Raw genomic sequence first — 62828 nt, forward strand, 5'->3', positions numbered from 1 at the left:
CAGTCCATTCCCATTATAGAAGCGGATCCCAATGTTGCCCCGACAAGGCTGCACAAACTGGAACTGACAGCCACTCTTCATGTCATTTTCTTTCTCGCCAACCTGCACTGACTCCCACACTTCATTTTGCTTTTAAGGACAAAATGGTGTTCAGGTGCCCCTTTATTGTCTCTGCATGAGCTCCAACTTCTCTTCCCAGCAAGCCCCACACCCACACCCCTTTTCCTTACTCTGTTGCTTACTCTCTTTCCTTCCTCTCCTCTTTTGCATAGACCCCAAGCATCTCCGTCCTGTTAGACCAAGATAGAATTGATCTCCTAACAACGACTTTTATTGCATAAATCTTTACACCCAACATTGAAACATGTACCATCACACCCAAGTAGTTGCATCCTGAGATAGTTCTTGGGTCTTGCCCCACATCCATCTCTCCCATGTTCTATCTCCCGCAGCATTTCTTCACTGACCCAGCTCTACAGAATCAACCTCTGGGGATGGAAGGCTGTAGCAGTCTACACTGTCAGCAAGCTCCCCTGAAGAAACTGGAATTAGAGGGACCTAAGGAGGCAGAATTATGGCCATGAATATTTACTTTATCGTTCTCCATGATGTTTATACATTTTTATTTTACCATGATCATGTACAACTTTTACAAGAGCAATGAGTGTGTGCGAGGCATGTATTTTTTTTAAGTTTCCACTTGATTTTGTTAGTATGGGAACTGTAAGTCCATATCAACCATTTGAGCAATGATTCAGACACATGCCTTCTTTCATTTCTTAGGTCTCCAACAAGGTTGAAAGGTACTTCAAGAGCAAGAACTAGCCCTGTACCTTTCCTATCTCTCCAGTGCTAAAAGTGCCAGGCTCAAAGCAAGTGCTTAGTAAACACTTGAATGGATTTAAATCGACTCAATAAAATAGAAGAAATTGAATAGGAACACATGTGACATGGTACATTTGAATAAAAAAGAAAACGTTTTAATTAGTGGGTTAAAGAAATATGTATTAGCAAAACAGAAAAAATATTCAGGTGACATAACAGACCATAGGATGGCTGCAGATAAGCATTAGTGTTTTGCTCTAGATCTGAAAGCAAAGGATCTTCGGAGGCATCAGTGAACTAGCAGCATGTAGATACCACGAGGTGGTTCTCTCTTTTTAATCAGACTCATTCTTGAAATGGTGTGTTCCATTATAAAGTGTATAGCTAAAGAAGAAATTTGAGTAGTTGGAGAGAGTTAAGAAAAGAATCAAAAGCCCCATACATTGCTGGCAGGAATGTAAAATGATGCAGCCACTTTGGGAAACAGTCTCAGATTCTTCAAAAAGTTAAACATAGAGTTTGAATAGAACCCAGCAAATCCACTTCTAGGAATATACTCAAGAGAATTGAAAGCATAGGCTTGAAGGAAAGACTTGTACACAAATGTTCATAGCAGCACTCCTCATACTAGCTACTGGATAACCATGACAACCAATGGACCAACAAAACATAGTACAGCCAAACAGTGGAATATTAGTTGGCCATGCAAAGGAGGGATACAACATGGATGAGCCAACTTTGAAAACATGCTAAGTGAAAAAAGCCATATACAGAAGTTCACGTATCCTATAATGCCATTTATATAAAATGTCCAGAGGGACACCTGGGGGGCTCAGTGGTTGAGTGTCTGCCTTTGGCTCAGGCCAAGATCCTGGGTGCTGGGATCAAGTCCCACATCAGGTTCCCTGTGGGGAGCCTGCTTCTCCCTCTGCCTGTGTTTCTGCCTCTCTCTGTGTCTCTCATGAATAAATAAATAAAATCTTTAAAAAAAGAAATGTCCAGAACTGGCAACCACAGAGAACCACAATCCACAGAAAGTGGATTTGAGATTGTCAGGGGCTATGAGGAAAGGAATGAGATTTCACTACTGGTATAGAATTCCAGAATTAGTGTCAGTGGTCACACAATTCTGGAAAGGTACTAAAAGCTGCTGAATTGTACACTTTCAAAGTGTAAAGTTTATGGTATGTGAATTATATTTCAATAAAGCTATTATTTTTTAAATAAAAAAAAAACATCAAGAGGCACCTGGCTTGCTCATTTGGAAGAGTGTGTGACTCTTGATCTTGGGATTGTGAGTTTGAGTCCCACATTGGATGTAGAGATCAATTTTAAAAATTTTAAAAAGAAAGTCATGGGGGAACATGAGGAGGGGAGAAATCTGGACAGCAGGCCCTACAAAGAATGTTAAAGAAAAATAGGGAACACAAGAAAGCAGTTTTACTAAGGGCTGCTTTTTCAGGCATAGTTGGCTTTTTTAACGTTTTTAATTAATAAAAAAAAAATAGGATGGCTAGCTGAGGAGAAAATTAGAAGACACAGATTATAAGTATAGCCTCAGGGGTTTAGTTGAGACACAAGGTTTTCCTACCAAGAGAAGTGGGAATAAGAGGTTTTCACATCTCTCTTTTTGGTGGTCTTAAACAGGCCTTTGAATAGGTCGTATGTGCACAGGACGATGTGTGGGAGTCCTTTCTGAAATGGGAGACGGATGAACTCAATGACCTTGCAGCCTTTCCTGTCTCTCAGAACAGTGCTCATCCTCTGAGCTTCTTGTCACATGCTGCCACCAGTGCATTCGTCTCAGTGACATAGAAGAGGAGACAGTATCATTTCTTGAGGAGGTTTATTTGGCTTCTCTCTTCAGCCCCAAACATACATTCCTCTTAAGACTGTGAAAGTCTTCTATTTGTTTTATTTTATTTTGTTTTATTTTTTTAATTTAAATTCAATTTGCCAGCATATAGTATAATCTTCTCTTCTAAACAATTAACTTTTTCTTTAAAAAAAAAACTCATAGCTACACTCACAACTCATTCTTTCAATCATTTATGTAAAGAAAGTAAATTCAAGTTATGTATAGCTATGTCTACACTGCTTATTAATATGAATACCTAGAATGTACTTGGCCTGGTGGAGAGTTTTCAAAGCTCCATAAGCCTGTGAATTCAGTTTTACTTGAGAAATAAAATGAGGTCATCCTAATTCATCTTTTCCAGAGAGGGGACCGTTTCTGCTAAGCACACCCTAATGCTTTGATTCCCAGTGCTCCTCTGGGTTCACTCAGCCTCTCAGAGTGAGTCTCTGCCCAGGACCTGGATTCCCATGCAAATAAAACCAACTGAGGGACATGCTGAGAACAAGGAAGCCTCTTCATGGCCCTGTGACCAGATTTGTTTCAGATCCTTTCCATTCTTCATTCTCTGGCTGGGTGGGAGAGCACTTCGTTTTATGGCAAAGTTTGTCTCATTGCTAGTGTTCTTTGCTTTCACCACCGTACACCTTTGGCAATATTCATTCAGGAGTAAACACAGAAATTCAAGACTTCCTATTTCAGGAGACTGTTAGAAACCTTCATCTCCAATATCCTTCAAATGTTTTTAACCTAATGGCATGTTTAATAAATGAGGGATTGTAGGCCTAGGACCGGGTGCTGTTAAAACTTGGTGCTAAGAACATTGACTAAAGAGGATTCCTCGCCAAGACATGATGCACTTCACCCCTTCAAGAGGGGGTCCTGCTCCCCCTCTGCTAGGCAAGGGCATGGTCAAACTGCCCCTTCTCCAGGCCTTCAAGTCCATCCGCCCAGGTTGAGGTCGGCATGCTCCGATACGGGTCCAGAAGGATCCGGAAGCACCTGACAATGAGGATGCCCAAGAAAATGAACAACAAAATCACAAAGACAAATGTGGTTTTCTGCTCCAGAGACATGCTAGAATCTGGTGATGCATTCTCAAGGGGCACTAGGGCTGAAGGGACGGGCTGTCCTCCATCCATCGTCCAGAGAAGCAGGAGCTCGGGATCTCGCAGTTTCCTTTTCTTCCATCATCAGTCTGCTGAGATCATGATGGCTGCACCGTGGAGCCACTGAGTGATCTGCAGGAAGAAAGAAAGGGAAGGAGACAGGATAACTACCAAGGAGCAGTTTATTTCTACGCTCACAGTCCTATTTCTCAGAGAAAACAAGGAATCTCCAAGCTTTTTCCCAGACGTGCTCAATTCTGTGTAATTATGGGGAAGAATCTTTTACTCTTGCATGAAATTACCAGATTGTCCTCAGAGCAGCCACCTGGGGCCAGGAGGGATGGGCAGGGAAGACAAACAGAGTACAGAAGATGAGAAATGTGCAAGGTAGTGTTGACCTCAGGGTGTGCTGCCAACTTGACATCCGAGCTCAGTGTCCCCTGCCAGGTCTCTTCTAGATTCCCTCCAATCACATGACTTTCACATCATCCTTATAATGATACCACTGATGGAACACCAGCCATGTGCCAACGCTGTAGCTAAACACAACATAGGTTAGCCACTCTACTACAAGCTCCGTGAGAGCAGAGACCTCTATAGCTCCAGTGGAAGGAAATTAAGGCTGGAAAAGGTGCTTAATAGGGAAGTCTCATGGAGTATCGGGCTCTGGGCCTCAGCCTCTGGCCTCCATTTTACTGCTAAATGAGTATGGGCCCTTGGAGAGGTCACTAAGCTATAAAAATGGAATCAGCAATGCCTGTGTATCTCATGGTGCCATTATGAGAATGAATGTCTGCAAAAACACTTTGAAAAATATATAAAGAAGGAAAACAAGGAAAATTAAGAGTTGCTTCACTTCAGACATGACTGTGGAAGCCAGAATGCTTCTCTTTCTCTTTCTCTTTCTCTTGCCTGAGCCAAGGGAGAAATGAGGCATCTCAGACTCCCAGACCACCAAGCTCCTGCTGCTTTTCTTTTTTCTTCAGCCAACAAAGACCAGGTTCAATACTTGACCCCAAGAACTCAGCTAGGGAGAAGGAATTGATTGGATGTATTTTTTTTTTAAAGTTTTACAGTGGCCTCCTACTGTTAAAGACCATTTGATAAAGAGGAAGAGAAGGAAGAAGATAAGTTATCACTATAGCCATTTTACTGGGAGAAAAATTAAGATATGTTGATATGACTGTCTTTAAAGGCGAGTTGGAGCATACACAAAGGCCATAAAAGACAGAGAACTAAATCTATGTATGAGTCTGTTTATACGAAAAATTGTGTAGCAAAGTAGCATGGGAATTAACAGTGATTCAAAGGAAAGGATACTCAATGAAAATAAGCAACCAAATAAAAATAGAAATTATGACTTAAAGCTAGAAAACAATATTTCTACATTTAACTTGTTGCCTTGAAGTACAGCATTAGTGATCATAATAACAGCTTATATGTATGTTGACACTTCAAAGTTTATAAAATCACAATTTAAGACACAGTTTATAAAAGGATTTACAACCAGTGTCTACAAGGAAGGAGTTACAAGTTTGGGGAGAAAGAATATTTTGCAGCTCTGTGACTAAATTTTGTTTAAGGCTGGAATAGCTGCAGTAGATTTGTTTATCATTCATTTTTATTTTGAAGCAAGATTGGGATAAAAGTTGATGGTATTTCTTAAAAAATCAGCCCCTGAGGGATATCCCTCTATATAGAGGATGTTGATGGATTGGGTCTGGTTTGATTTGCTTATTTTCAAGCACCCTCCCATCCTTGGGTGTTAACTCTCAGCAGAAAACTGGGCTGAGTAGAGGGGGCTGGAAAGGGTGGCCAGGGCTTCCAATGCAGCAATCCTTAGTGCTTGCTTCCAGAAAGGGCCCCAAGAAATATCCAAACTAGACTTTTTCATAGCAGGTATAAAATTCACTAAGGGCTGGGTCACAAGAAAGTCGAGTGCTGCTAGAGGTATAAATGCCTAAGCCATCCATCCATGTCCTCCCAAGGATTCCCATCACTGTGACCCTGCCCTCCCCACGGACTTACTAGAATCCCACTCTATGTCCATTTTTCCTCCAGGCCAAATGAGGCCAGAGCTCTTTTCTTTGTCTGTTCTTAACACAGCTGAGATAGTGATACATTTTCAGGAAGTTCTATACAAAAACATTATGTAACCCAGAAAGGAAATATAGGAAAATTGAAGACCATTAACTGTGTACGAGTACCACATAAAGATTTCTGGATCTGTGAAGTTCATTGAAAACAGGAGAATTGAGCCTGTTCTGACTCCCTGGCCATAGGCTGGGTGGCCAAAATAGCAATACCTTGTTCTGTCCTTCCCTTCGCACCCTCGTGTCCACTTGATGAGAGCCATCTTGATGCCCAAGAGCAGTCTACCTCAGGCTTGTCGTTCATACAAGGCAAAATGCCAACTCCTTTTCTCCTAGCTCATCATCTCATACTTCCTAGGCTTCTCCATAACTCAGGTTTTTAAGCTGATCCACCATCCATGTGGGGGCTGCAGGGATGGGCGACCATTCCAAGAAGCCCCAGCAAGTAACCCAGTCATCCTGATTCAGGTTATCAGCCACATTTCCCTCTTCTGTCTCCCTGTAAATGAGTCTGGAGCATGGCTTCTTCGCAGGGAATCCAACCCTTAGAATGATTTAAAAATCAGTTTTAATTTAGTTGTATAATTAACCCTATTCTGATTAAAAGGCAGATGCAAGAATATGGTTAAGCCTCTCTACAGCTTCCTCACATGTTTTTGAGAAGCCTGGTAAAATATAAACACATATCCTCCAACCCTCTGTCACCCACCCCTTCCTGATAAACCAAACTGACGAGAAAACGGAGATGAAAGCCTTTTGAAAACACCACAGCTCTTTATAAATTGTCAGCCTCCTCTCCTGTCCCAGCTATACTGTGATAACCAAGTTCCCGTTAAAATAATTTCATTTGGCCAAATCCTCAAAGCCCCTTAGTATATTGCAGTATTTCACCAATGAGAGTGACACATTAACACGCTAGCAGGGATTTGTCTAGGAAAACTGCTCTTAACTTCAAGGAGGGGAAATGTGGTAGATAGTAAGGAGACCGATGAGTCTTGCTGGAAATGAAGGGCCACTGAGGTTTGGGAGGAGCAGATGTGGGGTGCTGAGGACAGATGGCCCAAGAGGAAAGTCTTGGGGAGGTTGAGGGATGGTGGGTACAGATGAGAAAACCCAGAGATGGTTATAAAGGGACATGGGGATACGGAGACCCAGGAAGTAAAGCCAGTTCTTTCACAGCTTTGCCTGGGACTGATTGAAATCCCTGGAAAAGCCTGCTTGATTTTAAACCCGCAATCAGCTAATCAATAATTTACAAATTTGGAAAGCTCAACAGCACATTGAAGTTAAAGGCAACATCGCATAGAGTAAGATGCAGAACAAGAAATAAATGTTTGACTATCACAGTCCCAAAATACGCAAAGACATCAACATTTTTAAAAATATCTGCCTCAGAGTGAAGTGTCCCTTTTTGGCAAAAATGATCCTTGTAAAATGTTCAGACTGCTTTTACCTGAATAATGAAATCTGCCTTCAGACAAAGAGAGAAATCTGGGCAAGTAAATTATTTCAAAGAATCCCGACGCAACTACCTAAGTGTTAACAATAACAAAAGACGGTTATTTTCAGTACAAGAGGGCCACAGTTACTCATGACCATATTTTAATCCTAACTGGCTTCCCCTTCACACAGCACATTCATGTCTTCCCTTCGCAGGTCCATTTGTATGTGCTCTGGACACAATAAAGTCTAATTTCAATACTGGACGACCAAGGAAAACGTAATGAAAATATGCCATCTCAAAAACTGTGTCACACATCCCCTGTCTTAAGTCAAGTTCCCCGGACTAGGTGATAGTCACAAAGTATAAAACCCTCTGTGTTACCTACAAAGCCCCATGTGAGCAGTTCCTCTAAGCCATAGTCATTATCACTAGCAGCCACTCACCTTCCTTAGAATAATCTGCCAAAGGCCTCTCTTCCCCTCCCCATACTTCCTACAATACTGCGCCAAGATCCATCTTTCTCAGCTCAAATCTTACCCCTTCTTCCCTCAAGAAAACCTTTGCTTTCCAACGACCCAAGACCCCAACTGCCCATTGACTCCCCTACAGACCTGATACCCCTGTTCTCTGGATGACAAATCAGGTCATATTCCGACACTGGAATTCTTGTAAGTTCTTCATTTATTTTCATAGTAAGGTGAAACAGGAGCAAACATTAAATTGCATTTGGTTTGTGGTAAAATGGCCCAAGAAGAACAAACTTACATGTGATCAAGTCTGCAGACACCTGAGGAGACCGTCCTCACTGGGTCTGCTCTGCAGCTCCATCTAATGCCAGCTGTTCTTTGAACTCCTCCAGGCTTGTTTCCCACCTCTGAGCATTTAATCATGATGCTCCCTGCCTAATGCCCTCCTCCTCACTCTATTCCCGCCTGTGGATTTCGCTCCCTCCCTCGGAGTTCACACCAAATCCCACCTCCTTGGCGGGGCCTTCATCTGTCCCTGCGCCAGAGGCACAGGGTGCTTCTTGCTCTGCCCTCAGGAGCACCGCACCTGCATTCTGCAACACCACCTCGTACAGGATGAGTCCCCAGGGTGTTCAACTCTGTCCCCTTACTAAATGGCAAGCTCCTTGGGGGAATTCTCTGCTGCTCTGGGGTCACTGCCTTTTTAAATAGAGGTTGAATCAAATCTTTGGCCCCCTACAATCCAAGGAACTCAAATTTTGAGTGAATTCAAAATTTGAGGTGCCTGCTGATACAAAGCAGAAGTAAAAAGCACATGTCATCCAGCCAGCCAGGGATGTCAGGCCATTGTGTTTGAAATAGATCTTATTTCAAAGAATCAGAGATAGTCTGAGTCACAATGACACTTTAATAGTCTCCGATTTCATGATTCGCAAAGCTGTTATTGGGATTTTTCACATTTTCCTTGGCTTCAATGCTGATGGGTCGGGTCCCATCAAATACAAAAATTAGCTGCCACCCTTCTATTCCAGGGCTCAAGGCTTTCTTAGCTGATCTGCATGGCTGGTGGGGAAGATCAGCTCTTTAAAATATCCTTAAGCCTGACATCTTACCTGGACACTACAGATGCCAACATGTACCCTTTGCAAGCTGGGATCCTTCGGGCATTTCATTTTGTTAACATCGTATTATATAATTTAACAGGAAGGAAAATTACTTTATATGAAGCAAATATACCTGAAAGCAATGATACATTTCTTTTCTCATCTTTAAAGTGACAGCAACAGAATTAGTTGGGTGCATCTGGCACCTTGCTCTGTGCAGCTGCCCATAGGCATATAATCCCACCCTCTCATTTTTGTGTCCATCACTTCACCTACCCAACCCCCTTCTGCATTGGGTTGCAATGGTCATAGTGATAGCAGATGCAGCACAAGAGTAGTCCTGCCTAGCACACAGTGAGCATTCAATAAATATATGATGATGAATGAGTGTTTCCTCTTTATACCATTTTTTGCACAAAATGATGTTTCTAATTTCTTTCTAACAAGCACACCAGGGAATGGAGATTATAAGTAAATTGCCCCCAAATCAAAAAAATCAGGTACCAGAAGAGAAGTATTCCCCTAAGGATGCTGACTCGCATGTTTCTCTCAGGGCACGAAGGAATGAGTAGAAAAGTCAGTCATCCTGTGGCTGCTAATGGTGTGCAGGGTGCAGTGAAGCAATGCTGTCTGTATTTTAAGTACCTCCAAGCCACAGAAGTGCCACACCTCATTTTTAAAACTTCTAGGCCAGAAACCTAGTTATGTGACTTGACATGTTTTCAAAAGTAAATGCAAGAACAGTGAGTCTACTGAGCAAGAACACTCAGGGTTTGTACAATCACATGGGACGGACAGGACACTTTGTCCTACAAAGACATCCTGTGTATCTTATTTATATTTATCTGGCAGACCAGTGAGACCACTCTGTAGACTGTACCGGGAAGGGAACTGGCTAGGTAGGCAGGACTGAATTTGTAATGACTGGCAGAGACAAAGTTCCTCCAAGCGCTGCATTATTCTTCAACAGTTCCAAAACTGACTGTTGAAATGTTAACATGCCTTTCAATGATTAACGTAATACATAATCCTGAGAGTGATGCTAAATAGAATCATCTCTATTTTTGAGCTAAACAAAGCTTCAGCTGCATTGCTGTTTGCATAACTGGAGTCTCTGGAGATATACTCCACCCTCCATCCCAACCCTCACACCCCAGACGTGTAAACACCCCCAGCGACCCTATTATATATCTTCCCCTATAACCGTGAGCCTTCCTCAAAAGCCACCTCATCATCTAAGTAATCAGATCACTATATAAACAAAAGTTATTACCTATGAATCTTGCGGAAATGCTATGTATGAGCCCAGTGAACAGTAATTTGCATTCCAGGATATACACACCAAGATATAAAATCTTTCCTATAAATTCAAAGAATTCTTGGTCCTCTTGGTGACCAGCCCAGAAATTCAGAATTCAGTTAAAAATTTCCTGGCTCTTTCTAGGCACTTCAAGTATTTTAACCAACATATACCTCCTTTTTTTCTCTCACATAAACACACGGCAACTTCCATATTTTTCTTTTCTGAATACAGACCTCTTGATCCGATACAATAGCCCTGATGCTTCAGAATTCACAGGATGGCAGAAGATAGATATTACTTTATACACTCAACCAATAGACCCAGGGCTACTCAAAAGCCCTAAAACAATGGCTTAGAATCCATGTGAATGCGGTCAGCTACGAATGTCAACAGGCAGTTCTGGAATGACTGCCAGCCCCCAGTGCTGTCCTGGGAGGTCTGCTCCCTCTGTCACTGCAAAGTCAGCCTGCAGATGTCTGCTTGGGTCTGGGAGTGGATCCTGTTGTTCCTGGCCTGCCAGCTCTGGGTCAGCAGGAGACCCTCCTCTTCAGCCTGAGCCCTAACCTCAGCTTCACTTCTTCCCTGCCTTCATCTTCCTCCTGACCTCTGCTAGAAGAGTTTTAAAGGGACTGCAGAGCAAGGCTGCATGCAGCCTAGCTGAGAACATCAGAAAAATCCCGTGTGAGTGCCCTGTCGGTAACTGGGGTACCAAAAGGCACTATAGGCAAACCGGAAGTTTCGCTGCAAATGATAAACCTTACTGTCATACCCGAGTTTGCTTTCTCTTTCCTTGTGTGTGTTTCCTAGTGAAAGAGAGTGCTTGCTGATATCTCAAAAGGCTAGGGCTGCGCCGCGCTTACCCACAGGGACACCAGGGATGGTCAGCGTTATCATTATGAGTTGTTAAGTTGTGATCCTTTGTGAAAAAATTATAACATCCCTTTCAGAAGGCCGGATGTTGTAGGCGAATGGAAAAATTACTATAATGGGCAAATAGCTTTCCAAACTAATTTACTGCAGCTTAGCAAAAAAAAAAAAAAAAAAGCCTGTTTTACTACTCCCTATCCAGCATCGGTAGCACTGTGAACTTAAGCATGCTTTAAAAATAAAGGCATCGTTCCATTTCACCCCTTCATATTAGCTTGACCTAGCAACTATTTAATTAGACTTCATCTGACATCTAGATCTAAATTCAGAACTTGGATGGAAAAGGCATCTATGCGATTATTGCTCATGCATAAATCGTAAAGTTAGAGAAAAGCATTAATTAGCTCATCAAAGACACAGTGTTGGTCAAGTACCTGGATCTGGCTGAGCAAACACTTGGTCCATTTCCTGGTGGAACTGTTACAGGTAGTTACAAGCCTCTTTAGTTTCCATTCTTCCCGACCAAGCTGTGTTGAAGCAGTAGACAGTGGTAGCTGCAAGCAGCTGATGGCACACCCCAGCTCGAAAGCTGTTGTTTCAGGCTTAGAAACTTCCCATTAAAACCCCCGAGTTAAAGGAGCATCGTCTTTCTGTGTGAGGGCATCGTGAGCGGCCAATACGGCTGCTTCTTTGTGGCGAGCCATGATTTCAGTTCTGCCTCAGCAACTCTTCAGAGGATTCTGCTTCAGTGAGTAGAGGCAGTATCCTAGCAGTGTGTCTGAAATCATCTTCAAGAAAGCATTAACATTCAAAAGGAGTACGGGGGGAAAACATCGCAGGGCATTCCCATACCTTTTCAAAATCAAAGCCATAAATCTACCAATGCTCTGTTCTTCCCTATTGATTGTTGACACTATTGCTCTTTGGGGATGTCAATTAGCACCTTGCAGCAACCAGCCCCCATATTGATTATGGCTTCTGACCTTCGGGCCAACTTAATTAAGGGGAAGCCTTCTAAGGAAGGGTATCAACATAGTATTTGGAAAACCAAGGAAAGGCTCCTTTTCCTAAAGAAAACAGAATTGACCTTTCAGAAAAGCAGTAATTATGGGAGGCGAAAAGGAAAGAACAATTTAAAAAAATCATATTTTTACCACCTGTTTGTAAATTTGCTAGGCCGTAGGTAGGTTGCCAGGTCCAGTGTATCCTTTGGCCAGCCTGCGCGATCATGACCTTGGCAGGGACCCCACCCCACGCAGGCTGCCAGAGACCACTGATTGAATAATGACAGACCTTTGGTGAGAGAAAGTTGTTATAATTCTACGGATTCTAGTTACATGGCACAATCCTTAAATTATTTTCCTTGGATAGAATGCCTAAATAAATTTGGAAAATGTTTAAGGATAAAATTCATCTTTTTTTTTTTTTTAAGTACTTCTCTGGAAAGAATTCAACACAATCCTTAAGATGGAACATCCTTGTTTTTTGGCAACTCACCACTTTCTTTGTTGAAGTGGAAGCACAGTTAGCAACAACACCCACCCACCAAATGATGGGGTGCATGATATTTAAAGCTCACTCTGACGGTGCCTGTCAGCTTTGCTGTCTCTTCGGCTCTTGCGAGAAGCCGGCCATTACCCAGTAGCTGTAGGGGACTGGAACAGAACTCATTGTCTAGGAGGCAAATCTCCATCTGCTGGCAGCAGACAACAACCCTGGGTAGACCTCAGACCCAAGAAAATGTAAATGCCGAATGCCATGATCTAATGGCACAATCAAATGCTTGACATTAGGAGCTAAACTCACTGCAGGTCCTTTCCCTCTGGCATTCCAGATTTTTAACTGAATTTCCTTTCTGATGAGTTTACCTGACTGTATTTACACACACACACACACACACACACACACAACAATGAGACATATGAAATCCAACAGAACACTGTCAATACTAACTGGTCTCCTTTGTGCTCTTCCGCCGACAGCGCTGGTGGATGAGTGACCTGTCTCAGTAATGCCAACAGAGTGTGGTTCAGGGAACATTCTGACCCCACCCATACATATATACTTATCATTCCATGGGGTGAGAAAGCACTCTAGTTAGAAATAAGCCTGAGTTACTACGAGCTCACCCTGCCCGGGAGGCCTCCTCAGATATTGTTTTACCCTATTGACTCGTAGAGGTGGAAGGGAACATGAGAGGCCATGGCTGCCCTGCAGCTCCTCTGCAGCCTGAAACCACCCCAGAGAGACAAGTGCCTGGCCTATTTTTAAAACTCTCCAGAGAATTAGATTCCATACCCCACTCTGACAACCTCTGTTCCAACTAACTCCTCCATGGCTTACTTGGCCTCAATGGGATGGCATATTTCTTCTCATTCTATCCTGGTTGCAAAAAAAGTCAGTCATTAACCACTGCACAATTTTGTGAGTGTGCTCTTCCCCTTGACGAAGCTGAACTAGGTAAACCAAAGGACATTCGGTGAAGATCCTGCAGCCAAGTTTGGATATTCTTTTGTAAGATCATTGCCGTTGAAATGATGGGAGTGAGCCCTTCCCCATGAAGCCATATTATGTGACTCATCCTGAATTCTGAAACAATGAATAAGGATTGATGAAAAGTCGAGTTCCTTGAACATTTCATAGTAGGTCCTGTTTCTTTAGACTTCAATGCTCTCTTTATCTTCCCTCTAAGTTCTTCCCCAAATGTCCACTTTCTGGTCCAGTTTTAAATCAGGAATCTAGAATGCTACACAAACCTGTACAAAACTAAGACTAACATGGATTTGTGGTGAATAGGATGATTTCATGCTATGCTTCTCTAACACATTCTTATCCCAAGGTTACTCTTGGGTGTTAATTCAGCACCTTCTTTTTAACCACACAACATCGGAGTCAATATTATCAGAAATCTATTTTAAGAACTTTTTCTACATTCTAACTGTGGGTCTCACTTTGAATATTATTTAGATTATGATTCTTCCCTTAATGTCCCATGCTGCACTTTTTCATAAAGTAATGGACAATGAATAAAAAAATAAAAACAAAAAAACTGCTTCACGAGCAGTTTCAAGCTTAATGCCAACACAAAGCTGTTATAATTAGCATTACCATGGTTGTGTTTCTAATTCTCAAAATTGAATTGATTCTTGATATAATCTTCAAAATTGAAACATGATTTTCTTTTCCCGTTCATTAGTAGAATCCTTGTAAAAATCTATTTTCTTCCTTTATGTACATTTTTCTTTCATGTAGTCAAGAAACATTCACTAAATTTATTTACTCAGCATCAGATATGTTCTGTGTTGGGTGGGGAAAGAATGAAAACTATGGAGAAGTCAGTGCCTGAGTTTGTTCAGGTTGTCACTGTACAATTCTGGGAGGTTCTCTGGTACGGACCCGGAGATGCTCCACATGGAGCAACAGTAGCCAAGCTTCTGGGCAGATTAGCCCACCTCCACTGCTTCCCACTTCCTCGCCTCCCCTTCACTGCATAGCCAGCAAACATCAAAATTATGTTCTCATATCTCTATAGGGCTTGATTTCACAAGGCCATCTGTGGCTTCTCACCATCACAAGCAAAAAAACAAAACAAAACAAAAAACAAAAACTTGCGGCATTGATCTTCCTTGCTGTTTGTGGCAACACTGGACATAGCTGACCACTCTCTTCAGGAAAGTGCTGAATAAAAGGACACACAGAGGAAAGGGAAATGGCAAAACCCATCTCTCAGCCCTCTTCCCTCTGATCCCCTCCTCTCCCTTGGTGCCCCCCTTGGTTCCACTCTCTCAGCTATCTCTCATTTGCCCTTAGAGGCTAATGTCAAGTTTAACTCATGTAACCACAGTGAATATGAAATTAAGGGTGGAAAAACAAGGCAGGCTAGGATTCATGTTAATGGGTTCACCACTTTTCATTCATAAAAAAGAATTGAAATTCAGTTTATGTGTTATTTTTCTCTCTTCTTAGTTTTTTTAAAAAATCAATACATCATGTAATAATAAAGTTGCTTTTTTTTTTTAAATCAAGATGAGCTCTATTTATAATATCCCTCTGATGTGCCCAGTCTAAATGTAAGTTTATTTATCCACTCAGCTATCTTCACAGGTCAGTGAACATTCAAAGCACAAGGGAGCAGTAGGGAAGGTTTAATAATATTCACACCCAGCCTATAAATTAGGACCTATATTCAAGCATTATTAAAAGCAAGCAGGTTAAAGTCCAACTGCAAATTGGCAGCCTCCTGGTTTGATTTTTTTTTTTTCTTGAACACGTTTCTGAACACATCACATCTGTGGTATGTTGAATGCTCAATTAGTAGCTGATGAATCTGGAACAGAGTAGTATTCGAAATGAAATGAGAAACAAACTACTGCAACTCCCTGGAAATGTATTTGGAAAGAAGACAACACTGATAGAATGTAATATTACAGCTTGCCCTGTAAAATGAACAAGTTTGTTCATTTTTTCCTTTATAAGTCAAAATTAATAAAGCATCAAGGAAAGAAATGCATCATGAAAAACCCTGTTCTATTTAGAGATAGTATTCACAAATTTTAAGATATTAATTCTAATTACAGCATGAAAGTATTAGAACATTACTATGGATTATTCACTGTTCAAAAGAACTTCATACTGAGGAGTTAACAGCCTGGTGGGTAAATTTATTCTTTTTATATGCCTTTTACAATAATAACAATTTTCTTAATGACTTTGAAATACTTAATGCCTTTAAAGTGTCATATAAAGTGCCAATTAGAGTTTTATACAAACCATCCTTCTCAATTTTTATGCTCTCATTTTGGCACTATTCTTTCTGTTCAACAGCTGCACTGCAGAAGGGACCTCTACTACCTGGACACTTTGAGGGCTGAGCAGATTAAAATATTAAGATGATTTAGAAAATTAAATAGAACGGGCCTGAGAATTACTGACCTGTTAGCCTGACTTTCCATACCTGATGAAATTCTAGAACTAAAAATCTCACCACTGAAAATCAATTTGAAAACACCCAGAGGAGGAAACTAATCATACAAAGACATTTTTAAAATGCTGGTTAAAAAAACTTATGAAAAACCAATCTCAACTGCTGATATTTCAACCTGTGGAAATGATGGAAAGGAGGTTGAAGAATGAAGAAATAATCATAAACACAAGTTATGATCTATAGTTGCTGGGTGCAAATTTCAGCTGTCTCATTGCTACATCTTTCGAATGATATAATCGATTGCTGCTTGAAAAATCATTTAACTTTACAAATATTCCAATATTCTAGTGGGATCAATCAAAAGTTTCAGTCACATAGTATATTATTTTAAAAGGCAGACTTTAGAGGCACCTGGGTGGCTCAGTGGGTTAAGCATCAGACTCTTGGTTTTGGCTCAGGTCATGATCTCAGGGTCATGAGATCGAGCCCCACTTCCAGCTCCAGAGTCAGTGGGGAGTCTGCTTGAGATTCTCTCTCTCTCTCTCTCCTTCTGCCCCTTGCTCTGTCTAAATTAATTAATTAATTATTTTTTTAAAAGGCAGACATTGAGTACATCTTTCTCTTCCAATCCTACATTTCAAGCTTTGACACCAGCCTACCATCTACAGTTTTGTCTTTAAATAATATCTATTACATATTTTTATATAGTGTGTGAATAGTATCTGTCAACTATATTTCTATTATATGGGATATTAAATTACTTCATGAGCTTGTTTTTTTTTTTTTTTTTATGATAGTCACAGAGAGAGAGAAAGAGAGGCAGAGACACAGGCAGAGGGAGAAGCAAGCTCCATGCACCGGGAGCCCGACGTGGGATTCGATCCCAGGTCTCCAGGATCGCGCCCTGGGCCGAAGGCAGGCGCTAAACCGCTTCGCCACCCAGGGATCCCCGTTCATGAGCTTGTTAAGCGTGAAGATTTGAGGGGCCCAGGCTCACACTTTTTAATTTTTTTTAAAAGATTTTATTTTATTTATTCATGAAAGACACAGAGAGAGAGGCAGAGACATAGGCAGGGGGAGAAGTAGGCTCTCTGCAGGGAGCCCAATGTGGGACTGGATCCCAGAACCCCGGGATCACACCCTGAGCCGAAGGAAGGCAGACACTCAACCATTGAGCCACCCAGGCATCCCATAGGCTCATATTTTTTAATTCAGTAAGGCCAAGAATCTGTATTTTGAGTAAGAAACCTGTATGACTAATGACGTAGTGCATGTGAAGTCTACATTTGGAAAACAATAAAGTTAAATGTTTTTTTTCCCTTCCTGATTGGCCAAATTAGGTATTTTATTTTACTTTTTCATTGAAATAGAGTTGACAGACAATGTCACATTACTTTCAGGTGTACAACATAGTGATTACACAGCTCCATCTGCCATCTGTACACTCTGCTCTGCTCACAACAAAATTAGGCATTTTAAGTCCTTGAGGGAAGAGCTTTATGCTTCAAACTGAGGGTAGCCAAGACCTCTTTAATTAAATTTGTGGACCCATCATTAGAACTATGCATATACTATATTCTGCCTAGAGAACCTCTGCCTGAAATTTCCATTCAAACTATATCCATCTTCTCTTTCTTCCTCCCATTCGTTCTTATCTCCAATAAGGTGACGGTGAACAGTGACCAGAATAAAAGCCCATAGTGATGAAGACAACAGAGTGGAACGAGAGGCAGAGAGAAGCTTGGTCTATTCCAGGGACAGGAAATGAACAGAGGAGAGCTAGCTGGTGAAGCAGGTTCAGACATCATGCAGAGGGGGTGGCAGCAGGGATGGGGTGGCTGAGGAGAAGTGGAACTACAAATAAGAAGAAGTGCCAAGTCCGGGGATGCTGCCTTCTGGGGTTGTACAGCACCTTGACAGCTGGGAATCCTGATGTAATTATCAGGAGAGGCATTGGCAAAGATTGAGCCAAATTGTCACTTAGGACAGCAGGGTAGGAAGAGAGAATGTCAGTATTGACAAAATAGACAAGCGTGAGGTCAATTTGTTAATGAGAAAATAACCAGAGAAGTGAAGAGAGCAACTGCTAAAATTTTGCACTGCCTGGGGTTAGACCCAAGAGGTGAGGGTAGCACAGGGGAGCACTACTTTTCATTATAAGCCTTTCTAAGCAATCTGACTGTTTAGTCGTGTGCATATTGTTTAACTACGTGCAATTTCACTTCACTGAAACTGTCAGAGTAGCACAGACAAACCATTAAAAAAGAAATAAAGTCCTCGCTTGAAACCCAGGCAATGAGTCTCTTGTGATGGCATCTTAGGGGCCAGCCACAAGTGAGCAGAGAATTCTTTGAGGACAGAGGCTTTCTTGAACACCTGAATCTCCCTTCAAGGGCTGTTGTCTGTTCTGCTTATAAGTAAAGCTACTCCATCTAGGAGCTCTTGGAACATCTTGCGTGCACTTAAAATGTGATTTCTTGTAATCACATGCAATGCAATAAAATCTAAACTATGGCCCTCATTTCCCTCTATCATTCAGACTTCATCTATTTTTATATGTGTTATGTATGTATGTATTTATTTAGCTAACTTCTGTTATGTGTGTATTTATTTAGTTAATTTCTATTACTTTTTCATTAATTTAAGTGTATGTATATTTATACCCCATTAAATTTCAGAAACATTTGAAGGAAGCCATGAGTTAGATTATATGTCCTTAGTGGTAGCCGAATATAACTTTTATTATATATTCAATGAATTTTCCCCTTGCTGATCTACAAAAGGCTGGATGTATTTGTTTTCAAATTTTGAAAAATAAGATCTTTTTTAGAGTGGTTACTTAGTTGAAGCATGAGACGCCATATTTAATCTTTAAAAAATCTTGTCTTTTATAAACTTTATTTTGCAGGAATTGTAGATAAATAAACACAATAACATAGCCACTAAGAAGTTCAGTGTACATTGCTAACACCAAGTGAAAATGCTTTGTGGGTAATTAGTAGAGATTGAATATTAATTTGGGAAACATTTTCAAAGAGCTTGTGAAAAGGGCAACTCTTTATTTGAAATACTCAGGCACAGCACCTTTCAAATTACCTGAGGCACAGCAGATATTAACTAAGTCTCACTTCCATTTGCTTTCATCCTCATGAGAATGCCCTTCAGCATTACTTTTAGGAAGGGTCCTTGCTCTTGTTCTCAACATTTTTCTTAATTCAGAAATGGATATAGAATCAATTGAGAAAAATGAACATTTAGTATGGCCAATAGCCCTGCGATTGGTATTGTGTATCATGAATATGGTTAGGGGCTTGGGTCAAATGCCAATACGATATTCAGTGAACTATGGATTACTAATGTGTAAGCCAAGAAGAGCTGTGTTTGCAAATGAGGAAAGGATGAAGAAAAATCTCTATCATTCCCTGCACATGCCTATGTTTCTAGGCCAAGTCAGGATGGCAAAGTGGGTCATTCATCATTAACAGTCACCCCTTCCCTGGTCGGGCCTTTGAAAATTAGCCTCTATGATTGGAGATGAGCTTTTGCTGGCTCTTGGAGCTCTGTCTTGACTTCCATCTACAGATGGAGTGCATGCCTTGTCTGTCTACCTGATTACAGCTCCTTACATCTTTTTCCCCCCAAAAAACCTTTCTCATTCTCTGGTCCTGTCATTCCAGAACCACATCTATTTATGTAAAATAGTAAATTACCCTTCTCCCATCATGGATTGTCTGTTCAAAAGCTACCTGGCTCAGGAAACTAAATACAACAAAGAAGGATAATGGAACTTATTTTTGCAACTCCAGTCAACAACAAATCTTCTTATATCTTCTTAATACTCAACACCACAAAAGCAAAGTAAAATATTAATTAGGATAATTAGAATAACAATACAATCACAGTAACAAAATTCAGCAGCCTTATATCTTTGGTCTCCCTAGACTTTGAACACTTAAAATGGCAAGAATTGTACACTTTTACATGTTTCTATCCAGTGAAAATAGTGTGTGTGTATCTGTGTGTGTTTGTGTGTGTAATCACTTTCTGATTAGACTATAAGATACTTGAGAATAAAGGAGGCTGGGCCTCTTATTAATTAATTTATTAATTTATTTTGACTGGCTATGATATTAGCAGAAATAACAAATTTACCCACAGACTTCATTCTCTGTTGTCCTAAGTAAACATTATGGTTGTATTTTTTCCTACTTGTTTTCTCTTGCAACATCATTGTCATACTTTGCCTGCCATATTAAAATAAGTCTAACCAAGCATAACCATTAATTACTAGCTTCCAACCAGTAATCTGCATTTGTATAGTTAAAATGGGCTAGATAATGCTGTGATTAAAGAACAAACACATTTTCAGTGGCAAAAAATAACAAAATTTATTTTTTGCTACATGTTCATTAAGGGTCACTTGAGGATTCTGCTCCAAAGTGATAATTTTCCTCATTTCAAAACTGAGACAAAAGGGACAGCTTCTACCAGCTATAGAGGTGGATAAAGAGAGCATGGTAGAGCATGTCCTGGCTCTTATGGCCTCTATAAGGTGGCTTCAATTACATGGACAAAGCAAATATCATGGCCACATCTGAATTTAATAGGAGAAGAAGTATAATTCTTTCCTAGGAAGGAACATGAACTCTGTCAAACAGTGACAGTCTACCATTACATTTAACTATAGTTTTACTCTTTACATAGTGACTATCCAGAGATCCCGAGCCCATGATAATCTTTCTCTGGCATATACTCTCACTCATCTCAGCATCCTTAAGCTTTATCCTGTACCAATATTATCTCCCATCTGGTCACTGTTCCAGGTCCCCCTGACCTCAGTTGGGTCTCCTGCTTCAGCCTCCCTGCCTCCCCTTTGGTTCTAGCCTCAGCTTGGATTTTGTTGCCTGGGTTTATTTGGTTTCTTTAGTCTCTGATCTCTTGGGTCCTCTTATAGATTATATCTTGTCTCCTTTCTAGCTTGGCCCAATAAGACAGTCCACTTAGCATGATGCCCTTCCAATGCAGTCCAAGAACTCTTTGGCTTTTTTGTAGTGAGCAAAGTCACGGCCTGATGTTTCTGGATTCCCCTCCCACACCCTGACTCCACACCTAATGGGTCAAGTATCACACTGAGTACCTCATAGGGGCCATACCATCCCAAGACACCTAATATAATTATTCCAGTTTCATAGGTACATAGAGACAAGATTTGGGGAGTTGAAATGATTTGCTCAAGAACACAAAGATCACATTTAAAATATTTTTGCCTACCTGTATTCTGTATAGCCTCAGATACACAGACATGATCATGTCTCAAAATAATCCAAAAGTTTGATAGGGGACTCTGGAAAAACATTCATTTCTTAGTGGACAGGGTAAGTAGATGTGGACATACAAGAGACTGCATCAAATCTCAGTTTGAGCATTGAGCCTCTCATTTGCAGGAATGTCTTGTGCCAGCAGAAAGAGTGAAGAAGCATGGCGTGGGTGTGGGTGAGAGGTAGGTGGGAGGCAGTGAGCTGGATCTCCACAATAAGGCACCAGCCATTTCTTGGGTTTGTGATCCTTAGAGAAAAGATCACAATTTTCACCTACCTTCAATGTTACAAAAAAGTTATTTTTTTTTTAGATATGAGATATTATTTGTCTTTGTCTTCCTTGTCCTGCTACGCCATGTTTTACTGTTTTGTTGTTTTTTTTCCTAACTGCACACCCCTATGGAATCCTTGTAACCTCCTTGACCTTGGCCACGCCCTCTCCTGGATGCATGTAGAATCAGAATTTTAAAATAGCAGCAACAATTCTAAGATGGAAGTATCAGTTTAGACTGCTAGAGACTCCAGAAGGCATAAACATTGTTTAATGGTTCTGCTTCTTCTCTGTCCTCTGAGAACATAAGCCTGATGCCTTCCTGAGTGCAGAAACAAAGTGGTTGCTCCTCAGAGCAACCAAATCAATCAATCAATCAATCAATCAATCAAACAAACAAACAACCTCACCTAAAGTTAGTATTCTTGATAGTAACTGGCCTATTCACTTTCCTGTGTAGATTTAAGAGTTTTGAGGTCGTTAGGGGTTTTGAAGAGGCCACTATATGGCAAGACCACTAACCCAACTATTGCACAGCTGAGTTCCTTGGTCCTTTGCTACCTATTCCCACTCAACTGAGACAGTTGCATTTCCCTTTGAGTTCAAATAGTGCATTAAAGGTGGCCCCAACTGAGCATAGCACTGGGAAGGTGTTGGATGAGAGAATAGATTGTCTAACTTATAAGTCCACAAAATTATTGTAACTTGATTCAAAGAAGAAATCCCATCAATATTTTTCATGTTTGTGTTTAGTATTATAAAACCATTTCTCAAAACTATACTCTAATTAGCTCAGAACAAAAAGAGAGCTCCACACTCCATCTCAGTGATGTTTTATTGCAGGAGGTATCAATAAATAAGGCAATCAGTGTTGTACTGGTTTAAGAATATCAAGTTCCTTTATTTTAGGGAAAATTTTTTGGGTCTCTGGCTACATATTATAACCAGAATGTAAGCAAGCTGCAATTTGGAGGGAATCTTATGCAATTTTGGACTTGATAACTCATTCAGAGCAGTGAAATCTACCACTGAGAAAAGACAATTGAAAGTTACTTGAAGACTCCTGTCTTTTGAGTTGGGACCTATGGGAGGTAAAGAAGAGCAGAGAGGCCTGAAATCTGCATTCTTACAGTGGCTGTGTGACAGTGTCCTAAGTAAGCTAGCTCTTGGGTCTCACTTTCTCAGCTATTAAATTAAGGAGGTTATAACTAGACCTAAAATGTTATGATTCTATGTCTATCATATGCACACAAGAAAAATAACACTACTGTCTTCCCATGCTTAGATGAGCTTCCCAGAGTACTCACCATCTCCTTTGGGATAACTGGAGGGAGGCTGATCCCTTTAAGAACTCCACCTTTCCAGGTAGAATGGTTCCACCAGTATTTCAGGAGGAAAATTAGAAGGAAATTTTCATCTAAAGGTTGAGGGAGAGATTTCTTGAGTGTTTTTGGATGTATTTCAGGAGGAAAAAATCTGAAGTATTGCCTTACAGACAGTTTCTCTCAAAGGAAGAAGAAATGGGGTAACTCTACATTATGATTTGCCTCAAGTCTTCACCTCCACAGGCAGAAGTCAGCTGTTGAAATCTGAGGAGTAAAGCCTTGAAGCATGGCAGGAGGTGGCGAGGCATCTTTTCCTGCTGCAAGAACTTCTACCCAGTTCCAACATGTATGTTTGCTACCCTCTGGGGGGCAGAAGAGACAATTAGGTCTGTTGTAGATGAAGCACAATCACAACATCCATACACAGTCCTGCCTTTACAATTGAAAACATCGAATATCTGGAAGTATTTTCCACAATCCTTATGAGTATCAAAATAGTTTGATGTTGCCTGTAAACCAATCATAGGGAATTATACTGCTATTCTAAAATACTTGAGCTATCCTCTTAATGATAAATGATGAGAAAGAAAAATTCAATTCTACAAACATGTTTTCATAAACACAAAGAAAACTAATTCAAATCCATCATGATTTGAGTAATTGGTTCAATTCAAACATAGTGGTTGGTAATAGCACTAGCTATGTTTCTTTCAGAGGCTACTATTTTTAAAATGAAAATAAATTCAATGGATTTCAAGCAGAAGCATATTCTCTGAAAACCTAAATATAAAGAGTCATTTCAGAGAGTAATTAGAAATCATGATGCTTTCATCAGTACTTTCAATGGAAAGTTTCTCATGATGCTTTACTAGATAAGTTTTTGCCATTAGGATTCCCCATAAAATAAGTAAGTACCTATATTCAAGCCCCTTTACTATGTTGAAGTCTGGTCATATTGAACCATAATGTAATTTCAAAATTATTTCTATTGCTAGCAACTGTCATCTGTGTTGGCTTCTCCAGTTCTCTGACCCATCTCTTAATCATCTCCAGAAACCACTCATCCACCATAGTCTATTCCTCAATTAGCTTGACCTGGTCCCCAAATGACCCTCCATAAAATACACAATCAGCAAAATCTTATATAAACAATTCATATATAAAACTTCACTTAAAATATCACACTAATAGATTATAAACATATAAAAGAATGAGGTCTAATGGAAGGGCAGGAGTTCATAGTTAATGTCAACATAAGACATAAAGCAATTTAAATAGTTGCATTGTCCTTCCTCTCTCTCACTTTCCCTGTGCCTATATGCTTACATATGTAAAATGGGGATAATAGTAGTACTTACCTATCTCCCGGGGTTGTTGTAAGGATTAAAAAGAGCTTTAAAAAAAGCTTAAAATTGTTCCTGGCACATAGAAGTATATGCTATTATATAAGTACAAGCTATTATATAATCATAAATATTACTTTCATCTTTTGTCTTCTGATTGCACCAATGATAACAGCACATTTTCCTATGATAAAATACATTATAATTTTTCATTTCAGCATAAATTCAGCAAATTCAAATGCAAGTATAATTTTAAAACCTCCTGCCTACACTCAAGTTGGAATAGAAACCTTAAAGAAATATTGAGGTCTATTCTGAATCATTAATGTATATGTCAGAGTTATTTTTTCTCATATCTTCACTATATGCCAAAGACCTTAGAGATGCTTTACATGTAATAATTTATTTAATCCTAAGTATTGTTAGCTGAATTTTGCAGCTAAGACATAGACTGATTATATGACTTGCCCAATATCACACAGGTAGAAAGCGATGGAAGAAGGATTCAAATGAAGGCAACTGGCCTCTAGAGGTCATTTGATTATCCTCTCTGCTATTCTTGATACGGATGGAAAATTCCTCATTTCAGTTCCTGAGATAAATAACTACAATTGTGTAATAACAGACAAGTCAGTTTTAAAACAACAATTCTTGGCAAAATTGCCCAAATTCAGATCCTTTACAAGGGGCACAATTCTATTTAATGGACAAACTCATGGAATCTCTGTCCTGTCTCCCTAATTACATGTGAAGCCTTGTATCCTCCATGAGGAGCCTTCTATCCTCCAGAAAATCAAATGTAGTCAAAGGCATGTAAGAGGCCCTCCATAAATATCTGGGCTTACGGGACACTTTCCCATCAGACTCTAATTCCAGAATTCGGTTTCAATGAGGCGATTTTTCCGCTTCTGATTTAGGACTGGTTTCTCCCTAACAATCCTTATCCCCTGTACCATACATCTGGTCAGCCTACCCTGAGTTCACTGGAGGTCCCCACCTGGCAAGGCTTTGTCTTTATTCTTCTCAAAGACATCTGCTCTCTCTTGCTTTTAAAACAAAATTATCAGGCATCTGGGTGGCTCAGTGGTTGGGTATCTACATTTGACTCAGGTTGTGATCCCAGGTCCTGGGATCAAGTCTCTCATCGAGCTCCCCATAGGGAGTCTGCTTCTCCCTCTGCCTATGTCCCTGCCTCTCTCTGTGTGTCTCTCATGAATGAGTAAATTAAAAAAAAATAAAATAAAACAAAGTTATCACTCAACACTTGATGTAAATCTGGAGCTCTCCAGAATATGTTAGCTTAAGAGCTGAAGCTATCAGGTATAGGGCTTTAAGATCTTTCCAGGAGCCCTGGGCTGGGCAACATAGGTCATATCATGCCTCTAAGGCCAATTTCCTTGCAAGGATACAGTGGGTTATGTTAATATATTTAACCTGTGTCCAACAGAGACCGCTAAGTCTAGACAGGTAGCTTTCATTATATTCTACAACAATGCAATGGCTGTGATAATAATAATAGAAGCAGCCCAAAGTTCCCACTCAAAAATACAAATCCCAATTCTGCCAGTCTCCAAATTCTATACACTTGGCTAATTCACTAATGTTTCTGAGCCTCAGTTTTCTCAGATGTAAAGTGAGGATAGGTGTGCTAACCCTCCCATCTGCCATCCATGAGTATCTTCTTGCACTTTATCAAACTCCTGGGGACAACTCAACAGCTGAGTATGCCTTTTCAAAGGCACACTGTATAAGGAGATAATGAGAAATCAGGCTCATCATACTTGAAAGCTGGTTCTTTTTCTCCCTTTTTCCTCTTTTTTTGAAACATTAACCAGTAGCCAGGACTTTGAGAAACTTCAGGGGAATGAAGCATTGAAAATGTCCATCTGAAAGCCCAGACCAGCTAAATGGTGATTAAGACCGGTCAACGGAAAAGGACTGCATTGGGTTCATGCATTGTGAGCGTCTCAACCTCAAAGAATAGGTGCCATTGAATGCAAATAGCTAAGTAGGTAGAGGGGAGGAGAACTTGGAATTTAGAAGTCAGCTATGTGGGAGAATCTTCTGGAAGCATTGCCTTCTTCACCATTCTTTCAGGTGCAAAAGGAGAGGCCCACAGTCTTCTTCAGACCCTGAACTGCCAAAGTTCTACTGGGGACAGTGGAAAAATTCTTCTCCGATTCTGTTAGCAACACACATTTTTGGATATAAAGCAAATGTTTCCTATGGATTCAGTTTTCTTTTCTTTTTTTTTCTTTCTTTTTTTTTTTTTTTCAGTTTTCTTATTCACTGTGGAAAGAGCTGTTTCTTTCAGACTCACTGTAATCGTAGAACCACCTTAGCTCACTCCACAAATATAAGATGTCTTCAAAAGTGTAAGTACTAGTAACTGATTATGGAAAATGCAACCACTCCAAGGGAGTTAACTCAATTCCCCTCAGGGCATCACTTTCTTCAATGTCTGCATTTTAGAACTCACTATGTTATATGATAATTCAGAAATCAGCAAACTTCTAAGTGGACAGAGAGAAAATATTTTTGGTTTCGTGGGCCAAGCAATCTTGGTATTTACTAGATCTCAGAGCATGAAAGCAACCATAGATAACACACAGGCAAATGAGCATGTCTGTGTTCCAATCACACTTTATTTATTTATGGACACTGAACTGTGGCTTTCATATAATTTTTCAGGTGTCACAAAATATTATTTTTCATTTGATTTCTCCCCTAATCATTTAAAATTCTAAAACCATCCTTGGCTCACAGTCCACACAAAAACAGGTGGGCCAAATCTGACTCCCAGGCCATAGGTTCTCTACTACTATTTTAATTCATCTGCTTTGAAAGCCACAACCATATTTTCCTCAACTAAATACATGAAAATCAGATGTTTCTAATATCAGCAATGAATATAAATGGTAAGGATCATGGGAATGTGCAAACCAAAACAAGGAAGGAGAGAGGAAGGACAGAAGAACAGGAATATAAGTAACTGAAAGGTCACATCTTTAAGACATGATTGAATTGGACTGTACTACTGTGAGAACATTTCTTGATAAGTTATTTGGAAACATTACTTTTGTTTTTTACTTTTAGAATTCAGATCACAGTTGAACGTGGATTGCTCAGCAGTGCTTCAAGAGGCTGCTCGGCCTTGCCGTGATTAGCATCAGAACTGAAAGATGGGATACGAGCCATGATTGTTAATGGAAGCAACAGCTTTGTCCCATTATCATTCTGCATGACAGAAAACAAATCCAGATAGAAAGAAATCTCAAGCTTGTTTATGTGTCTTGACTAGCCTTAGCATTGAAGAGCATTTTCAGAATAATTCAAACAAACAGACATCTCTCTAAACCTAGGAAAAAATCTTGAGATGAAGAGATTTCTTCAGAGTCTCACGGTGCTTGTGGGTTTCAGCAGGACATCTTTTACCCCAAAGAACTCAGCTGATAACTTGTGGTGTGAGTTTATCTGGTGCCCAGGGGAGAAATCGACTCAGGGCCAGTTCAGAAAGGTTCCTGCTTATTACTATCCTGGTCTCCATGGTTATATTCTTTCCAAATGAATATAAAGATCCCTAGGAGAGCTAAGGCAAGGCATTAAGACAAAATCTTTTACTTTCATATCTGTATGTTTTTTTTAAAAAAATCACACTACTTCAGCTAGAAATTCATACAAATGAGTGCCTATCTACAAGTCTCAGGGCCTCTAAAACTTTAGCAACACGAAAGACATAGAAACTCTAGATTATTTTCATTCTAGTAGGAAAAATCTCAAAATTACCAGGTTAGAATAAACTTTGGGTATCATGTAGCATTCCTCAAGATTTAGTTGAACAATACTTAGGTCATTTCAGTTAGAAGAAAACCCCAAGTACCCTCCACACACATTAGGTTTCCTGTTCCAATATTTATGGTCCTCCCACAGTAGATATTATTTTTATGCCTAATTCACATACTGGAAGGCAGTTCACCTGTTAGACCCATTTTTTTTTTTTTTTTTTTTTGAAACTCACTGATGATTATGTTAGGCCACAATACCAACAATGGAGGAAAGAACTTTGAAATTTTTGATGAGTTTGTAAAAACTTTGAGTTTTTTTTCTCCCTCTACACTAGTGACTAACAAAAGCATGGGAAATTTTGCTATAGGAAAAGCCAGGCATGAGGATGACTCAGAAAAATCCAATCAAAAAGTATGGTCCTGGAACACTCCTCTTCTCTAGAAATTGAAGTGAAAAATAAATTTAGTTTGTTTGATGTCACTCAGGAGCAACCAGTTTTGAACCTGCAGCTTTTTGTTTAGCACAATATAAGTTCATTTTCTACCTCTCCTAATGTAAACTCTTCTTTCATCTTCCTTAGGCCAACCACTTCTATCTTCTCTCTTCAAATATACAGCTCCTCCAACAACATGCATAACCTAAAATCTTGCTAGCTACCACTGAAAAAATGTGAGAGTATCTTCCAAATCTACTTCTTCTGAATATGTATTCTCATGACTCTTAGTTTACCTAGTAGAAAAGTAAGTATCTACTAAAGTAGATAGATTATGTCACCTTTTTAATGATATCATGTGAATATTTATTTAGTGGAACTGTTGAATGCTTAACATGTCTATCTGTACACAGATTTTATATTTTACATTGAAAGTTAGGGTCATATAGGAACTGAGTTTAACTTGTTTCCCAGAGTTGTCCCTAGACTTTTTCTTCAGGGCTGGCCCTTCGTCTTGTCGGTTCATGTGCTAACTTATAAAAGAGCTTTCTATAGTTCCCTGCATCAAAACTTAACAACTTTGGCCATGCCCAGGTGGCTCTGTTAGTTAAGCATCCAACTCTTGATTTTGGTTTGGGCCATGATCCCAGAGTCATGAGATGGAGCCCTACTTGGGGTTCCGCACTCAGCACGGCATCTGCCTGAGATTCTCTCTCTCCCCCTCCCTCTGCCCCTAACCCTGTTCTCTCTGTAAAATAAATCAACAAATAAAATCTAAAAAAAAAAAAAAAAAAAAAAACCTTACTAACTTCATTAGCACTCTGCTCTGAACTAGCTGTTAGTTAAAAGTTGGGATAATTACAATGATGTTAATGGATATTAATGTCTTAACATATTACTTTCTCTGGAATATTGTGCTTTAATTAGGATTATATTGAAGAAAATCAGAATGGCAAGAATGAAGCTATATCAAAGATGAATTGCAGGCAAAGAGGAAGATCTTTTTCAACCTGACAGCTTTCTCAAGGTTCTCATAGACAAGGAAACAGGCATCTCACTCCCCACCAAAGCTATAGCATAAATACCCCAGCTCATAGAAGCCCTTAACACACAGTCTTGATAGTAATGACTATACACACAGATTGTAAGTGAAAAATATTCATGGCAAATAGTATACACGGCAATATTTTTAAGGTTATGATTGTAAAGGGCCTCTTAACATAATAATTATAAAAAATGAAAAAACCTCTGTATTGAACTTATTTAAATGATGCAGTAATTATCTGAACTTCATCATATTGGCCATATGCTTCAGCTATGCATAGGCTTATGAGCATAATTAGTCAATTCATGAATTGCAACCCACTTATATTTCTAATAGCAAAACTTAATTTAGAAAAATTTTCTTATATAAGTGGCTCAATCTTAAGTAGGTCATTAGTTGCACTGAGAAAGGGGAAAAAATCATTTATTTGCCTTTCAAGTAGCTCATATTTCAACAGGCTTAGTCAATGTTTGTCCCTCTGTTCTCTAATAAAGTCAATAGCAAATGTTTCTTAAATATGTGTTGCAGCCTAAGACAAAACAGTGGTCAATGACCATATCAAGGAAAAGTAGTTAGAAAATTCATAAATCAGTGTTCAGTATGTATTCCTGTGATTAAAAGGGCAAACAATTTTCAGGTTAGGCAAAACCACTGGCCATTATTACAGGTATAAATATTTGAGATTATTAACTGAACTTGTCACTGCTATTAAATTCCTATGGGTGCTCAAAATTTTAATGAAGGCAGAATATTTTTGCATTAAACAAACAAATGATTGACAATGAAAATACATATTTAAATGGATCTAAAGTCATAAATGTGTATAGGTTTTCCCTAGATCCAAGTAATAACAAGAATTCCTTTTTTATGGATGCCATGCATAAATATATTATTTATTTAGACAAGCTTTCAGGAAAAATTTAGAAATGTCTTTAGAAAAAGTGACATTGTTGCCATAAATATATTTCATAAACATATATACATATATCCAAAATATTTATAGAGGATGACTGCTCACATTTTTAATTATATTCACTGACTTTTCTGGAGAGAAATTCTGTTGGAATTCACTATTTATTGCTTAAAATGTCTCATTTATTCCCACAGATTCATTCAGAAGTCATTTATTTTAGTAATTATAGTTGAAATAGGGAATATAAGTCTCTCTCTCTCTCCCTCTCTCTTTCTCTCTCATTCTCTTTTTTTCCAGGTAAGAAGGAAAAATGATTTGAGGAGCAATGAAGAAAATCTGAGCCTCCTGCATGGCAATGCACTGTTCCAATCTGCCTAGAAATACCATTTTGCATCTAATCCTTAAGATACTTGTACCTGTTCATGCTTGCTTGTTGTTAGTTGATAGCACATGACGATCAACAAACATTCTCATGGATAGCTAAAAGAAAAAAGAACATAAGATTTAACATGGCCACATTCATTTCTAGATCCCTTGTCGGACTCTTGGGAGCAGTGCACCTGGTGATGGAGCCAGACACAAGAACTGATAAGTGGCCACCACATTCAGACAGACTCCTTCAAGACACAAGCAACAACAGGATAGGGACATCCTTTATCCAGGCTTAGCTCACTTTTCCCTGGAGTAAAGGGACCCAGCCTCCTTAAGACATATCGAGTATTTGTTCCAGAGCCCTGCAATTGGCTCTAAAGAAACTAACTGAGGTGAGAGTGATTCAGTGTACCACTGAACTCTAAAATCCACTCTTTCAGCAATAACAAATAAACCTTTAGAGTCTGATGGTCAGGGAATAAAAAAGTCCCTTTACATAGAGTACTCATGGTTTTTATTTTCATGCCAGGAAGGCAAACTTGACAATTTGGAAAAGATTATGTTCTTTCAGAAGGGTTTAGATTCCAACAGACAGCAAGGCGGAATTCCCTGTCACCTCAAGGCAGTGCAGCCCAAGCTTTCTCTATGATTTTGCTCTTTAAAAGTCCCCTTTAAGACAGGATAGCTTTGAGAGCTTCCCTTCCTTCTCGCATAAAATCAGGAAACCTCAAAGCCTAAGGTGTAGGGGTGTGGGAACAAGAATGTGTCACTTCTTGACACTGGGCATTCCAAGCTTAATGTAGAAGATGAGGCTACAGCTCATCAGGGGATTTTCCACAGCAGCTGATTGGCTATACACTGGCATTGTGGTTGTGTTATTCAGAGTCTCTTCTCTTTTATCTCTCTGTGTCCACTGGCACACACACAAGACAAAGAAAAGCACGAGAGACACTCAGCATTTGAGCCGGGCTCTGGGTCCTTAGAAGGGGACAGTGGACCCACCGGGGAGGCATCGGCACGTGAGCCACAGCTCCCATCAGGAACGCTTCTGGGGTGAGTGGGTGCAGTTGTGCAAGTGTGAATGAGAAGTGGGAATACTCTAACACTTCATTTATGGATTTCACAGCACGGCGATGGGGAAGTGAAAAGATTATTCACAGGAGGCTCACCAAAGTTTTCTTCTATACTAATGGTATTCCAAGAACATATTCACCTAAGTTATATTGAATAATGGGAAAAATGTTGGAATGGATAGCATTACGCTTTGTGTGAGTGTGTGATATCTATGCACATTATAATTGTATATCATTTCAAACATATATAGAGTTATAAATGAAAACACTCTAAGTTCAAAAAATAAAAAGTAAAAAATAAAAGTAATAAGAATAAAAATGCTCTAAGTTCAAATAATCAAAATACAGCATGTATATTAATCTGTAAATTTACACATATATGCATATAATATGTGAATCCATCATATGCATGTTATATGTATATTATCATGTAAATGTCCATTTATTTGTTAATATGTGCACTCGTATTTATATATACATGTATATATAGTCTGATTATTCAAATCATTTTATCTTAACATTAATAGGGCCATTCAACCTTCCTCAGCAATTTTTTCCTTTCATTATGAACCTAGAACTTCTTAATGATGAGGAAATTGAAATCTCCTCAACCACTTTACATACACTAGAATCTTTAAATTAGACTTAAAATTTATATTCCAAAATATAACATATCATAAAATCATCCTTTCCAATCCAATCCAAAGTGGTAGTGCTAATAACAGAGTCGTACATTACACAGGTACTTTGTTCCCTGAGTATACACACACAGACATGCACTCAACTGAGTGACACGTTCAAGTGCCTTTGCACACTGGAAGTAAAAACACTCACTCTCTCAATCTCATCCCCCAGGTATGGCTCGTCTCTGGGGGAAGGGGGAGAGTAAAGAGGAGGTGGATACCCTAGACCTGACTATTTACCCAAGAGACTGAGAAGGAATCTCCAAGGGACACAGATAGCCTAAAAGTAACTGGCTAAAAAAATTCTGTTCTTTGGTAGAATAAGAAAACAGAAAGATTCTATTCCAAATTCAGAATTAAAAAATAAATAAAGTTGCATTTATTCTTCATCCCTGATGTTTATGACTATAAGTCACACAACCAATTGTGAGATTTTCAACTTCATTCACATAGGAAGATTCAGTTCATACTCAGAAACTTTGGGAATATCAAATGGTACTCAAAAGAGTGGTTGTACATGAGATAGGAATTTTGCTGGGTGAATGCAAAACATTAAAAGCTCCTATGTCTTGAAAAGTAAATTTTGATAAATCTTCTAATTCATGCTTTGTGAAAGTTACTGTCTGATAGTATCACAATGGTCTTGTCCTCATTGTTGATTTTCAACTAAATAACAGGATTAGATGATATGTTTTCTAGACATACCAAAGAGACTATACAAAATTGCCCATGACAAAAACTATTTTCTTGAGGATAAGCCACAGAAGATATCAGCTAAGAAATACATTTTTTTCAATCTGGATGTTAGGATTTGGGACAAAACATAAATGCAGAAACTACTTTGTCATGGGGAGAATGCAAGTTCTCTGCGTAAGCAATTAATTCAGGGAAAATGCAACTGAACTATTTCTGATCTTTCCTAGTCATGTAAAAATAAATTTAAATTGATTTTTTCTTTAACAAAACAAAAATCGTCTCTGAATGTCACTAGTAACTTTTAGATAAGCAGAAGAAAATCATTCTCATTTTAATAATTCCCATTAGTTATCATTCTGTCAAATCTCAACATAAAAATTAAGGAGAGAAGACTTTAATGAACTGAATAGATTAATTTTGACAGCACTGTTCAAATTGTGCAAGGGAGAGCACGGATCACAATCAATTAAGAAGAGAGAATGCCCACCATCATACATGTGGAGGCATGTCCTCCTTACTGAGTTGCATTGTGGCTGATGGAGCCATGACACGTCCTCCTGATGTGCTGAGGCAGAAAGAAAAAAACAATACGTCACCAATGAAATTCTCAAAGACATTCCCTAATACTCATATCAACCTAAATATTTGAACAACTGACTGTAGTTAAACTAAGTAGCATTAATTTATACAAAATGACACATACCAAGAACAATCTAATAACTGCATATTTCTTTGACAAGATCACTAGAATTCTAGATCTTTAGACTAATAAATATAGGGGCATGCTTTTGGAGTGGCCCGTGGAAGGAATGGCAATGAGAAATCTCCCAGACTTGAACTGAAAATCACGGATTCACACAGAACACCTCAGTTGCCAGTGTAAAACCAAAAATTCTGTGTTCTTCAGCATAGGTTCTCCATAGAAAGAGCACGGGATTCCTTAAATCAAAATCAAGCTACAGACCTTGTCCTTTGTTACAAAGGCTCTGTTCTCATCCACTGCTCCATCAGGGGAGAGATTCCTAAGCTTCCAGATTTCTTGTCACGAGTGACTTTGATACAGCACTTAATTCCATGAGGCATACTTACTGTGATCTCTTAAAATAAAAGTGGCAGTTTGCCTGGGTGGCTCCGTCGGTTAAGCATCTGTCTTCAGCTCAGCTCATGATCCCAGAGTCCTGGGTTCGAGCCCCATGTTGGGCTCCTTGCTCAGTGGGAAGCCTGCTTCTCCCACTCCCTCTGCCATTTCCCCTGCTTGTACTCTCTCTCTCTCCCTCTCTCTCTCTCTCTCTCTCTCTCTGTCAAATAAATAAATAAAATCTTAGAAAAAATAATAAAAGGGGCAACCAACACATTCTCAGAAAGATACTCAACCCTCATTAATTGAAAAATAGAGTAGAGAGTGAATGGGTATAAAGGAGATTTATTCTTATTCAGGCAGAATTGTTTTCCTCCTCATTCTTGTCTATGGGAATACAAGCTCTTACCAAGATTTCAATTTTTAAAAATGACATCAATTTTTCGCATGAACCAAAATACCTTATTATGGCATTATTTGTTCTCAGTTATATATCATCATGGATCTTATCAGTGGTGTCAATGACTTTCACTATACCTGTCTCTTCCCTCCGGGTTGGGGCGGGGAGGCTGGCAACAGAGAAAAGCACTCTGCACTGTCCCTGGCTGCAAATTTTCCATCAAAAAGCTGTGGCCTGTTCACCCTACATGATGAAATCCCTCCTCACTGTTGACCTACAGGTTCCCTTTCTCTCTCTTCTATGTTGGATTTCCTGTTTCCTGTGTTCCATGTGTTTTTCCTGCACCCTCAGCTTGGGCAGATCACATCTTCTGGAAAATGATGTCTGTCATATTTGATAGTATTTCCATTCTGTCTTCTCATTGGATTTACATTTTGGCTCTCTATTCACTTCTACATGGGACATAATGCTCTTTCTGAGTCTTGAAGGAATTCTCCATTTTTCTAGCTTACAGAGTTGATATGGTATTTAACACTTTGTATATGACTTGTTTTTCCATCTGAATGCCTTGAGAATTATTCCTGTGTCCCATCTGAAGTCTCATACTGATGTAGATCCATTTTCATTCATTGTTCTGGCCTTCTAAGAGAACTTTTAATTTGGGCATTCATGACCTTTTGTCTCAGGGAAATGTCTTCAATTATATTCTTGAAGATTTCCTATTTTCCATTTTCTCTGATCTTGTTCTTTTCAAATTTCTATTATTGTATACTTAAATTTCTATTACTATAGATTTTCTGGACTGTTTTCTAAATTTCTTATCTCCTCTCACCTGTTTTCTGTTGTTTTTGCTCTATTTTCTGAACTGTTTCTCTGACTTTATTTTCAACTCTTTGCTTTTTTACATTTTAACCTCAAAAAAATGTTTTTTGTTTTCTGAATTTTTTCTAGCATCTTGTTCTCAATTCATGGTTGAACTATCTTCTCTCAACTCTCTAAAATACTTATGAATAAGCTTTGGAAGATGTCTTTTTCCTCATCTGTTTCTTTTTCTGCTGAGTTGTTCATTCCCTGTTTATTGTTTGTTTTTTTTTTTTTAATCTTCCACCTCGAAGGTCTTCTCTGGTTGGAAGCTCTGGACACACGTGTGAGGCTTGTGGACTTTGAGCTCCATTATTGTGTGATGTGGGTGAGCCATTTGTCAGAAAACTATGATGTCAGTTACGTTAGGTCTTTTAGGATGCTCAGACTGCCCAAAGGAGAATCTTTCTGTATCCTATTTGAGTGATGGAAGCCTAATGGGGCATCCAAGTACTCAGCATCCAGTATACATGAATTCGCCTGAGCCTGTTGTTTGCAGGGTAGACAGCATATCCTTCATCTGGAGATTAGTGGTCTAAGCTTCCATTGCTGCCCCCTTTCTAACCTCCCCATTTTGTTGCAGAATGCCCTTGAAATTTGCTGCCTTAAAGTATTAAATGTGAGGAATCTATTTCCATCTCATTGACCACATCCACTCATTGACTCATTTATTGTTCATGTATAACAGAAGAACACATAAAATTATTTCTGCATACAGACGGGAAAACTGTGTCTCAGTGGTAGCACAGGATCTTCTAACCAGGAGACTTCCCTATTTACCTGGAAACTCTGATAATTGTCTTATTTCTCAATTTGTAACCCACTTTCAAGTTCCAATGCCAGCAAACTGAAATTAAGCCAGTGTTTGTGCAAAATATGCACATAAAGTTATGGCAACGTTTAATGTAACCACAAGCTAAACTTGCGCTTTCTTTTAGGGCTGTTGATTAACCATAGCCTTCTTTTCCTTAAAGAAATTAGCTAAGGATACAAAATGTTAGTGCTGGTAGCAATCATAAGAAACCCGTGCTGGTAGCAATCATAAGAAACTCTTGAATAGTTCTTGACCATCGATCATTTATGTGTTAATTTTTCAAACTAAACAAATATTTTCCTTACAGCTTCCCTTTAGTCTCAATATTTTTATTTATTATGATTTTTCTCTTCTGTTTGACATTTTCTATTAGTGTCTTTTCATTTTCCTTTCTTCTACTCCTCTAACTTCTTTTCTACAGTAGTTTCTCTTCTCTGTTTACGGAGTAAACTAATGATCAGTGACATCTTCTAGCCAACAGAGCTCCACAATTATCAATAAATCAACCAATAAATGATTGTCTGAATAGATGTGTGTGTGTGTGTGTGTGTGTGTGTGTGTGTGATTAGGAGAATATAGAAATCCAGGAAAAAAGGCATAAGAGGTATAAGAAGCCTTCTTCATGAATATTTTATGGCTGCAAATTTCCTCCATGCAAACCAGTTATGCTAAATGTACATAAAATATAACATAAAAATGTGGAAGATGGATCCCTTATTAAATTTACTGCAGCTGGCACTTTGCCCCAACACTGACATTGTTAGGGATGATTAGCAGTACACAGCATCCAAGTTTACAATGTCAGAGGTTACACGCTTGTCTAGATGAACAGAAAGTCATTCTGATCCTCTTAATATCATTAACAAAAAATAACATGCTGGCAAGATTGGGGTTTGAGCTTCTGTCCTTTATCTGCCAAATTTCCATTTTAAATGTAATTAGAACATACTTTTAATACTGAAAGCAGCTCGGTAATAGCTGACATTTATTGAGCATTCACTACAAGCCATTCAGTGTAAAAGAACATGCATTATCATATTTCATCCCTTCAAATCTCTGTGAGGTACTTGTGATTACTCTGCATATTTTACAAGTGGGAAAACTGGCTCTTAGATTAATCATGTGCCCAAGGTCACAGAGCTGGAAAAATGTAAAATCTAGTTTTCATGGCTCCAGTGTCCATGCTCTTAACTACGATGACCTAGTGTCACCAATATTGAATGGAATATATTTTAAACCATCCATTAGAAACCCAGGGGAATAGTTTTCTGTGTTTCTTCATGTCATTTTACTAAGAAAACATGATCATCCAATCCTATGAATCTTGAAACATTATTCCTATGTCAAAGCTGGGTAAGCATTAGAATCACTCACTGCCTCTATTAAGAATATATTAGTTATATATAGTTAGCTATACATTAGTTATACATTAGTTGCTGGGTAGGGAAAACCTTCTTGTGTTTATTCTACCCTACTAAATGCTTCTGACACCAGCTATGTGCTTACCCACAATAATCAATTCTGACACTAACTGCCTAGAGTTAGCACCATCCCCAGGGTCAGACTGCCCTCCTACTTCAGGAGCCAATCACAAGTACTGGGTCCTCAGCTTTCTCTCAACGTCTGTCTGACTCAGCTAAAAATCAGAGTTCCCCATGACATGATAATGATTTTGAAAGACCAGGAGTTCTGACTCAGTATAAAACCCTGGCCCCACTGTTTCAAAGCTCAGTAATTTAAGCATAAGACTTAATCCGAATGGCAGTCTTATCATCTGTAAAATGGGTACTTACATTGCAGGTTTGTGATGAAGAGAAAGTGAAACAACATACGGTCATCAATGTCTTTCACTCATTAAATGAAGGTTTGCCTTTTTCTTTCATAATTAGAAGAGGTTGATCTCCTAAGACAGAGAGGAAATGCTTCATGCTCCCAAACTCTTTAAATCACCTGGCCTACTATAAATAATAAGAATTGAAAGAGATGTCTTGTCTAGAAAAGTTATGTCTCAGGTAATCAAGGTGCCTCTCTATAAAAAGAAAATTTAAAAAAAAGAAAATTTCTCTGAACTTCCAGAAAGTTTATAGACAGTGCTATTTACATTAGCAGCTGATTCTATGCTGTATTCTACTATTTTCTAATGGTCTTTATGGGAAAGTTCATTTTCTCCCTAAAATGTTTCTTAATCCTTCAAGGAATATTCCTCAGGTTCTTTTGTGCTCTCCACTGTTGATAGTAGTTTATAGCTACCATAGTTTTTAAAGATTTATTTATTTATTTTAGAGAAAGAGAGAAGGAGGGGAAGGGCAGAGAGAGAGGGAGAATCTTAAGCGATCTTACCACTGAGCATGGAGCCCAAGGCTGGGCTGGATCTCACAACCCTGAGATCATGACCTGAGCCAAAGCCAAGAGTCCGACACCTACCTAACCAAATGAGACACCAGGTGCCCTTATACTATATGATTTGATAAAAGACGAGATGCAGTCTGACAAACAAATGTGTTTTTAAAATTTTTTTACTTACATACCAACCCTGCTAACATTATACAAATTTAGTTGCATTAGTCATACTTTTAATTTCCCCAAGTAAAAAGAAAAATCCAGAAAACTAAACTGCTCGTCAAGAACGTAGTGTGTTGGCCATGGCACTGAATCCCTGGTATAGTTCTGGGTACCCTGTAACCTCTTGCTTTTGCCTAGAAATCACAGCTTTTGGGAATTAAAGGCAATTTCAAGACTTGAGAGCTACAAAATAGGCTTCTGGACTGGTGGAAAACAGGCACCATATCAACGAATGCTTGAAATTTCAACTCAAAAATCAATTGAATAGCCATTAAAAGGCCACTTATTTCCTATCCCAACATTTTTATCTAAAGATAGTACAACAAGTACATAGTAAAAGGTACTCAGGACTGGGAAGCCTGACCTACAAAATCAATACTTAATAGTAAGAGCATAAAAGGAACATTGCCAAGACAAAAAAGCCCAGCAGATTCAAAGGTTCTCTAATTAATGGTCTTAAATGTCTAAAACTAAGTAATTAAATGGGCCGTAGACTGTGGAGAAATAGAAATATTAGGGCAGGAAGGGCTTATGGCTGCATTGTGGCTGTATTGATTCAGTAGAGTCCAAGGAGGAGGTCTGCTGTTTCTCAGGAAAAGGACTTGGTCACAGAGATGTTTCCTTTTCAGGAGACTATGAGCCTCAGTTGTGTCCAAGTAAAAATAATTCTTCTTTAGTCACTTTCTGCTTTGATTTCCAATTATTTCCCAATTTCAGATTTGCCTTCTTATACTAGGAAAGAGGCATCGAAGATACAAGATCTGACATCCACCAAGATGCTATAACAGTCATGAACATTTACAGAACTAATCCCATTACCTTAATATAAGCCAAAAGCTGTTAGATATTCAGGGGGAAATCAGAAAATTCAAAATCATACTAAAAGAATTTAAGATAAATTTTTTAGAAACTGTTTAAGACAGGGACACCTGGGTGTCTCAGTGGTTGAGCATCTGCCTTTGGCTCAGGGCATGATCCTGGAGTCCTGGGATCAAGTACCACATCGGGCTCCTTCTCCCTCTGCCTATGTCTCTGCCTCTCTCTGTATCTTTCATGAATAAATACATTTTTTTAAAAAATTCTAAAAAAAAAAAAGAAACTGTTTAAGACAGTAAAGTCTTAGAGGATTGAAGGTTTATCCTAACAAGATTAAATATCTACATTTAATCCAAAAAAATGGAGAATATACATTATTTTCAAAAACCTGTAAGAGCTTCATAAAAATTGACAATAGCTGGACCAAAATAAACTTCAATCATCAAACAGCAGAAATCACACTGACCACATTCTTGTGCTGTGATGCAATAACTTTATAAAACAGTGAAAGGAACAAAGCCTCTGAAAATGGCAATTTAAAAAATGCTTTTCTAAATGACTCAAGTTAAAGAAAGAAATTTAAACCAAACTGAAGAAGTGATTGTCCTCAAAGTAAACTGTGATGTTTTAGTCATTAAAGCAGAAATACAGGTCCATAGAGCAAACCTTAGAAGCAAGCACTTGAATTTTTGAGTCAATGGGGGAAGAATGTATAATTTCAAATGACTATCCATTTGGAAAAGGAAAGAAAGCTTTAGTTCCTTTCCACTCGGTGTGAAAAAATTAAGTTTATCTGGATTACGAAGCTATCTTTGAGGCTATCATCATATTAGAAGAAAATGTAGGAGACGTATGTTGTAATCTTATAAAGAAGATGGCCTTCTTAGGAAAGCTACAAATTTTCAAAGTCATAAGGAAAAAGATTTGCTTACATAAAAAGCATAACACTCCAACAGGAAAAAAACAACAGTCTGGGAGAAACTTTTGTTTGCAATATACAACAGACAATGGGATCCTACTGAGGATGTGTAGAGAACCTATGAATAAAAAATTACCTTTGGTGAGAGACTCCATTTACGAAATGAAAGGTCAGACCATAAATAAAAACACAACTCTGTAGAGAACAGCCCAGGAAGTCACTTACTCTGGCAGCAATGTCCCCCAAACAGCCAAGACTTGATTGTTAACTGCAGCTTCTCTAATTTTAACCCTGCTCCCATCTTTGGACCAAGAGGGAAAAGCCAAATATGTATCCCTAACCCATCATGTCGAATGCCCTTCTTCTAAGTAACCCACCTGCGTCTTCCTCACACCAACAACCTCCAATCAAGGCTTATCCAACAGAAGGCTTTCCTTCTCTCTGCTTGCTGTGGAGTCTCTCCTAAATGCAAGTGATGGTGGCCAGCTCCCTTGCTCTAGCAAACTGAATCCTCTCTTACTTTGCTTACTCTCCTGTGGGAGAGTTTTCATTTATTTCCATCGTAGGAACTCTAAGCATCAATTTTCTATGTATGTGAACTTAGAGAAAAAGCTGTGTAAGGACATATTCCTGATTACACATCAATGGAGGATGGGAAGAGGTGGTCTCAGGGATCAAGGGGTTTTCACTTTTTTATTAAACCTGTCTGTGTGATTTAAAGAAGGCCCAGACCTTTCTGGTGAGTTCTGCTCTTCCACTTACTCTGGTGAGAGCAATGCTGTGGTTCTAGTGCCCCTCTGGTGGATTCTATCAGAATAAAAGAAAAACCTGACCCAAAACTATGATGTAGATCACATGGCAAGGTCCTGGAGTTTCTGTTTCTGTGGCCCAGTGGCAAAGTCCACAGGACAGCATTCAAAGAACTCAACACACATACTTATTTTGCCATTTTACACTCTAAAGCAAGCACTGAACTATGCTAGTCAGTGCCTGTCTTAAAACAACCGACTGAGGAAGGGCTAATCATGAAAGCCAGGGAGGGCTATATGTAAACCTATTTGACATCTTTGTTTGGGTGGATTGGGTTCGGTTTGATAAGTTTTCAGAATGTGCCGGAAAAGGAGCAGCCATTAAAAAAGTGAACTAAAAACATCTGGAAACCAAAGTCTTGGATGACTTTCCCCAAAAACATGGTGACAAAAGACAGGAAACAGAGTTGGGACCACAAGTGAAGAGGGACTCAGTCCTAGGGAAGCCTGAAAGCTCCTGAAACCATTTCATTTAAGGAACACAGAACACAATGAGTACAGTGAGTCCAGGACCAGAGAGGCTGATGTTCTGTTGGCAGTATTTTAAAATCAACAGTATCCAGGGCGCCTGGGTGGCTCAGTTGGTTGGGTGGCTGCCTTTGGCTCAGGTTATAATCCCAGAGTCCTGGGATCAAGCCCTGAGTCGAGATCCCTACTTATCAAGGAGCCTGCTTCTCTCTCTCATTATGCTGCTGCCCCTCGCTTGTACTGTCTCTGTCAAATTAATAAATAATTTTTAAAATAAATAAAATAAAGTGGGACATCTGGGTGGCTCAGTGGTTGAGCATTTGCCTTTGGCTCAGGATGTCAGTCTGGGGTCCAGGATTGAGTCCTGCAGTGAGCCCGCTTCTCCCTCTGCCTATGTCTCTGCCTCTCTCTGTGTGTCTCCCATGAATAAATAAATAAATAAATAAATAAATAAATAAATAAATAAATAAAATCTTTTTAAAAAATCCTTCAAAATTAAAAAATAAAATAAAGAAATAATAAAGTAATCAGTATCTGCTAGGATTTTTACAGGTCTGAGCTGCCCCAGGCTGTTTCTGTTTATTGAAAAAAGAAGAAATGCCAAAACAGGGATGCAGTGTTGTGTCCACATTTTATTTTTTTCAAAGATTTTATTTATTTATTCATGAGAAACACACACACACACAAAGAGAGAGAGAGAGAGAGAGAGAGAGAGAGGGAGAAGCAGGCTCCATGCAGGGAGCCCGACATGGGACTCGATCCCGGGTCTCCAGGATCACGCCCTGGGCCAAAGGTGGAGCTAAACCGCTGAGCCACCTGGGCTGCCCTTGTGTCCACATTTTAAATGTCCAGTCCTGACTGTGTTCCTTTGTGACTACTTGAATAATGTTTGTGAACAAAGCCTGGGAGCCACACAGATAAGACAACCAAAGGTTCTTGACAATGAGGATCCATCCAATTAAGATGGGGTAGTACATGCAATTAGGAGTTATTTCTTTTCCACATTCTGCTTGAAGTAGGGTGTATTTTCTTATTTTTAAGGAGGAATTATCCTTCACTACCTGATTGACATTTACATTTTGGTCTGATTTGCGTTTGTTGCCTTTCACAGTGTCTATGCTTTCCCCCATCCACTATCCACCCTGGCTATCAGCTGATAGGCTGTCATGATCTACATACCCCTGTGTCACCTTCCTAAGCAACCCAAGGCAATTGGAATGTTCTGTCTTACTAGCCCTTCAAACTTATCTTTTAAAAACTTCTGCTTAGGTATCAGCTAAAATCAAAGTTGCTTCAACCTCTCTCTGTTACAGCCTAACATCTTCAAGCAAATTTTGTTCCATTCAGATCATTTATTCTGAGAAGTAAAAATGTTACAGAACATATTCCAATTCCAGAAACATTATCACAGATGTCAGTGACAAAGTTACTAGGAAATAACTATAAGTTCTTGGAAAGGCAAACTGAAAGTAATTTGTCTCCCGTAGAATCTCGATGAGTTTCATTTTGTAATTTATGAAGATGTTTTCCTGCACTGGGACATTGTAGTCTAGTGAATAATAACGCAGTAGCAAAAATATTGTAAAAGAGATTACAAAATAGTGCCAAAATGTACTTTTAGGATCTTTATAAGTAAAGGTGACTTGGAGAACCTATGGAATCATTCCATGAAGCACAGAGAGGTTTATTCTTCTTAATGTATTTCCAAATATACCAATATTTAATGAATTAATTACAATAATTTATAAGTCTTGACTCCTGATTTCTATGTATAACTAAAGACTATACGTAAAAGGCAAGATTTCCTTGTGGTTACTTCTTTTATTTTTATTTAATTTTTAAATAGTTAACATACAATGCAAATTTGTTTCTGAAGTAGAATTCAGTAGTTCATCACTTACATACAACACCCAATGCTCACCACAAGTGCCCTCCATAATACCCATCACATAGCCTATCCCCCACCCACCACCCTCCATCAACCCTCATTTGTTCTCTATCATTCAGAGTTTCTTATGGCTTGTTTTTCTTCCTCTTCCTTGAGGTTACTTCTCACTGAAAGTATATGGAGTTTGGGACATGTTTTTTACTTAAAAGATGTTTCTGATTTACATTAATCCACATTTGTTGGTGGTCAAAGAATGACTTCCTTGAGATAAACATTAGTACTAATTCTACAATATGTTCATCCTACTTCCCTGCCAGACAAAACCCAAATTTACCGCTTGCACATCTGTGTCAGGAGCTTTTCCATACCCTGTGTCTCCCAGAAGAGGACAAAGTCTTTTTTTTCTGAGAACCATGGGCTCATATTAAATATCATTCATGTTTATATCATCCACCTATTCTCCAAATCAAGGAGAAATATCAATTCCTGAGCATCAAAGTAATCATCATTTTAAGTCTTTTATGAAACAATGAGTCTTTTAGACTCTAAATCCCTCTTTCCTGAGGAGTATGATGGAAAGATGAGTTTAATGGGGTAAATTGTGTCCCCTCAAATTTTGTAAATTTAAGGTCTAACACCTGGTACCTCAGAGTGCAGAAATAAAGTCTTTAAAGAGGTGATAAGGTTAATCTAACGCTATCACAGTGGGCCCTAGTGCAGGATAACCAGTGTCCTGCCTTATAAGAAGAGATTAGGACATAGACCTGCTTACAGAGGATAGCCTGTGTGGACACACAGGGAGGAGAAGACAGCCATCTGTGAATTAAGGAGAGAGGCTTCAGAAGAAAGCAATCCTGCTGATGACTTAATCTCGAACTTCTAGCCTTTAGAATTAGAAGAAAACAAATTTCTGTTGTTTAACCCACCCAGTCTGTGGTACTTTGTTATGGAAGCTGTAGCAAACTCATACAAAGAAGACTTAGATACATGGCCCAGATCTATACTTTACTTGGACGAGTGGCTTAAACCCTCAAAATAACAGGACATATATCCCCAAAGTGGACATACTTTCATTTTGATGAAAGTTTGATGAAACCTCCGAACAGTTTTATGGTTTTAATTCTGTCTCCACATGGCTGACTCTAAATGTCTATCTCCTACCCTTTCCCTAAATCTATACCGGTTGCCATCTACCCCCTCACATCTCCACCAGAGGGTCTAACAGGCATCTCAGATTTCCTATTGCCAAAACAGAACTCCTGATATTCTCCACAAAAACTGAATTCTCTACAGTATGTGGAAGAGAACATTCTGATTGTTTAGGTCAAAATCTTAGAGTCATGCCTGACTCTTCTTTTTCTGATGACCCACATGAAATTGATCAGCAAACTCTGTCATCTCAACCTTCGTAACATATTCAACTTCATGAATTGAGAGAAAGACCAATAGAATTGAGTATAATGTCAGGAATTACCTACTTTAAAACAAAAAAACACTATGAGCAAAATCAAATGATAAGTGACAAACTGCAAGACAATGTTTGCAACATACACCTCAGGAAAAAAGGCTATCATCCCTAATATATAATAATTTTTTTAATTGAGAGAAAAAATTCTATAGAAAATTAGGCAAGAGACATGAACAGATGATTCACAAAAAGGATCTAAAAATTTCTGTTAAGAACATATGAAAAGATGTTCCATTTCACAAGAAGTGCAAATTAAAACTACACTGAGATACTATTTCTCACTCATCAAACTGGCAAAAATGCAAGAGCTTGACAATACAATCTCTTGGTAAGGCTGTGGGGAAATAGTCATTCTTAATATACGGCTTTTCGGAATATAAAATACTATCACCCGAATGGAGGGCAATTTGACATTTAGTAACAAAATCACACATGGATTTACTGTTGATCCATCAGCCCCACTTCTAGGAATTCATCCTGAAGATACACATTCATCAATACAAAAATACATAAGCACAAAGTTATTCATCTGCAGCATTACTTATGAGTGTGAAACACTGGTAACTTTCTAAATATTCAAGCATAGAAGATAAACCAGATCATCTATTGTACTACACACAGCAGAATACTATACAGCTGTGATTTCCAGGAGATATTAGTAGGTGGAAAAAGCAAAGTACAAAGAACCATATTTAGAATGCCAAAATTTTCATAATAAAGAGAAAATAAAATATGCATCTGTTTTCACATCATTACCAAAAAAAATGTTTTTAATAACTTAAAAAAATCAAACAAACAAGACACCCACAAAACAAGAAACCCAGAAAATGATGAAGTTGGTGGCCAAGAAAGCAGGGTTGGTAGAAGGGAGAGAGGAGGGGGTGACATTTCTCTGAGTATATCATTTTGTATGGTTTTGGTTTTTGAAAGCATCTTAATATCCTGAAGAGCTGAAAATAAAATTAAATCAATATGGACAGAAAAATAAAATGGACATTGAAAGCAAATTGAAACGGATGAATCTACACGTAGGTCAAATGAATACCACAACTACACAGAAGGGAAGGAAGGAAGGAGGGAAGGAGGGAGGGTGGGAAAGACTGTAGGGCCTATCTCCATGGCCTCACCTCATACTACCCACTCACTTAGCTCCAGACGCACGGACCTTCCTGCTGTTTCTTAGACAAGCCCAGCAGCTCCCACATCTGGGTTTTACACACATTAACAGGGCTCTTTCTTCTCACTTACTTTAGGATTCTGGCCATAGGTCAGTCACCATGACTGAAAGGTCTCGCCTACCTGCCACACTTCTTTGATATATTGCTGTTTTCTCTAGCACTTACTGGAAGATACATACATACCTATATAAAATCCAGGTGGCGTGTGTGTGTGTGTGTGTGTGTGTGTGTGTGTGTGTGTGTTTAAGAACCTGGCACATAGGAAGTGCACAATGACTGTATGAGGAATAAAAAGCTGGTATTGTTGATTGCAGTGAATGAGCAAAGATGCAAAGCCCCAGACGCCGAGCAAAAGTTCTTTCCCATTCTTGATGTACTCTTCTTTGCTTTGGAGATTTCCTTTTTAAAGCCTAGAACCTAAAAACCAGTCAAGAAATTCAGCAAATACCGCAGAAAGAGACATTTTCTGCCTCTAGCTCTTTGTAACTAATCAACTCAGCTTCAAGGGCCCAGAGGAGCTATTTTTCTTCCTACGATAGCTCTTCCATTTAAAATGGTAATCCCAGGTCTCATTTTGTATTTTCTCCTGTATGAGGATGTGAAGGTCACCCAGTGAGAAAACTCTTCAGTTGATGTGAAATGCATTTAGAGGCAGCAACTAAAGCAATGTAAGAGTGAAGATGAATTGAAGTTATTTATACTCAGTAAAAATGTGCTAGAGGAGTAAGGTAAGAAAAATGTGTCCCTCCAGCAGGAATCCTTTATATACACGGTTACAAAATACCCTGGGCCACCAAACACCAACTACAATTCCAACCTCACTGCTTTCCAGAAGCAGCTGGGGCAGGCAACAGGCAGGATAATGAGGATGTGCTTGGGGCGCCTCCAAATGAGAAGCATCAAAAGGTCTGAGGAAGAACCTGAAACGATTTTATATGCTGATAGCATTAAAGCATTAACTAATGGAAACACCAAATTCAACTGGTTTGTTAGGCTTATTTCACAGTTTAGTCTTGATTTCAATTTGAATTCTAGAATAGAGATTCCTCTTAATTTCTGGGCTTTAATTTCTCAAGGTGGGTCGTTCCAGACTTTTCTACATACCCATTTAACTCTTCTGCAAATGTAAACTCCATCCTTCATCGGTCAAAACCTTACCTTTTCCAGTCATATCTTCTTCTCTAACCCAACAGGGGGCACTTGCAGAATGTCTTGAGCCTTCCTCCAGCTGCGGACAATTTTGATGTTTTTCCAAAATAAAAAGAGCCCCTGTAACTTTTTTTTTTTTTTTTTTTTTTTTTTTTTGATGGAGGGTTAGTGCTGGGAGGGTGGGACTCTGGTCACAAAAGAAAAAGATTCTAACATTTGATTCCCTTAGATACATGCATTTAGCTTGGGTGGACACCCTGGATGGAATTCTCTATGTGCTGAAATGTAACCATAGGTGTTCATAAGCAGTACAACAGATTTCAGTGGAATTTGGAGCTAGACCACCTTTGCAACTTTTAAAAATTTTATTTTTTCATTTTTTAGCCTGGGTCCACTCAATATCATTGTTCCAGAAGTCATTATAAATCTAACACAAATAATTTTAACAAATAAAGTTAAACCAGAACCTTCATGATTTGAGGTTTTAACTTTTAATCTTTTTATCATAGACTATGCTCAGATAATTCGTTTGAATGGCCCAGAATCATGTTTCTTTTTCTTTTCAACTCAAAATAAAATAGATTTTTGTATCATTTCATAACAAAGTGTTTTTCATACTACTAGTCATGAAATTGATTTAGTAGGTCATTACAAGTAGTCTCTTAAAGAAATAGAATAAGATAGAATTATGAGTATAGCTACAAGAAGGGGAATTATTTTTCATAAAACACTGTTTCAAAATTATGTAAATGTGTATTTATGCTTTTGTATGTGTTAGGCTGCACTGTAAAATGTACTTCTTATTGTGAATTGTAGAAAAAAAGTGTTTTGTTTTCTTTATGAAAACTATAAATTGGGCACCTGGTTGACTCAGTCAGTTAAGCATCTGACTCTTGATTTTGGTTCAAGTCGTGATCCCAGGGTGGGTGTGGAGCCTGCTTGAGATACTCTCTCTCCCTCTCCCTCTGCCCCTCCACCCTCCACTCTGCATGGGCAAGGGTGCACATGCACACTCTCTCTTTCTCTCTAGCAAAAAAGAAAAGAAAAAAGAAAAACTCTAAGAATTAACAAAAAAAAATAAACACTTAAGAAAAACATGGATTTAATATTTGCACTTTCATAAGCAGTTAGCAAACACCCATGGTATCAAGAAAAATCTAATTCTTAGATTAGCTGAAAAAGAGACTACTATCCATGTGAACTAATTTGTAGAAAGATACTCAGAAATATTGATGTTTCTCAGGAAAAATAAGTACTTTACTTCAAGGAAAATACATTCTTAACTTCTGAAAAATTGCTTCCCTATGTCAGTTTATAAGCTGAAGGGTAAAAATAAAATCTTATTTCCCTTAAATAAACTTAAGATTTGTTGGCATTTTGAGGACCAATTTGAAAAGTTTTTATTGAAAGGAAATGCGGACAGATTTATTGAGATTTTAAAATCTTAAAAGAGGCCTTTGCAGGGCTTATTTCATTATGACAAAAACTGATGAAGACTCCATGGGAACAATGACACCTTTGGCAACTTGATGAGTAACTTGATGGATGCTGCTCTGGACTTTACCCTTTTCTGGAACCTTCAGTGGCTTCCTATGTTATGATTCCACAGGCAATCGGGCTGGGGAGGGAGAGCACTTCTGATGCCCTGTGGAAGTCCATATCAACAGAATAAGATTCCAGTGTGAAGGCTGCTCTGGAACTGAATGAAAAACCTCGGAAGTTGCACCTATAGATTTACCCCTGCAATAATGAGGGGCAGTGATTGCTGAAGGCGTTTCTTGAGATCTGCTCAGATGACGCTCAGGCTTCTGAAACAGCCTTGCGCATTAGGGGTCATCACCTGTGCCATTCTGTAATGTAGTGCTCTGTGACCAATGTCCTCTTTTGCCCTCTGTTACCCAGTCTAACATTAATTGCTATTTGCCAGCATCTTCTGAACTCATTTGAACCTATCTTGCTTCAAGCAATCTTTTTATCAAATGCCCCTCTTTTTTGAATAGAAAATCAGCAGAGAATGTGGTACCTGAGTAAAAAAAACTGAACTGTTGACAAAAAGTACCTGTATCTTGATTTAATGCTTTTGGAAAAGAAAAATCTTGGTGTAAAAATTAATCTAGTCCATCAATAAGAATATCTGAAACTCACTGACCAGCCTCCAGAAGCCTTGGCAAGTCATTTTCAAAATGGCACAGACTATAAATGGGAAATGGAAAATGTTGTTTTTGCTGGGAAGGAGTCCAAAAGAGTAAAGCATACCTAAAATTTATTTCACAGCATTTAGATATTCCTGCCCTCATTCGCTCTTACAAGCAGCGGTATAGGTTTAAAAGCTAAGTTCCTAAGCCCGAATTCTATAAACAAACCTTCACCAGAGATACCCTCTATGAGAGAGATAGTGTAAATATTCAAATTATTTGAACTGGTTGCAGCTTAAAGGTTTTCTTCTCAGCTATGAGAATAGTGCCTGCTAACTCTAGGGCATCCAGTGCCCAAGTGTTCAAGAGAAAGCCCAGCGAGAAAAGTTTTGAGGGCTACAGAGCATTTGTTTACTATGGTATACAGAATGGGATCCTTGATGACCCCCCAGAGATGTCCACATTCTAATCTTCAGAACCTGGAACTGTATAACCTTTACATAGCAAAATGGCCTTTGCAGGTAGGATTAAGTTAAGGACCTTGAAATGGGAAGATTATCCTTGTTATCTGCTTGTGCCCAGAAATCACAAGGGGCCTCATGAAAGAGGCTCAGGAGGAGTTAGAGTCAGAGAGAGAAGGTATAAGCAAGAGTCAGAGAGGAAATAAGATGTTATGCTTCTCACTTGGAAACATGGAGTAAGGAGCCATAAGCAAGGAGCGCAGGCATCCTCGAGAAACAGCTGAAAAAGTCAAGGAAACAGATTCTCCCCCAAAAGCTTCCAGAGGAAACAGCATGACTAAAACCTTGAGTTTCGCCCAATGACACTGATTTCTGACTTCTGACCTCCTGAGGAGTAGAGTTGTATGAGTCACTAGGTTCATGGTAATTTATTACAGCAGCAATAGGAAAGTAATACATTGACCAAGCTCCTAAAAAAAAATAAAGGAAGAGAAAGAGAATGAGGAAGCCCCTCATATCACTTTTATATTGGGTGAGTCTATTTGATTCTTAGAAGAGATTCAGGGTCCCTTCCCTCCCCACCCAACTTTCCCAAACCAAAACAGGCCTTAGCCTGAGCATTTCAGTTGCTACTCATTTAATAGCAGAGTAAGGAAGATGAGAAATGTCTTTACTCACCCAAATAATCTGAAAAATCCCATGATGGAAAGATGTTTTGACATAACATCTCAGGCAAAGTGCAATTTTAAAAAGGTAAGCACGCACACAAAACCAGATCAGTACAGAAACTATGCTTATTGAAATATATGTGAACTGAAGTTTTATACAGAAGTCAGGCTTCCATAAATGTTCTCTTAATTTTCAGGATTCCTCAGACTCATCTTTGCTTACCTGGATTTGCACAGAGTTCCCAAAACAGAGGGTAAAGGGAATGGATTCATTTAGCTTTTCTTTCTTTTTTTTTTTTATTATTTATTTATGATAGTCTCAGAGAGAGAGAGAGAGAGGCAGAGACACAGGCAGAGGGAGAAGCAGGCTCCATGCACCGGGAGCCCGACGTCGGATTCGATCCCGGGTCTCCAGGATCGCGCCCTGGGCCAAAGGCAGGCACCAAACCGCTGCGCCACCCAGGGATCCCTAGCTTTTCTTTCTTACATATACATTATATTACCAGGTTATTTTCCATCCTTAATGTATATTTTGCTACTTTGGACTGATTCAGGTAATTCAAATAAGGTACCAATCAACTGCATTTCAACAAATAAGGTAGTGTAGCTATTTTAGATGAAAACTTATTATATATTTTCTCCATCATTAAAACTTCAGGAACAATTTCAGGCTGTCAGAGACATTTATTCTACAAACTCTTTTTCTTCCTGTTTTAGAATTTACCATTAAATGAAGGACTCTTCATTAGCATCTTATCCCCTTATGTTAGTGATGCTTCAAACTAGGTCGGGTAAAGTATAAATGCCACATGGTTTTGATCATCTATTAATGTTGGATTTTTATATCACAAAAAAAAATAGTAAAGAGAAAGGGGATGTCAAAATCTCTGGAGTTTGATATTTCTGCAATAATCTCAATGAAACAGATATTTCTTCAGGTTCAGTGAAAGTGCTTATAAAACCTAAAGAGAAATCCTGAAGAGTCAGATTTGCATAACATTTGAAATATGAAAGTCCAAATGGCAGAATGCAAGAGCTTGCAGGAAAACCTAGGTCAGTATTTCGTCTTATCTTTTTTTTTTTTTAAACAGGGGCGAGTTGGCCACAGTGTAAAATACAGCCTGAGGTACAGAAAGTTCACACAAGAAAGTATTCACCCTAAAAACTTGCAAATAAGAAAGGGCCATGCAGCAAGCTGGCAGCAAAATGAGAAACAACCTCTCAGAGAAAGGTCAAGAGATGATGTAGAGTGAAAAATCTCTAGGGAACTGTCACTTTCTGAAAATGAAAATGACAAAAGTGACAAATTTCAGGGAGTCTGAGGAGAGCAAAGGACAGAGGTAGAAAAACATAGAATAGAACTACCTGCCATCTTCCTCTGAGAGATCATTCAAGGTCATTTCCTCAGAACCCCTTAGGTATTCATCCCAAAAGAAAGAAAAGGGGAGACCTTTACCCTGATCATCGTTAATCAAGAAGAGGTGACTCCTGACCACAGTGAAGTCAAGAAGACAGAGATCTGGGTTCTCTCTAAGCTGGCATCTATGGTCCCAGCCCAATGACCCAAGCTCCTTCAGTACTTTTTTCTTTAAATTAAAAATAGGGGCCCTAGGATGGCTCAGTCAGTTAAGCATCTGACTCCTGGTCTCAGCTCAGGTCTTGATCTCAGAGTTGTGAGTTCAACCCTGTGTTGGACTCCACACTGGGCATGGGGCCTAGCTAAATAAAAATAAATTAAAATTAAAATAAATAAAAGTAAAAATGCATAAAAGTGTCATGCCAATCTGTTTCATAGCTATCTCCTGAGCAATAATGACCAAGCTTAAATCTGCACCCTTAGCACACATGCACACACACATGTCGGCACACACACACAAGCTCACAGTAAAGAATTATTAAGCCACTCCCCAGTTGGTGACACCTCACCTGTCACTAGCAGGGGACACTTTCTCTTCTCTTTCTTTCCCATCCTATTGTCTCTTTCCATCTCCCCCTTCATCACGGTATTGGGAGGAGCATCAATAACACTGACTTGCACTGCTGAGAATATTCATCAGTTTAAAAAGCCCCCCAGCCATACCCTTTGTTGCATTTTAAGAACCAATGCAGCAACTCTGGTCAGAGAGCCCCTGACTTGGGGCCAAATGGAAGCTGAACTGAGTCAGCTAGTCCTGACAGTTTTCACATAAATATGCGAGCCTATCTTCCAACCAGTTACTCGGGCCTCAAAGAGATAAAGGCTTGAAAAAGCCTCTCTGTAGAGAACAAAATATGTAATATTTGTCCAACCATGAAAATTCTTTGCTTTCTTATTATATCATCTCCAAATTTGAGATGTAGTTTAAAATGTACAGATAGCTATCATTTAACTACTTTGAGATAAGTTTATATCTTTGGGGTTTGAATCCTTTCTTTTGAAAGTTATTTTTAATGATGTTCATTTTTGGAGAAAGCGCTAGAATACAATGTCATTCTGCAACAGCGGTTTTCCATCAAATGCTTTTTACTTTAAGTTGTGAAAACAACATCGATTATACTGCCAAAGGCTGCTTTAAAAAAAAAATGCTCTGCACCATAAAAGGATTTGGGGCCTTGTTTGTTATCATCTAAATTGTACATTGCACACTTGATGGCAACATATTGCATGCAAAAAAAGTGTTTCCTATCTAGACCAAGAGATATTATAATAAAACAATTCAGACGCTTTTGCAAAAACCTGATTTGGTGGATTCCTAATCTAAAACACATCTTTGGGATCCCTGGGTGGCGCAGCGGTTTGGCGCCTGCCTTTGGCCCAGGGCGCGATCCTGGAGACCCGGGATCGAATCCCACATCGGGCTCCCGGTGCATGGAGCCTGCTTCTCCCTCTGCCTGTGTCTCTGCCTCTCTCTCTATCTCTCTGTGACTATCATAAATAAATAAAAATTAAAAATAAAATAAAATAAAATAAAACACATCTTTTTGTTCCCCCAAGACAAACACTGATTGTGTGTTTGCCTCAATTGCTTTGCCCGGCAGTGTTGGGTAATCCTGGTCACCCAGAACAGCACTGAAAGAGATTAGAGGCAGAGATGTTAAAAGTGACTGAATTCCATCCCCAAAGAGCCACACTCTGAGGCATAAAGACTGGTTTCTGTTTCCCCACATTGCATCACACAGAGGTATTTTTATATTCCTCCTGGGAAATATCAAAGAAATTTCAGAGGGACAAACCTATTAGCATTGATCGAATGGATCCAAGAGTCTGTCCTAGTCAGAGCTAACATAATTTGCCTGGTCTCAAAGTTTATGTCACTTTGGAAAAGGAGTGTGAGGTCCAAGTTCCTGTGGTGGCGACCATGTTTTTTCAACAGAGCAAGACGAGGGGAGCCAACCTATTTCTGTGGTCTAAATAGAGGTTCAAAGCGTCAAAAACATGGGGATGGATCTCATGATTTCCTAACATCACTGCTAAAATGGAGGATTGACTTAAGTTTGTGCATTATGATATATAAAAATATAGGCTAGTAATAGGCCCAAACTAATGTAGAATTCACTCTGTTGGCTTTTTTTGACACAGGAATCACTTGGTTTTGCTAATGTCTCCTACACTCTATGCAGAACTTACTGGAAGACAGTAATGCTGGATTTGATATCTACTTATGTGTAGTTTCTTACAACTGACAGAATATTCTAGGCTGAACTTGTACATTGAATAGGTGAAAAAAAACAACAAAGAATTTGAGTTGTACCATTATGTTAAAACTCTTTTGCATTGGATTTATTGCCATGAGAAAATATAAGCTTTATAGTTTTTGTATTCTCCAAAAAACTGTCCCATCCTACCTGATCTTACAAACCTGCTGCTTCCTATCAAGAGGTGGAATCTATGTCACTTTCCTTCAAAACTGGGTGGGCTTCTCACCAGTAGAATGTGGCAGACATTATGCCACATGACTCTGAGGCTAGGTCAGAAAATGCCATGCAGTGCCTTCCAGTCCTCTTGGAAGAGTAACTCCCAAAGCCCCAAGCCTCTACGTCACGCAGAAGTGCCAGGCATCCCCGCTGTGAGAAAGGCCAAAGTAAGCCAGAAAAATAGACCTCATGATGAGGCCCTAGTGTGGCACAAAGAAAGAGGGGTGCCTGGTTAGCCCTCAGCTGTTTTAGCCCCCATCTGACCTTATTCAGACAAGACACCTCAAGCAGAACCTACCCCACCCCTGGCCCACCAAACCATTTGTGGATTCCCGACACATAGAAACCAGGAGCAATAACAAATTATTTTTGTTGTTTTAAGCCACTATGTTTTAGGGACCTGTTGATTAAGGTGCCCTGCAGTAGATCTGTGGTGCAATGATCAGATTCTCCCTCCATTTCTCTCCATTCCAGTTAGAACCAGGGAACTCATGAGACAGGAATATTATCTACCGAGGGCTCCTAGCTGTGTCCCTCTCCTGGAATTGCCTCAGCCAAAGGGCTTGCCTTGCCACTCCCAAAGGACAGCCCAAGTCCAGTATTGTTTGATGCTGGATACTAAAGATCTGGCCTCCTTGCATTCATTCTGGCGACACAAAAGGGTGGTCCCGGCTCCAGAGCTCCTTGTGAGATAGGTTAAGACTCTGGTTGCAATTGTATCCACTCAACTTCTTCTTTGGCTCAGTCTTGCTTCCCTCACTACTTTATAGATCTTATTCCTCAGTGTCTGTTTCAATAATCTACTGCACATGAATCTCCATTTCAAGGACAGTTTTCAGGTAATCTGAACTAAGACAAGACTTGGTCAAGTTAATTACCATTGGAAAAGAAGGTGAAGTCAGGCTCTAAGATACTGTAATTCCCTGGTTTTTCCAGTAGACAGTGGTAAAAATTAAAGATGCATTGATTCTCCTAATCACATAAACAAAGTTTCTAATTGACTATTACCTATAGACTGAAATGGCTTCTCTACTAGTCTTGAAGGCATCCTTTATTCATTCTGATACTTGCTGGATATGACCCAAATTGCCTGCCCAAAACCTATTCTGGCTTGGGAAGTTTTTAGTACATGATCTATCTGAAGAAAGTATATTAAAAATAAATCAAAGAGGAAGACAAACCATAAGAGACTCAATCACAGGGAACAAACTGAGGGTCGCTGGAAGGGAGGGGGCTAGGGAGATGGGGTAACTGGGTGATGGGCATTAAGGAAGGCACGTGATACAATGAGCCCTGGGCGTTATATAAGACTGATGAATCACTGACTTCTACCTCTGAAACCAATGATACATTTTAATTACTTGAATTTAAGGTAAAAAAAAAAAAAAAGCTATTGTATTTTGGAGCAGCATTAGCAATGAAACACTTGATATAAGACCACAGTCATTCCTAAATCTTGGTGTTGGATACATGGCAGAGCTTAGATATCCACTATAAATAGTCAAGAAAGGAAACTTTGTACAGCAAAGCTTATGAGATTTGAAGGTGCCTAGTTCCATTTTTCTTGGGAAAAAAATGTTTCGTTTTCTTATTTGTTGTATCATCTCTTATCTTATCCAGGTGTCTTCTTCCAGAAATGATTCATTATTTCACAAAGACTATGAAAAAAAAGACTGAGTTCAGAGTTCATTGCTAGAGTCTGATGGTAAGGGGACAGCTCGGTGATTTAAACCACAGGACTTTCTTATTTTTCAAACCAGGTTCTAGCTTCTACTTCAGGCATTTATAATAAATTCATGAAGACGAGCTTCAAGCTTGTTTTCTCACTTGTCTATGCTGTGTTTGCAGGCTCTTCTATATCTTTACATGAGCATAGCTCCCAGCAGGGACTACTGATTTCTTAAAATTTTCACAGTCCTCCTGGGGCCATTATATCAGCACTAAAAATACCTGGCCATTGAATGGGAACACACATTTATTGGGTTCCCAATAATCTGCACAGTGTAATGTGGAATTGCTGGTCCTACTCTGCTAACTAGGGAAACAAAATAAGGTTGCCATTCTTTTTTTTTTTTAATTTTTTTTTATTTATTTATGATAGTCACACAGAGGGGGGGGGGGGGCAGAGACATAGGCAGAGGGAGAAGCAGGCTCCATACACCGGGAGCCTGACATGGGATTCGATCCCGGGTCTCCAGGATCGCGCCCTGGGCCAAAGGCAGGCGCCAAACCGCTGCGCCACCCAGGGATCCCCGCCATTCTTTTTACTGTTCAAATTAAGTTGTCCTTATCTCCCTAATCCACCTGTAGGGGAAAGCAAGTCTTCCATCCCTGGTGTCTTTCTTCCCAAAAGAATTCCCCAGACTCAAAGGTGTTTAGTCAGTCCAATGGGCCAGTTTTGATGACAAACTCTTCCAGGAGAGAAAATAGAACACCCTCCACTTCTTGGTTAGTGTCTTAGTCTGTTCAGGCTACTGTACAAAAACACCATAGATTGGGTGGCTTACAAACAAACACTAACTTCTCACAGTTCTGGAGGCTGGCAATGCCAAACTCAAGACCCTGGTAGATTTTGTGTGTGGTGAGGGCTCTCTTCCTGGTTCATATAAGGCTATCTTCTTGCTGTGTCCTTACAGGGTAGAGGTATCGAGGGAGCTTTCAGGGGTCTCCATTATAAGGGCACGAATAAGCCCCAAAGGCTCTTACTTCCAAATATCATTACAGTGGCAGTTAGCAATTTAAGATATGAATTTGGGGAGATATAAATAAATATTCAATCTGTGTCAGCCAGTCAAGTAGTCGGTATTCTTCAGCTGGAGTGGTTTTACTGCCATTGTGCCAATGTAATCCTTGTCTACTGAAGAAAGCACAGCATGTCTGCCAATGCTGACTGGATAGGAGTTTCTCCCAATTCACGGAAGAGCAGCACTGGTGTCTTGTTTTACTGAGATTGCTGTCAGACCTATAGCTCTATAGAGACACAGCTCTTCACCCTACACACAAACTTGGTCACCATTTCAAGGTCACTCAGGATGGCAAAGCGGCTGGGTCACAGGTATCCAATCATCCAACACATGTTCTGCCCCAAATTACATCCTCCACCCAAACGGCACTTAATTCTATGGCTTAATTAGGGCACAGTCCTTAGAAAAATGAGTCCCCAGTGCTGCTTCAGTATAGGTATGCATATAGGCCAGGATCCACTGACTCAGTGGTGCCGATGACATATAGCCTCCTTAAAGCCAAAGGAAGGCCTACAATCACATTAGGGTATCCATCCTCCCACTACAGAGCCCATGAACTTCCTTATCCACTGCGATTCTCAGTCAGCTTTCCGATTGTCTCATCTCCATAAGCTACCCTCAACAATCAAAATACAGACCCACTGTCCCAACACCCATAGACTTCATTCCCCATAACACATCAACCAGGAGTAGCAAGAGTTCTAAAATAATATCATTACACAGTTCTCTGATGCAGCCCCGTTAGGTCTGGGAACTCCAGTACCTCTCCTCTCAGAATATAGCGTGATACCTGTGGGAATTCTCAGAGAGGTCCTGCTCATTTTCGGTGAAGCCCTTCTTTCCATGTTTAGTTTTCACTTATCTCAATGATCACAGCTATTTCCTTCTGCTCTCCATGGAACTATCTCTTGTCATGGCTGATCCAAAGTGTTACTTCCAACTGCAACCTCCTATCAGTCATCGTTGACAATGCCTGCAACACCAGAGTGCCACCCTGGGCCTACCTGGCTGAGTCACTACCATAGGGCAAAGCCACTGGTAGTATCTAGTAAAGTGATATCAGTGCAGGTCCTATGCCCACTGAGGGAGCCATGTTCCATCAACACCAGCTCTGGAAGCCTGTGCTGCTGGCACTTCGTCCTCAAGAGCTCATGAGCTTTTGCCCCATGTCACTTCAGCCCTTCTCCCTCAGAGACAGGCCAACTTCCTCTGGGGCAATGTCGAATCACGCTCCCCCAGAATTCACTTTGCTTAATACATACAGCACGAGCACCAATCATTCTGTTTTTAGGGTATCTTCTTGCCTAGTGGATCCCCTGCTCAGACAGGAAAACAGAGCCAGGCAGGCCCACCCACTGGCCCTCCCAACTTGTTCACATATTCCTGCTCTCTGGGGCAAGCACAGCTTGGTGGGAGGGAACCCCCACTACCAGCATGAGACCACATTTGCTTTATGGTTGGAGATGACTGGTTCAGAACCTGTGGAGAGAGGTTGGGATCAGGAGGGGCTGAAATTTCTTCAGCAGGATTGCATTGTGATTGAAGTTGAACGTAACGAGATGGGAAGCCACCAGAAGGTTTCCTGATGAGCAGGAATGTTCAGGGGCCACACCTCAGTTATATTTTTATTTCCCCCTTATCTCAATGGTGAACATCCTTGTGATTATCTTTTAGGACCTTCTTTTTTCCTGCAAAGATGAATGACACTGGATTCTGTGTGAAAGGCGAGATCGTGTAAAAGAGAAGATGTCCATTTTATGATAGTCTTTTCCATAGGCCCAGGGATTTACAGTCCTATAAAGTTCTCTGAGGAAAAAATTTCAACTTTCTAAAATCCATGCAGGGAAAACTGTCAGCTCGATTCCTGAGGAGTCAATTAATTAAAGTTAAGTCCTCTCAAACACCACCAAATGCCAGCTCCAGATTAAAGGACGTCCACACACATTACGCTTTGACCTCTTGTCACTAGTCGAGTACCTGGCAGATTTGTGGAAAGTAGATTGTGTGCTGATCCAACAGAAATGGGTATTAGCTCAAAAGGAAGGAAGGAAGATAAAGAGTTCAAGGACAATCCAAAGCGTTTCAAGTTTGGGACTTTTTATCTTTTCCCCCACTCTGTTCCGCTTTTCAAAGCTTTCATGTTTTCTTCCCCACCCACAACTGTATTTCTTGAATCACTTCAGTACCATCTTTTCATGGGGGTGTGTCTAGAATGAGTGACTACTTTGAAGTTTGTCTGACCACTCTGAAGTTCTATGTTTGAGTAGGCACCTCTCTCAGCTAACCATCCTCCCCTTTCAGATGTTATAAAGATACAGTGTGATCTTGATGCAAAGCTCCAAGTTGAGTGCTAGGCACAGAGGCGTACAGAGCAGATGACCATCATTGTTTAGAAGAGTTGTATGCCCATATTGGAAAAAAGGTGGTTTTGCCATCAGTAGGGGACCACCAGCCTAGTGAGGATTCTTAATGTGGTCCTTCCAACCCTAACTCTGTCCCACCAGAATGACACAGGTGGGAAAGCTCAGGATCTGAGATTTCTTCTCTACCTTTCATCTTCCACATTCCTGTTAAAAGGTAACCTCCAGGGCAGCCTCCCGTGACCCAGCAGTTTAGCACCGCCTTCAGCCCAGGGCCTGATCCTGGAGACCCGGGATCGAATCCCATGTCGGGCTCCCTGCACGGAGCCTGCTTCTCTCTCTCATTCTCTCTTTCTCTCTCTCTCTCTCTCTCTCTCTCTCTCTCTCTCTCTCTCTCTCCGTCATGAGTAAATAAATAAAATCTTTAAAAAAAAAAAAAAAAAAAGGTGTCCTCCAGTCTCAGCAATGATCACTCCTTATGACAGTTAGAGATTAGTTTATTAGACTACTTTCCCAAATAAGTAGAGGAAATAGGGCATAAAGCAGGAAAGTTTAAGAATACCTAGTATCAAGAATTAAGAGAAACACAGCTAGGAGACAGAAGCAAACAAATGGAATATGCCCTATGTACCACAACAGCCCACTTAAGTAGATATCACTGCTCCTACCATAGGTACACATTATTTGGGGATTTTTAAACATGAGAAAACTGAATTTCAGAGAGGTTAGTAATTTGTGTCACCACTGACAATGGAGTTATGATTCCAAATCAAGACAGCCCAGTTCTTCTGCCATGCTACCTCTCTACAGTATAACTCATCACTTAAACCATTTCCCAGAGAAGCCACAGCTGTGAGAGGGACATTCCCACCACCCCTTAGCCTAGGGGGGGATGGCTGTAGAGCTCCTTCTTCAGAGGCCTGGAACTCCCCCTGCTTCTAACCAGCTGGTTGAAGGTCTAGTGGCTCTGTCATAAATCAGATGCCCTGTAATAACAATTAAATATAACTACCATAATAATACTGTTGTTTATTGAGGGCTGTGCTGTGCCAGACATGATACTAAGCAATTTATAGACCGTGTCTCAGAGAGAATGCAAGTTAAGCAAATACCATCACCAGTCATTGCCATTTGACCTTTTCCTTGGAACCCAAAAGCCACACAATCTCAATGTGTGTTCAGGTCATGGAACCAACTTGTTAATTGATCTAGAAACCAATTTCATTTTATGTTTCTCTGACAATTAAACTCCCTCACCTGCTCTCTACTGACACTGCAAAAGAATTTTAGGGCTGTTTCTGATTTCCAATCATGCTTAGAAGATAAAAGTTCTCTGGTTAGCTTCAAACATGATTGAGTCTGGTCAGTGGAAAAATATAGAGTCCAGTCTGTTCTAGGAGACTCACAAAACTCCAAACTCATTCAGAGTTAAAGCCTCTCCCTATCACTAGCTCCATCCCTGTCTGCTCTACCCTGGAATTCTGCCCTGAGGAGGGGGAGGAGCAAATGTCGGGCCTCTTCCCTCTCATCCTCCCTCCTCTCCCCCACTGATTCTGCTCTAATTGCTCTGTGACTAAGCCCAGTAGGGGTAGGGAAAGAAGAGACAGATGTAAATTGGTGTCTGTGCCCTTAGGCTCAGGGCATGTCTGAGGTTGGCTTGATTCTAGTGGAGTATGTCAGCAGGTTCTAGAAGAATGCACCTGGAGCCTTTGGCCACAGTGCCATTGAAGAAACAGTGCCTCTTTCCAGGTCACCTATCACCCGCTTGGCTCTGGGCTTCAGAAGACTGCCTCTGTGGGGTCCTTTTTACTCCTCCAGATTATCCTTGTGGACAGGCTGCTCTCTCCTGTAAGGCCCACATCTGATCCATGGAAATCATCCATCACTCTTGCCTCGCTGTCTTATTTACCCTCAAAAAGGTACACTCTCCCGTTGCTCTGCCAAATCTGGGCTCTCTTAGCTTTACATCCAAGCCTAGGGATGGGGTGTGTCTAAGGATCTGAGTAGTCCCTTGAAATTCCTTTCACTGGTCTTAAGGGATAAAACTCTTCCCTTTTCAATAGCAAAACTTAGGATGAAGGAGGGAGGGAGAAGGGAAATACGACAGTCCTCTGAACTGCCTCCAAAGAAAATGTCTGAATTCTTGGTCTGTGGCACAGAGCTTCTGCTATCTCCTTAGCAAGTGGCATCTAACATATTTGGCACCTCCTCTTTTATGCTCTGGTTGGACGCTCAACTAAGCACAGAAGCTTCTGAAGACCTATTACACTCCAGTAAGGGTCACATTCACATTCCTATCCCTGTCTTCCACCACTCACACCTGAGAAATTCTGTGCTTTGTGACACAACTTCTTGTATTGTCAAGTTCTTGACAACAGACACCCCGCTCTGTCTTTCACACGTCATAATTGCATACAAACTGCCATTAGTTGGGTCTTGTTCCTTAAATACCAATAACCTTCTTAAAGAGTTCCTTGAGCCTTACAGTTCATATCTTATGGCAGAAGGGAAGGGTTATGGTCTGTGCTCAAAAGATTCCCAAAGAAATCACAAAGACAAGGCTGGGCAAAGCCCTGCAACAGAAAAGACACCAGTGCATGCAGCCAGGAGTGTATAGGAAAAGCATATATGAGAGCAGATCTATTGACCCAAGGAATGGTGGGAGATAAAGATTTCCCTACCGGTGCCTGGGAATTACAAGGGAGACTCAGTAGCCATCTTTAACTGTTGTAATGGTCAGGGACCTGGACCATGCACCTGCTATGCTCATACTTTGGGTGTGATGTGAATAGCCACTGAGAGAATATAAGGCTGAGGAGTCATCATGTCAGCCTTTAAATAACACCCAGGAGATTCTGGAAAGTCTTACATAAAACTAGAACCGTACGAAGCAAGTTGGCCTTGCCCA

The 62828-nt window shown here is 39.6% G+C and overlaps 1 protein-coding gene and 1 long non-coding RNA gene across 4 annotated transcripts; both read right to left on the minus strand.

The window, feature by feature from the left end:
* Positions 1 to 306: 306 nt before the first annotated feature.
* On the minus strand, positions 307 to 2762 carry LOC121495824. Its single transcript, XR_005989057.1, has 2 exons — positions 2417 to 2762; positions 307 to 558 (listed from the first exon to the last, which is right to left on the minus strand). It is a non-coding gene; the product is annotated as an uncharacterized LOC121495824 (long non-coding RNA).
* Positions 2763 to 2814: 52 nt separating this feature from the next.
* Positions 2815 to 11834, minus strand: CTXN3 (cortexin 3). Of its 3 annotated transcripts, none has more exons than XM_041763657.1 (2): positions 11501 to 11834; positions 2815 to 3921 (listed from the first exon to the last, which is right to left on the minus strand). In XM_041763657.1, the coding sequence occupies exon 2, from the start codon at positions 3820 to 3822 to the stop codon at positions 3577 to 3579; it is 246 nt and encodes an 81-aa protein (XP_041619591.1). In that variant the 5' UTR covers positions 3823 to 3921; positions 11501 to 11834; the 3' UTR covers positions 2815 to 3576. The 3 variants fall into 3 exon arrangements, with proteins under 3 accessions (XP_041619591.1, XP_041619592.1, XP_041619593.1); XM_041763658.1 differs by lacking the exon at positions 11501 to 11834 and adding an exon at positions 8092 to 8190; XM_041763659.1 differs by lacking the exon at positions 11501 to 11834 and adding an exon at positions 7938 to 8046.
* Between the last annotated feature and the right edge of the window lie 50994 nt (positions 11835 to 62828).

Source organism: Vulpes lagopus, chromosome 7 (assembly GCF_018345385.1).
Source record: "Vulpes lagopus strain Blue_001 chromosome 7, ASM1834538v1, whole genome shotgun sequence".
In the NCBI taxonomy this organism is placed as follows: Eukaryota; Metazoa; Chordata; class Mammalia; order Carnivora; family Canidae; genus Vulpes; species Vulpes lagopus.

What these genes read in the sequence shown, in the direction of transcription:
- CTXN3 (XM_041763657.1), bottom strand. Translation starts at nt 3,822, where the DNA reads ATGGATGGAGGACAGCCCGTCCCTTCAGCCCTAGTGCCCCTTGAGAAT.